We start from the raw sequence: 72,089 nt of genomic DNA on the forward strand, positions 1-72,089 counted from the left end.
GGGAGAACACTACACATGGACATCACCAGAGGGTCAATACTGAAATCAGATTGATTATATTCTTTGCAGCCAAAGGTGGAGAAGCTCTATACAGTCAAAAAAAAAAAAAAAAAAAAGACCAGGGGCTGACTGTGGCTCAGATGAACTCCTTATTGCAAAATACAGACTGAAATTGAAGAAAGTAAGGAAAACCACTAGACCATTAAGATACGACCTACATCAAATCCCTTATGATTATACAGTGGAAGTGACAGATTCAAAGGATTAGATCTCATAGACAGAGTGCCTGAAGAACTATGGATGGAATTTCATGATATTGTACCAGATGCAGGGATCAAGACCATCTCCAAGGGAGGGAAAAATGTAAAAAGGCAAAATGGTTGTCTGAGGAGGCCTTACAAATAGCTGAGAAAAGAAGAGAATTGAAGGCAAAGGAGAAAAGGAAAGACATACTCATTTGAGAGCAGAGTTCCAAAATATAGCAAGGAGAGATTAAAAAAAAAAAAAAAAAGCCTTCCTCAGTGATCAATGCAAATAAATAGATTTAAAAAAAAGAATGGGAAAGAATAAAGATCTCTTCAAGAAAATTAGAGATAGCAAGGGAACATTTCATGCAAAGATGGGCACAATAAAGGACAGAAAGAGTATGGACATAACAGAAGCAGAAGATATTGAGCAATGGTGGCAAGAATAGAGAAGAACTATACAAAAAAGATCTTAATGACCCAGACAACAATGATGGAGTGATCACTCATTTACAGTCAGATATCCTGGAATGCAAAGTCAAGTGGACCTTAGGAAGCATCAGTACAAACAAAGCTAGTGGAGGTGATGGAATTCCAGTTGAGCTATTTCAAATCCTAAACGATGATGCTGTGAAAGTGCTTTACTCAATATGTCAGCAAATTTGGAAAACTCAGCAGTGGCCACAGAGCTGGAAAAGGTCAGTTTTCATTTCAGTCCCAAAGAAAGGAAATGCCAAAGAATGCTCAAACTACAGCATGATTGCACTCATCTCACATACTATCAAAGAAATGCTCAAAATTCTCCAAGCCAGGCTTCAACAGTATGTGAACTGTGTACTTCCAGATGTTCAGATGGATTTAGAAAAGGCAGAGGAAACAGATGTCAAATTGCCAACAGCTGCTGGACCATAGACAAAGGAAGAGAGTTCCAGAAAATCATCTATTTCTGCTTTATTGACTATACCAAAACCTTTGACTGGGTGGATCACAACAAACTGTGGAAAATTCTCTAAGAAATGGGAATATCAGACCACCTTACCTGCCTCCTGAGAAATCTGTATGCAGATCAAGAAGCAACAGATAGAACTGATCATGGAAAAACAGACTGGTTCCTAATTGGGAAAGGAGTATATCAAGGCTGTATACTGTCACCCTGCTTATTTAACTTATATGCAGATTAGATCATGTGAAATGCTGGGCTGGAGGAAGTACAAGCTGGAATCAAAATTTCCAGGAGAAATATCAATAACCTCATATATGCAGATGCTGCTGCTGCTAAGTCACTTCAGTCGTGTCTAACTCTGTGCGACCCTATAGATGGCAGCCCACCAGGCTCCCCCATCCCTGGGATTCTCCAGGCAAGAACACTGGAGTGGGTTGCCATTTATTTCCGCAATATGCAGATGACACCACCCTTATGACAGAAAGTGAAGAAGAACTAAAGAGCCTCTTGATGAAAGTGAAAGAGGAGAGTGAAAAAGTTAGCTTAAAACTCAACATTCAGAAAACTAAATCATGGCATCTAGTCCCTTCACTTCATGGAAAGTAGATGGGGAAACTGCCAGAAGCCAGCATGGGGAATCCTGCCCGTGGCAAAGGTCATGAGGAAAGGGGCCTGACAAAACGCAAAGGCGGGATCAGGCCTCAGGGTTCCCCCTGAATTTTCTTGAGCATCTACCCCCAAAACCAGAGTCTGCCTGCTTTACTGTGTTATGCTTTCCACCTACTCCTCTGACATTAACAGGGGGCTGTCCCCCCACCACCTTTTTCTGAAAAAAGTAAATTTAGAGCTTTTAGATAATAAGTCTCCTGGGCATAATAAGAGTATTTCAATCCAAAAACCCCTCTGATGGCTTGCTAGCCACCAAAGCTGACAGGTTTGTCCAGACTCTTACAGCTGCACATGTGATTGTTTTTGGCCTCCCAACAGTGAGAGGCACAGGAAGCGTAAAACATTCTAGGAATGTAGGGGCTTCTGAGGAGTCAAAATCATTAGAATAGGACTGATTAAGGGTTTCATTGTTGAGCCAATACTTGCTGCCAAGTTTTCATTTCTTTTATTTGTTGATATAGTTGGTATGTAGAAAAAACAGGTAGTAGCCCTGGTATTAGCAACATTAGATCTTTGAGTTAAGTACTTTCTTTGTTATAACCCAGTGCACCTTTGTTCTACAGGAATATAACATTATTTAGTACATTGAGGGTGATGCAGATTAAAGAAAAAACACTTCAAGGGAAAATGAGTTTTCTGGTTGATAGACATTTATCTAGGAAAAGAGCCATAAAAATGTTAACAGGCACCCTGGCCAGAAGATGATGTAAAACCACCTGAGACCTTTTGTATATGGGAAGGTATGCAAAAGAAAGCCTGGTCTCAATAAGGGTCAGGACTGCTACCCCTGCATAACTCTGCATATTCCATTATTTCTTTATGTACAACTTGGGGTATATAAGCTGCTTTTGAAAATAAAGTTGTGGGTCTTGCACCAATGCTTCGCTCCCCCATATCGTTCTTTTCTCTGCTTTCAGGCTGAATTCCCATCTGAAGCAGAGAGGATCTCCGTGTCTACTTATTCGCCCTGGCTTCTAAGACCCACGCAAGAGGGAGCCCAAGGCGGGGCATCCTCCGCTATTTAAGCAAGTGCCGGTGGCCTACGTAGATAGTGCAAGTTCCTTGTCTTGGAACTTTATTGGTCTCCTGTGTAAACCAAGTTTTTCAGCCTCTTTTCTCCACTAATTTTCCTACTACACTATTCTTTCCTAATCTCTCTTTATATCTCTAACTAAATAAATCTCTCCTCGCTGACTCCATCCCCACTTTGAATTACCCTGGATCCACCGGGGTTGGACTCCGGCAGGAAACAATGGAAACTGTGAGAGACTTTATTTATTTATTTAATTTTTGGCTCCAAAGTCACTGCAAATGGTGACTGCAGCCATCAAATTAAAGGTGCTTGCTCCTTGAAGGAAAAGTTATGACCAGCCTCAACACCTTATTAAAAAGCAGAGACATTATTTTGCCAATAAATGTCTGTCTAGTCAAAGCTATGGTTTTTACCATAGTCATGTATGGATGTGAGCGTTGGACCATAAAGAAAGCCAAAAAATTGATGCTTTTGAACTGTGTTGTTGAAGACTCTTGGGCGTCCCTTGGACTGCAAGGACATCCAACCAGTCCATCCTAAAGGAAATCAGTCCTGAATATTCACTGGAAGGACTGATGCTGAAGCTGAAACTCCAGTGGTCTGGCCACTTGATGCAAAGAACTGACTCTTTGGAAAAGACACTGATGCTGGGAATGATTGAAGGCAGGAGGAGAAGTGGACAACAGAGGATGAGATGGTTGGATGGCATTACCAACTCGATGGACATGAGTCTGAGAAAGCTCTAGGGGTTGGTGATGGACAAGGAAGCCTGTGTGCTGCCATCCATTATGATGCAAATAGACATGGCTGAGTGACTGAACTGAACTAAAATTTAATTATATCTAATGAAAAGGACTGTCATGTGTGTTTTTAAATAATTTCAACAGTTTTTAATGAAAGCTGTTGACAATATGACTTTATTCCTGCATCTTCTCAATTGTTTCTTCCGTATATTTGCCCTTTATTTTCCTACTTGGCCAGATTTGGCTTTCCCTTACAGGATCTTTATGCAGTCTTCGTCTGGTTTTAGTCTAGTGTTAACCTCCTTGCTGGAGTGAATGCCCACATAGAGAGTTGTACCATTAGCCTTCTCCTACTGCATTTCTTCAGTGTAGTTGACGCATTTCTTCCTGTAAACCTGGATTGCTTTGCCAATTTGCTGCGTTTTGTAGTGCCCTCCTACAACTTGTACTTTCTGAACTTCATTATCCTTTTAGAAGGGCAAGGATTGAACCTTTTACTTCTGTCTCAGCTCTTTAGAAAGAGGAGAAGACATAATTTTCCTGTGAATAGGGGAAGGCGCATTGAAATGTGTGTTTTTGTTCTTGCTTAGGTCAGAAGTCACAAAGGGATTTAACTCTTCTGACCATTTGAATCTATGAAATGGAGCATGAACAGACTAAACCCCCTCCAAAATGAATGAAATCAGGCCTTATATCTAGAGCCCAGAAAATGTACAGGACTTGGGTCCAAAAAATCTTCCAGTGGCCAGTGAGGCCTGAAAGTTTTACCAAGAAAGTACCCCAATACCATTTTTAAAAAAACTACCCTACCCAGACTAGACTCCATTGCCACAGACTCCCTTCCCTTCAGCTCAGCTCAGATTTCCAAGTGTCAAAACCCTCTTTCCTCTGGCTGGTGGTGCTAGGAGAAAGGTCAAGACCATCCCAGCCCCTCTGTGGCTACCAGAACTGGGCAACATGCCCTGAATGGATGGCTGCAGATTTCATACCTTGTCTCAGCAAATACTCACCCACTGGCCAATCATGTACTTTTTTATGGTTCAAATATATATGGTTCAAAATGTAGAGTATCCACAAGAAATAGAATGAAAATCACCAGGAATGATTATAAGATAAAGGTATTATTCTTAATTTTAAGTTATTATAAGAATGTAGTTGATAAAATGTTTTATTTTTCATTATATGTCTTTTTGTCCTCTTATACACATCCAATATTGTATTTTACTCCTGTGTTATCTTCAGTAATTTAAGGGGGAAATTTAAGTGAAATTACACCAAAGATCTTAAAATAAAAATCCAAAAGTAAAAATGAATCACTTTTTTTCTTAAACAAATTGAAAGGAAGACAGAATCACACATATGATAACACACAGTAATGAGCTCTCAAGCTCTCACTCTGTTTGTGTCATTGACCAAAGCTGCCACTCAATTGTGCCTCCTCAGACACATAATTGCAGTCATTCTCTAGCAAATCCTGATGAGGAAGTTATCTTTATCCAGAGCTCTAGTGAGCATGTCATGTTAAAATTAAAGCAGACAATGACCTTTATGTCTCAGTTCTCATTTCTCCAATAATTACCATTCTGCATCTGCACTTCAAGTAACAGATAAACAAGGTTAATTTGGGAAGATATAAAGAATCTTTCTGAAGTATTCTTTTTCCTCTGATAATAACTACCTAGAGGACGAACACACATGCTTAGTCACTCAATTGTGTCTGACTCTTTGCAAATGCAGGGACTGTAGTCTGCCTCTGTCCATGGGTTTACCCAGGCAAGAATACTGGAGTGGGTTGCCATTTCCTCCTCCAGGGAATCTTCCCCATCCAGGGATCAAACTTGAGTCTCCTGTGTCTCCTGTATTGGCAGGCAGATTCTTTACCACTGCACTACTTGGGAAGCTCTACTATGTTTACAATTCTAATTCTTTTTATAACCACTATCAATGGTCCACTTTCGATTCTCTCTCTAATGATAGTTTCTTTTTATATAAACTTAATTTTATTTGTATCTCTGTGGCTTTTCTCATGCCATTTCCTATAAGGATGTTTCAATAATCCAAGTTATCACCTTTCAAGTACTCTATTAATCAGTATTGCTTTAAATATCATGTTATGTAAAGTGTTGATCTGTGGTTCCATAGAATCCTGTACATATGTCTATCTGTATTGCTCACAATATTATATGGAAATAAATCCCTTTGTGTGTTTGAATTTGAATTTCATAGTAATAGACATTGCAAATTATTACATTCTATATTTTTCATATTTTGTCCTCAATAGTCTGGCTACCTTAGGAAAATTGCAAGCAATAAACTGGTATATTTGAAAATAATCCTGGAAAGATAAACAAGAAAATAAAACTGAAACTTAGAATTTCTAATTATGGAATTCCTCAGATGTTAAATAACATCCTCTTTTCTTGTATCTATTTCTTTATTTTGATTATCTAGACTTTGGCATAAAATGTGAAGCAAAGTAAACTTTATGAAAATTCAGTTCTATGTTGAACAGACCTATGCTCAAGTGAAAATGTGAGATTATAAATATATTGTTCCAGAAACAATTTAAATGTACCCTAATTGTTCACTGAAGCACTATTTACAATAACCAGAACATGAAAGCAGCAAAAATGGCTATTGACAGATGAATGGATAAAGATGTACATGTTATATATGATGGCATATTACTAAGCCAAAAAAAGAACAAAATATTGTCATTAGCAATGATATGGAGGGATCTAGAGATTGTCATACTGAGTGAAATAAGCCAGACAGAGAAAAGTAAATGTCATATGATATCACATATATGTAGAATCTAAAAATATGGTACAAATGAATTTATTTATAAAACAAGAAAGAGATTCATAGGTGTAGAAAGTAAATATGGTTACCAAGGGGGAAAGGAAGAAGGAGGGATAAATTGGGAGATTGGGATTGATTTGCACACACTACTATATATAAAATTGACACTAATAAGAACCTACTCTATAGTACAGGGAACTCTAACTCTGTTCAATACTCTGTAATGACCTATAAGGGAAAAGTTATCTTTAAAAAGTGGATGTGTGTGTGTGTGTGTGTGTGTGTGTGTGTGTGTGTATAATTGATTCACTTTGCTGTACAGCAGAAACTTACACAACATGGTAAATTAATTATACTCCAATAAAAATTAATAAGGAAAATTATATAATCTGACCTTCTATTTATTCTTTGAATGATATAGTTGCCTTCAGGAAATATGTGTAAGTAAAATAATTCTCTAGGAAGACATTAGAAAATGAAGACAGAAAAAAGAAATCTGATAACACACATTGACAGACACACACATACACCTTATATAAATATGAGAGAATGTATGAGAATTTCATTCAAATAATATTAGATTTATTTTTAATGTAAAAATATGCTAGCAGTTTGTGTCTGATGTCAGTGAATATGGTGGAGTAGGTAGTTCCAAAGGGGTTGTTCTTCTAAAAACAGAGTTAAAGTGAATGAAAACTGTCAGACTTATTTTTTTTTAACTCTTAATTAAAAAAAAAAAGTCAAAGGCTTATCTTTGTTGTTTATTCACTAATTCATGTCTGACTCTTTTGCAACCCTGTGGACTATATCCCACCAGGCTCCTCTGTCCATGAGATTTCCCAGGCAAGAATACTGGAGTGGATTGCCATTTCCTTCTCCAGGGGATCTTTCCGACTGAAGGATCAAACCTGCCTCTCCAATTGCAGGCAGATTCTTTACCACTGAGCCACCAGGAAAGCCACAAAGGCTTATAGCAGCCAAGTAAACACCTAATCAACTTAAAAATAGTTGGGGAGTTTTGAAGTACTTGCCTTTGTCCTACCTCCCTCCTGTCTCCAAGATGGTCTTGAAATGGCAACCAATATTCCAGTTTGGCCTTCTGGTCCCTTGTTCTGGAGGAAGGAAAGTTGATCTTGTTCTCAAATAGTTATTTTTATCTATTTTATTCTAACACTCACTTGTAGGACTGATGAAAGCATGTGCCTCTGCTTCACCTGATCGAGAACTTTCTCAGGGCAGGGAAGTGGCTACACAGAGGGCATTTCTCAAAAACCATGGAAGGCAAGTAAAGAACCCACTTCTGCCTAGAGCACATGATTGCAATTTGAGGGACAATAAAAAACTGCCAAAAGCCTGAGAGGAAAATTTGTGGAGAAAGGGTCTTTGAAGAATTATGGGGTTGAAAATCTCACATGAGTATTGGGGAATATAGGAAGCCATGTACATGCCCAGGGGAAGGTTTTTGTTAAAAACAAAAAACAAAAGAATCTGGGACGGCCCTAAACTTTTACCTCAGGCTGATCTTTAGGCTCTGCACAAACAGAAAGTGAAGACTAAGCAAGGTCTGTAACTAGCCATCTAAGTGTCAAAGGAGTGTTGCAACACAGGGCCAATGTGCAAAGACTAAGAGAATTGGGGGTTTTATTTTTGTCTCTAAACATTCAAAGGCACCTGTCAAATCAGAATATTAAAGAAGAGAGACTGCAGTCCACACATATCAATGAATACATTCTTTACAATCATAGACTAGAAAACTCACTGAAAATCCAACCAATTACAAAGCAGAAAAAGCAAGAACAAAAAAAATTTTAAAGTGGCAGAAGAATCTAATCACCAGAATTAACAAGTCATACTATTCAAAATGTTCAAGTTTCAACAAAAAATAATGAAGCATGCAACAACAACAACAAAAAGTATGCCCCACACATAGGAAATTTAACCAAAATTGTCTCTGTGCAAGCATAGACATTGGACTTGCTAGAAACAGACTCTAAGACTCTACTGTGTTACAGTCACAGACGTAAATGGAACTATGCACATAGCTAAAGGATATCATGCAATTAATGCCTCAGGAATCATGATATCAATAAAGACACAGAAACTATTAAAAATGAACTGAACCAAAATTCTGGAGCTATAAAGAATAAAATGTACAAAATGGTAGCATAGGTTTTTCTCTCTACAAAATAATAGTACACAAAATGTATCAGAATTTTTTGTTTAACTCTTGAAAAAAGTAAAAGGCTTATAGTAATAAAATAAATATAAAATCAAGAAGGAAACTTAAAAATAGTTGGAGCACTTTGAAATATTGTTTACTAAAATAAAAATCACCAGAGAACTTCAACAAGAGATTAAAGGAACACAAAAATGTATATATAAGAGAGATCAACTGAAGCTATCCAGTCATAGGAGCAGAAAGAAAAACTAACAGACATTAAAAATATGGAGAAAACACACACACACACACACACACACACACACACACACACAGCAATAAAAGGCCTGTAAGACATCATCAAATTTACTGATATATGCAGAGTAGGAGTCTCAGTGAGAGAGGAGAAACTGACAGAGTATGTGAAGATACAATAGATGAAAACTTCCCAAATGTGATGGAAGACATGATTTTACACAAAGAGAATACATGATGAACTCCAAGAAAAATGAATAAAACAGTATCCACAATGAGATACACAATTTGAACTGTCTAAAGAAAAAGACAGCACCCTGAAATCAAAAGAAGAGAAGCTACTTATTATTAAAAAATTTGTTGCCAATATTAAGTGTAAACTTCTTAGCAAAAATGATGGTGCCAAGAACGTTGAAGGGTGGCATTCCTAAGCTGTGAAAAAACAACAATAACAAAAAAATAACTGACTGAATTCCACATCTGATGAACAAAATTTAAAAATCAACAAGAAATTAAAACGGTTTATGACATATGGAACTATACTCAATATCTTGCAATAACTTGTAATGAAAAATAATCTGAAAAAGAATATATATACATATGGGCTTCCTTGGTAGCTTAGACAGTAAAGTGTCTGCCTACAATGCAGGATACCCGGGTTCAATTCCTGGGTCAGGAAGATCCTCTGGAGAAGGAAACGGCAGTCCATTCCAGTATTCATGCCTGGAAAATCCCATGGACTGAGGAGCCTGGTGGGCTACAATCCATGGGGTCACGAATGAGTTGGGCACGACTGAGCAACTTCACTTCACTTTATATATATATACACATATATATACATATACATACATATATACATATACATATACATATATACATGCTGCTTCTGCTGCTAAGTTGCTTCAGTCGTGTCCGACTCTGTGCGACCCCACAGACGGCAGCCCACCAGGCTCCCCCGTCCCTAGGACTCTCCAGGCAAGAACATTGGAGTGGGTTGCCATTTCCTTCTCCAATGCATGAAAGTGAAAAGTGAAAATGAAGTGTCTCAGTCGTGTCCAACTCTTACCGACCCCATGGACTGCAGCCCACCAAGCTCCTCCATCCATGAGATTTTCCAGGCAAGAGTTATATATATATATATATGTGTGTGTATATATACATACACACATATATATATTTGCATTTATGTATGTTATATACATATATCAGTTTGATTCAGTCACTCAGTTATGTCTGACTCTGTGTGACTCCATGGACTGCAGCAGGCCAGGATTCCCTGTGCAATACCAACTCCCAGAGCTTGCTCAAACTCATGCCCATATAGTTGGTGATGCTGTCCAGTCATCTTATCCTCTGTCACTCCCTTCTCCTCCTGCCTTCAGTCTTTCCCAGCATCAGGGTCTTTTCCAGAGTCAGCTCTTCTCATCAGGTAGCCAAAGTATTGTAGATTCACCTTCAGCGTCCATCCTTCCAAAGAATATTCAGGACTGATTTCCTTTAGAATTAACTAGCTTGATCTCCTTGCAGTCCAAGAGACTCTCAAGAGTCTTCTCCAACATCACAGTTCAGAGCATCAGTTCTTCAGTATTCAGCTTTTGTTATGGTCCAACTCGCACATCCAAATATGATTACTGGAAAAACCATAGATTTGACTAGATGGACCTTTGTTGGCAAAGTAATGCCTCTATTTTTTAATAGGCTGTCTAGGTTGGTCATAGCTTTTCTTCCAAGGAGCAAGAAGGAATCTTTTAATTTCATGGCTTTAGTCACCATCTGCAGTGATTTTGGAACCTGTCACTGTTTCCCCATCTATTTGTCATAAAATGATGGGACCGGATGCCATGATTTTTTTTTTTTGACTGTCTAATTTTAAGCCAGCTTTTCCACTCTCCTCTTTCACTTTCATCAAGAGGCTCTTTAGTTCTTCTTCACTTTCTGTCATAAGGGTGGTGTCATATCTGCCTATCTGAGGTTATTGATATTTCTCCCAGCAATCTTGATTCCAGCTTGTGCTACATCCAGCCCAGCATTTTGCACAATGTACTCTGTGTATAGTTAAATAAGCAGGGTGACATACTTCTTTCTCAATTTTGAACTAGTCTGTTGTTCCATGCCCGGTTCTAACTGTTGCTTCTTGACATGCATACAGATTTCTCAAGAGGCAGGCAAGGTGGTCTGGTATTCCTATCTCTTGAAGAATTTTCCACAGTTTGTTGTGATCCATGCAGTCAAAGGCTTTGGCATAGTCAATAAAGCAGAAATAGATGTTTTTCTCTCTTGTTTTGTCAATGATCTAACAGATGTTGGTGATTTGATTTCTGGTTCCCCTGCCTTTTCTAAATCCAGTTTCAACATCTGGAATTTCTAAGTTCATGAAATGTTGAAGCCTTGCTTGGAGAATTTTGAGACTAGTTTCCGAGCTTGTGAGATAAATGCAATTGTGTGGTAGTTTGAACATTCTTTGGCATTGCCTGTCTTTGGAGTTGGAATGAAAACTGACCTTTTCTATTCCTGTGGCCACTGCTGATTTTTCCAAATTTGCTGGCATATTGAGTGTAGCCCTTCACAGCATCATCTTTTAGGACTTGAAATAGCTCAGCTCAAATTCCATCACCTCCGCTAGCTTATTTCCTAAGAGTCAGCTAATTTCTGACTCCAGAATTTCTGGCTGTAGGTGAATGATCACACCATCATGGCTATCTGGGTCATTAAGATCTTTTTGTATACTTCTTCTATGTTCTTGCCACCTCTTCTTAATATTTTCTGCTTCTGTTAGGTCTATACCATTTCTGTCCTTTATTGTGCCCATCTTTGCATGAAATGTTCCCTTGGTATCTCTACTTTCTTGAGAGATCTCTACTCTTTCCCATTCTATTGTTTCCCTCTATTTCTTTACATTGATCACTGAGGAACTGATCTTTCTTCTCTCTTCTTGCTGTTCTTTGAAACTCTACATTCAGATGGGTATATCTTTCCTTTTATCCTTTACCTTTACCCTCTCTTCTTTTCTTCACTTTTTGTAAGCCCTCCTCAGACATCACTGCAATTAAAAAAAAAAATTCCAGATAACAAAAGTTGAAAGAATTAGTTGTTTGTAGACCTATCATATAAAAATGCAAAAGGGGGCCTTTAGGGTATAAAAACAAGTACACTTTACAGTAACTTGAAGCCATACAAAGAAATAAAGAATACTGGCAGAGAAAATTACACAACTAAGTCCAAAATCAATCATTATAATATTTCTTGTTTAAAATCTCTCCACTTGTACTTATATGATTTAAAGGACCAATGGATAAAATAGATATAAACATTTTAATTGGTATATAATGTATAATATGTAATTCATGATGACAAAAAAAAAAGTCAAGAATCATGCATCTATATAAGAATTCAGTTTTCATATACCATTGAAACTAGGGTGCTAATAAACCAAATAATTTACTATAAATGTAAGAAGCTAATTGTAATCTCTAACATAGCTGCTAGAAAATAATTTTAATATAGATATGAAAGGAATTAAAAACAAAATTGTACACTAAAAAAATAAACACAAAAGGAGAAAATAATTAAGGAATTGGAAAGCAACAAATTATATGATATATATAGAAAACCAATAGCAAAATGGCTATTTCCATATCAGTGATTAAATGTAAAGGATAAAAATCTCCAATATAAGGCAGATATTATTGAAATGGATTAAAAAACAAAATAAGCATGGCCTGACTATTTGCTGTGTTCAAAGGACCCATATTTTATTTAAAGACACAAAATAAATGGAAAGTGAAAGCTTGAAATACAATATTACATACAAATAGTAACCAAATGAGAGCCAGACAGGCTATACCAGTATCATAAGAAATAGAATTTAAGTCAAATAATAGTTTAAGGGACAAAGAAGGACATCATACATTGATAAAAGTGTCAATTTATCAAAAAGATATGACAAGTATATATGTATCTAAAAATAAAGAGATATTCAAGAATTGCAACTTTTGAGTTTTGAATTTTGATATTCCCTTCAGTCAATACTTTATATTTTATCCATACCAATTGTTTGAAAATATAAATATTTTTGAGTGATAAAAATAAACATTTTTTTATGTTACATTTCTTAGTATTTTAAATATGAGCAAACCAAATCAAGTAAAAGTGCTGTGGCTGAACATTTTGCAGAGAGTGTGCCCCAAACAAAAATTTCTATGCTGAAGCCCTGTCCCCCATTATGATTGTATTTGGACATAATGCCTTGAAGGTAGTAATTAAAGTGAAAAGAGGTCAAAGGATGGTGCCCCTAATCTAATAGCATTGGTGTCATATAAGAAGAGGGAGAGAGACACCACAAGCACATACAGAGCAAAGGCTATATGTCAATAGAGTAAAAGTGTCTTTAAGCTAAGGAGAGAGGCTGTATCAGAAATCAATATTGCCAGCACCTTGATCTTATATTTCCAGCTTCCAGAATTATGAGAAAATACATTTCTCTTGTGTAAGTCAGTCTGCGGTATTTGTGTGCATTGTTTCCTTAGTCCTGGTATGGATAATATGTATATCTTTATGGTTAATATGTATGCCATACATAAATTTCTTAATATAATTAAAAATTTTAAGAGATTGGTTGGTTGATTTAATCAAGTGAAATTTTGTGTAAATTTTTTTGATGAAAGTTTCAATCCAAGTGTATAGCTTTAACTTATTGGAATTATGAACAGTATTAACATAAAATTTATTCCATTTCAAAGAAAACATGAATATAGGTCATATATCTCTTATGGCCATCTGAAATTTGCTTGCTAATATTTTGTAAGACAATATCTATATTCATAAATATGACTTAGCTTAAATATTTTAGAGTTATTCAGCTTAGAATTCAGATTGCTTAAAATTAATGCTGCAAAGAACAATATGGCATAGGAACCTGAAATGTTAGGTCCATGAATCAAGATATATTGGAAGTGGTCAAATAGGAGATGGTGAGAGTGAATATCAACATTTTAGGAATCAGTGATGCAAAATTGACTGGAATGGACAAATTTAGTTGAGATAACCAGTATATCTATTACAGTGGGCAAGAATCCCTTAGAAGAAATGGACTAGCCCTCATAGTCAACAAAAGAGTTCAAAGTGCAGAACTTGGGTGCAAACACAAAAATTACAGAATGATCTCTGTTCAGTTCCAAATCAAACCATTCAATATCACAGTAAGCCAAGTCTATGGCAAAACCATGAATGCCAAAGAAGCTGAAGTTGAACAGTTCTATGATGACCTACAAGATCTTCTATAACTAGAACCAAAAATAAGATGTCATTTTCATCATTGGGGCCTGGAATGCAAAAGTAGAAATTCAAGGCATACCCGGTGTAACAGGCATGTTTGGCCTTGGAGTACAGAATTAAGCAGGTCAAAGGCTAACAGAATTTTGCCAAGGGAATGCACTGGTCGCAGTAAGCACCCTCTTCCCACAACACAAGAGACAACTCTACACATGGACATCACCAGATGGTCAATAACAAAATCAGATTTATTATATTCTTTGCAGTCAAAGATGGAGAAGCTCTATACTGTCAACACAAACAAGACCAGGGGCTGACTCTGACTCAAATCATGAACTCCTTACTGCAAATTTCAGACTTAAATTGAAGAAAGTAGGGAAAAATACTAGATTATTCATGTATGACTTAAATCAAATCCCTTGGCGATCACACAGTCGAAGTGACAAACAGATTCAAGGGATTAGATCTGATAGACAGAGTGCCTGAAGACCTATGGATGGAGGTTCAGGACATTGTATAGGAGGCAGTGATCAAGACAATCCACAAGAAAAAGAAATGCAAAAAGGCAAAATCGTTGTCTGAGGAGGCCTTAAAAATAGCTGAAAAAAGAGAATCTAAAGGCAAAGGAGAAAAGGAAAGATATACCCATCTGAATGAAGAGTTCCAAAGAATAATGAGGAGAGAAAGGAAAGACTTCCTCAGTGATCAATGAAAGAAATAGAGGGAAACAATAGAATGGGAAAGACTAGAGATCTCTTCAAGAAAATTAGAGTTATGAAGGGAACATTTCATGCAAAGATGTGTACAATAAAGGATAGAAAGAGTATGGACCTAACACGAGCAGAAGATATTAAGAAGAGGTGGCAAGAATGCATAGAAATACTATACAAAAAATATCTTCATGACCCAGATAACCATGATGATGTGATCACTCACCTAAAGTCAGACATACTGGAATGCAAAGTCAAGTGGGCCTTAGGAAACATCACTATGAACAAAGCTAGTGGAGGTTATGGAATGCAAGCTACGCTGTTTCAAATCCGGAAAGATGATGCTGTGAAAGTGCTGCGCTCAATATGCCAGAAAATTTGAAAAACTCAGCAGTGACAAGACTGGAAAAGGTGAGGTTTCATTCCAGTCCCAAAAACAGGCAATGGTAAAGAATGTGCAAACTACTGCACAATTTCACTAATCTCACATGGTAGCAAAGTAATGTCAAAATTCTCCAGGCTGGGCTTTAATACGGAGAAGGCAATGGCAACCCACTGCAGTACTCTTGCCTGGAAAATCCCATGGACAGAGGAGCCTGGTGGGCTGCAGTCCATGGGGTCGCGACTGAGCGACTTCACTTTCACGTTTCACCTTGATGCGTTGGAGAAGGAAATGGCAACCCACCCCAGTGTTCTTGGCTGGAGAATCCCAGGGATGGTGAAGCCTGGTGGGCTGCCATCTACGGGGTCGCACAGAGTCGGACACAACTGAAGCGACTTAGCAGCAGCAGCAGCAGGCTTTAATAGTTCATGAACTGAGATCTTCCAAATGTCCCAGCTGGACTTAGAAAAGGCCGAAGAACCAGAGATCAAATTGCTAACATCCACTGGACCATAGAGAAAGCAATAGAGTTCCAGAAAAACATTAACTTCTGCTTTATTTGCTATGCTGAAGCCTTTGACTGCGTGGATCACAACAAACTGTGGAAAATTCTTCAAGAGATGGGAATATCAGACCACTTTACCTGCCTCCTGAGAAATCTGTATGCACATCAAGAAGCAACAGGTAGAACCAGACATGAAAAACAGACTGGTTCCAAATTGGGAAAGGAGTATGTCAAAGATGTATATTGTCACCCTGCTCATTTAACTTATATGCAGATTACATCATGTGAAATGCATGGCTGGATGAAGCACAAGCTAGAATCAAGATTGTCTGGAGAAATATAAATAACCTCAGATATGCAGATGACATCACCCTAATGGCAGAAAGCAAAGAACTAAAGAACCTCTTGATGAAAGTGAAAAATGAATGAAAAAAGCTGGTTTAAAACTCAACATTCATAAAAAGAAGATCATGTCATCTGGTCCTATCACATCATGAGAAATATATGGGGAAACATTGGAAATTGTGACAGACTTTATTTTCTTGGGCTCTGAAGTCACTGCAGATGATGACTAAAGACATGAAATTAAAAGATGCTTGCTCATCGGAAGAAAAACTGTGACTAACCTAGACAGCATATTAAAAAGCACAGACATTACTTTGCCAACAAAGGTCCATCTAGTCAATGCTATGGTTTTTCTAGCAGTCGGGTATGGATGTGAGAGTTGGACCATAAAAAAGCTGAGCATCAATGAATTGATGCTTTTGAACTGTCATGTTGGAGAAGACTCTTGGCAGTCCCTTGGACTGCAAGGAGATCAAACGAATCAACCCTAAAGAAAATTAGTCCAGAATATTCACTGGAAGGACTGATGCTGAAGCTGAAATTCCAATACTTTGGCCACCTGATGCAAAGAACTGAGTGTATGGAAAAGACCCTGAAGTTGGGAAAGATTGAAGGCAGGAGGAGTAGGGGATGACAGAGGATGAGATGGTTGGATGACATCATTGACTCTATGGACATGAGGTTGAGCAAGCTCCAAGTGTTGGTTATGGACAGGAAAGACTGGCATGCTGCAGTCCATTGGGTTCCAAAGGGTTGGACACAGCTGAGTGGTTGCACTGAACTGAAACTTAATGTAGCCTATATTTTCCACGATGTGTCTGCTTTATAAAATGAAAATTGTTATTTATCATAGAAATAAGGAAGAGTCCATAATTTGAATTTAAATTTTACTAACTTTTAGAAACCATTAGTTGGTGCTTTTGTTTTTTTTAATTTTTGATTTGATGACTATTTACTCTGAATATTGAGTCATTAAGTTATTTGTACTTCATTGGATTAATTTTATGAAATTCTGGCTCTGCTTGAGTATAATTTCTTATAAGGCTTTCAAATTCATTGACTCACCATCACACATTTAGTTATACATACAAACACATGCATACCCACAGATGCAAACATATATTTTAGCTATTCCATTTTAGTTACTCTTTGTTTTTCTCTTTTCATTGTTGTATAGATTTATCAGTAATCATTTCATCTTTTTTAAAGCTATCGGTTCCTGAATTATTTAATCCATTTTACAGATTTTATTTCTTTGTTTTTGTGCATTAATTTCCATCTATAATTTAACTATGTTTCTTTTATTTATTTGAAGCAAATTATTAGTTAACTTAAAAAATTTGCTGACTGTTTAACAAACTTGGTCTGTTCATCTCTAACTAAGCATAGCTTTAGGTTTCAATTTTGATTTAAACATCATTTGTTATATATTTTGTACATTTCTTTTATTACCTTATTGTTGTGTCTTATATTTTATACTTCTAGTATTAAATTGTTAGGTTTTTATTTATGTGTGCATGTTTGTGTATTTCCTATGCATTAATGTAACTGACAAGTGATATTACTTGAACAATATATTTTATAGGAGCTTTCTTCAAGTTTTCTCACTAACCTAAAATATAAAATTATTTAAACATACTCATAGATACTGATATCACCCACATGTATTTTATGTCTAGTATTGTTTGCTATTTTGGTAGCTAAATGTTGGAAATAGATGCCAGGGGCCCATTTATTTTTCTGGAGACCATGTTTCAAGGCATCACAGTAACAGAGGTTGAAACAATCTTAGGGTGTTTAGGGTTTCTGGTACCTAGAGCTCTTGGTTTGTAGATATTATTTCCAAAAGTTAATGTGAATTAAAGAAAAGATCCTTTTTCTATATTAATGTTATGACTCTTGGTACCAAATACAGGCACAAAAAAAAAAAAAAGAATGCCTTTATTTTCTATATCCTTGACTTCCTCCAAGTACATTTACACTTTCACAAAATTTCTAGAATATAATAAATATCAATCAACATAGCAAATTAAAAAAAAAAAAAGTGCCTCTAGAAACAATCTAGTATACAAACAGGTTTTTCGACCTTAAATGTCAACTCACCTCCCCTAAATCAGCTGAAAATCATATGATAAGTTATAAGAATTTAGGTTATATGAGACTTTAATCATCTCCTGGTTTTTAGATTTTCCTATAGAGTTGAGTCTAATATCGGTCAATCAGTTTGAACTATGCAGAATCAGTCATTTTATTAAATCAGAAGAGTCCAGACTTGCAAGCTTAGTTTTGTATACCACTGACAAAATGAGACCATAAAGTAACTTAGGGTCATACCATTTAAGATATTTACTACTGTACCACAGTACATATTTTCATGTTATTTAAGATACTTATTACTATACCACAGTTACATATTTTCATGTTAAACAATGAAAAGGGTTAAGTAAGTCCCAGGCATGCTCTATGATGGGTAGTAAGCTAAAATTAAGACCACCTTGAAAAGAGTCCAAGTCTTTAAACCACCATTTTCTAAAGTTTATCAACACCAAGGAGAAGACCAGATTGTGCCAGTTTTACTACAAGTAGAGTACATTCCAATATGTCTCGCAGCAGATTTTGAGAAGGGCTGTACAGAGTTCAAGTTGTAAACCAAAATCTTACATCTGTATCTTTTAATAATCATGGATTAACTGTAACGAGGAAAGATTGCCTACTTAAACCACTAGATAGGTTTTCTTACTCTTTGAATGTTAATCACATTTCAACCTTTTCTTTTACCCAGACTACATCCAAGATAACTTTGGCTTTTTTTTTTTTTTCTTTACTATGTTACGGTATTTTATAATAAATGGTCAAGGAAAACTTAAATGAACACCTGAAATTAGCAGCAGGAACTAGAGAAGGGATAGAATGCTTCCAAAGTCTACCATGTATCAACTTACAGGACACCACATGGTTAGGAACTTATACAATAGCAAGATTATCAATACTGTTAAAATCTTGATGTATTTTACAAAAGGAGTTATTACAAAAAGTAATTGAGAAGGCATAACACTATTTTCAGAATGAAGGAATAAAACCGTGGTCAAAGATACTTAAATATGTCAACACATTAACCATTTAATATTTCACATAATTTCATACTTCTGCATATTATCTCATTTTCCTTATTTCATTGACAAGTCAAACTCATGTAGAGTTATGTAAAACATTCACCTGCATTTCCTTCCTTTACATAAAATTTTAATGTGATGTTGCCTTGTTCTGTTTGGTACCTGGTGAGTCTAAATTACTTTCCTTTTTAATTACAGTTTTGGACTTTGGCATCTTCTTTAAAATTTTGATCTAAATAATTTTTAAATAATTATTTTCATTTCTTTTTTGACTTTGTCACCTTGACAAAATTTGAATAAAAAAATCACAAGGTATGCAAAATAAAGAAATATCATCAGAAATTAAATTAAGAATTATAGCAGATAATATAAAAACAGCTTTTAAAATGCTCTAATAAAAATAATGAAATACTTCATCTCAAAATGATGATACATTTACAGTGAAACTCTTTCAAGTACAATACTAACAGAAGAAAAATAAGATGACTCTGTTACTTTTTATTCTCAAGTACCATAATTACAGATTATGAGGGGAAAAAAGATCATAAACAGTCAACATCCATTACACAAATGTGAAGTCAGAACTGAGTCTCAAATGTGATGAGAATTCATAAAAGCAAAATATAACACAACAAACTTCCAAACCAGAAGTTACATTTAGGACTGCAAACCTATATGTGTGTGAATTTGTTTGCAATAATATATATTTTTTTCCTTAGCGCCTTTCTGCATATTTTTCCTACTAGTAATAGAAAACTTTCTTAATATTATACAGAAGATGTTTGTCACAGTAAACATATATAATTTTTTCAATGAATTTTTTAAAAATATAGCTGAGTATATTTCAGCCTATTTCAGCCCCATTAAAAGACTTAAATTATAATAATTTCAAGGCAATGCATTCTATTAATATTTTTGGCATTATAATAGAAAATCTAAGTCATCTTCTAGAATATTGATTATAGTATAATGTCCATACCATACTAAATCCCATACATAAATATACACACATAGTAATAGAAGACTCCAAGACTTGAAGGTGAGTCCCCTACAAATATTAAATTTAATATCTTTATGTATCAGTTTTGGGAAGGTCTTTTTAATTCTTGTTATCCTTATCATGATAAAGTAAAACAGTATTTTACTATCCATGTATAGATAAAAATGAAGGGATGCATGAATCATTTTGGTAAACACTGCCAATGTGATAGATTATAGGTCCAAAAATATAGAATGATAGAAAATAATAGGATTATTAATAATTCTATTAATAAAAGTAATAGAAATAATGAAAATAGCATTAATGAAAATAATAGAATTGCCAAATTATCCACTTACCAATTTTGATTTCACAGGATGTTAGAGAACAACAGTATTTTTTCCATGAATTAGTCTGAAAAAAATGAGAGGAATATGTAAAAACCATAAAGAAAGATACCGGCCCACTGGTATTCTAAAAATAACATAGCAGGCATTTCCTGCTAAACACCAGCAAACTGTTCCTGAAAATTCAGACTTATATACAAAAATACTGATTAGAATACTTTCTGTAAATCAGGTAATTTTAACACTAACACCACATCTCCAATCTGTTTCCCCAAAATACAACTAAAATAGCAAACAGGCATACAGACACATGTATATCCAAAAAGCAATCTACTGTGCTTTCTCTAGTACCAATATGCTCTTAACAATTGCTTTGTGTATTTTTTACATTTCTCTCTTAATTTTTCTCTTCTCCACAAGTTTATTCAGCACATTTGAGTCTTGTGATACTATACACACTGACAAAAGTATGGATTAAATATAGGAGGCAAGGTGGAGATACATTCTGATACACACAGTTGCAAAAATCATGACACAGAGTATGATACTGTGATGCTTTTCTTAAAGTCAACAACATCCAAGACAGACAAATCTTTGAGGATGCACAATGAGTTTTTCAAATAGCTCCATACAATTATCAGTTGTTATCAATAGAATTTAGAATACAATTCTAGAGTTTTTGTCCATATATAGTTAATATTAATATTTTATTAATACAATGAGATAAAATATAAATGATTTCATGTAAGCATTAGTCAGAAACACTGAACTGAGAGACATGTATGGTTTATGATATACTGTTGGGGCTTCCTGGGTGGCTTAGCTGGTAAAGAATCCACCTGCAATGCAGGAGACCCCAGTTTGAACCCTGGGTTGAGAAGTTCCCATGGTGAAGGGATCTACTACCCACTTCACTATTCTTGGGCTTCTCTGGTGGCTCAGACAGTAAAGAATCTGCCTGAAATGTAGGAGATCTGGGTTCGATCCCTGGGTTGGGAAGACACCTTGGAGGAGAACATGGCCACCCACTCCAATGTTTTTGCCTGGAGAATCCCCATGGGCAGTGGAGCCTGGTGGGCTACAGTCCATGGGTTGCAAAGAGTTGGACATGCTCACACGTGATATACTGTTACAAAAATTCAAACATTGGTCTACTGGATTAAATATTAAAACAGAAGGAAATTTTGGTCTACTCATATCTGCTCAAGGATTTGGAACTAATAGTGCATAAATATACCACATCGAGAAAACAAAATAATAGAATAGAATGTCAAAGCCTTGCTAGAAGACAAAAAAGACAACAAATATTAAGAAATGCTTGGATGTCAAGCATGTATTTGTCAAAGATGTCAAAGACATATTTCATTTTGCATACAGTGATAGAAATACTGTTAGCTACCTGCCTCTATTCAGGATTAACATCTTCTGAAATAATACTTACAAATATTCGTTTTTCAAAGTAATTATTAGGAGCATGTCTCATAAATATGTTTATATTTTGTAAAGTTTCCCTCTTCAAATCGGACCATCTGGGATAAAATGCTGTATCACATTATATCAATAAACTGAATTTATCATGCCTTTTTTAAATAGCCTATAATTCAAACAAAAACATGTACTCTCAAGGTGTTTTGAATACTAAATTAGCTAAAGAGGGTCTGGTTTATAATCCAACAGGATAATAAGCTTCAAAAAATATTATCCCCAATGCATTTCCCTATTCCATTTTGGCTATGCTTGATTTATGTTTACAAAAATTTTCATAAGTTGTTCTACTGAAAATGAATTCTCATTTATTATTATTTTTGTAAACTTGTTTGAAACACCATATCTATTTTTATGTCAATGTATATACATCTTTAATTTCCAATGTAAGAAATAAATGCTTTTTTGTTTTTTGTTACAGACAATTTTCTATGATAAATTAAGAAAAAAAATATTTCTCCCCAAACTCATTTGAAGTACACTGTTAATGGAATTAACTTTTCAGTTGTTGCACGGATTTTTTTTTTTTTTTCCAAGAACAACAGATGGACTTTCAGTTTCCATTTCTGCCTATAAAGAGCTTGGAAGTTATCACACTACCCTAACAGGTAAAATACTGAACAGACTGGAAATCAACAACTCTTCCTGGATAAAAAGACAAACACAGGAAAAACTACTACCTTCAGGACAAGAGAGACAGACAGGCAAACACACAGAGGCAGGCATGTCTTACCAGAGCAGAATCTAGGGAGATGAACCACTGCAGGAACCAGAGCCAACATAGGAAAATCTGTACTGTAATTGGTGAATTGCTGGGGGCTCACTGCAGACAAGTCTCAGAGCTACAAACTGCACAAGATGGTGAAATTTACCTCTAGGAGCTTAGCCAAGTTCTCACTGTAAATATCAGAGAAAAATCCTTTCTAGTTTCTGTCATGAGGCTGTGGAAAGGAACCATTTTGAGAGATGCCGAAACATTCTGTCTGGTTAATAAGGCCTTTTTGCAGGAGAAACTCGTTAACCAGAGCCTAATCCTCTGGGGGTTTGATCAGAACTAAACTGATTTGGAGGGTCTTTCCTGGTGGTTCAGCAGTAAAGAATCTGCCTGCCAATACGAGAGACACAGGTTCAATCCCTGGGTGGGGAAGACCCCCAGAGAAGGAAATGACAACCCAGTCCAGTATTCTTGCCTGGGAAATCCCATGGATCAGGCAGCCTTGCAGGCTATAGTCCATGGGGTCACAAAGAATCAGACACAACTAACTAAACAACAAAGACAATCATAGGACTACAGGATGCTTTCTCTCCTCTCATACCTCATCACCACTTCACTAAAGGACTATTTACAGAAGTTTCTTTTTACCAGTACATCACATCTGGATATCATGAAAAAAATACAATGCATACTAAAAGGAAAAAAAAAAAAAGAAAAAAAATTAAAGGGACAGAGCAAGCATCAGAACCAGGCATGGCAGGGGTACTGATATGATTAGACTGTGAATTGGAAAGGAATACGATTAATATGCCAAGGATTCTAATGGATAGAGCAGATGCTTCAAAAACAGATAAAAATACTTTCAATTTTTCACCATTGAGGATAATGTTTGCTGTGGATTTAATACAGTATTGTAAAGTAAAAATAAAATAAAAAGATATTTTCTCTCTCTCTCTCAAAAAAAAAAAAAAGATAAAAATATAAGCAGGGAAATGCAAATTATAAGAACAGACCCAAAGTAAATGACAGAGATAGAAAACGAGAGGGGAACAGAAATAAAGACTGTCTGTGATGGGCTAGTTAGGTGACTGTGCATGGGTGAGGATAGACTTTCTGAGCTTGAGAATGTATCACTAGAATCCTCAGAAACCGAACAGCAAAGAGAACAATGACTGACAAAACTGACGAGAGACTCGAAGAACTGTGGGACAACTACAACAGATACGCATGTAAACTCCAGAAAGAGAAGGAAAAGAGAAAACGAAAAGAAAAACTGAAGAAATATTTGAAACAAAAATTGATAATTTCTCCAAATTAATATCTGACACAAGACCAAAGATCCAAGAAGCTCACAGTGTTGCCAGAACTTCTCCAAGTATTTGTTTAAAACTGTCTAACTCCCACCCTTCCCCAGCATTTAACATAAATCTTTAAGTAAGGGGTTCACAGACAAGAAAGGAATCAATAAAAAACCCACACCATATGGGACCAGCAGGGACCAAGATGGCAACAAATCAGACCTGCAACAGACCCTGAGTCTCTTTATACACGGTGCTACTATATTTGCATATTAAATGACACGCATACCAGTAGTTAGGACTAGACACTAAGTATCACAAAAAGGCAAAAATTGAGGGACACCTAGTCCCTAGAAAAAGCCCTGCCCCTTACCCACCAACTAATTATCATGTCTCCCCATCATTAGCTTCACCCTTACTCTTCCACCCTTTGTCTCTACTCTTTATAATTAAATTTCTCTCTCCAGGTGGGAGAAGTTTATCTGTGAACTTAGCTTCTACTTCTCCATTCTTTGACCACTGAATAAAGTCTGTGCTGTATTGATCTCAGTTTTTGTTTTGTTATTTACCTCCTCAAACTAGAAAAAGAAAAGAATCTTCCCACTCAGAGGCTGGGCTAGACCTGAGAGTAAGATAATTAGACTCAATTTAGTAACAAGAGAATATGAAGAAGGATAAATTTAAAAAAAAAGAAAAGAAAAGAAATTACACCTCAGCACAGCACATATTTTTCAAAGTATACAAAATCAAAAATAAACAAAAATCTTCTAAAACAAGGTAGAGGGAAAATGCATTTTCCCTAGAGAAGAACAAAGAATAACATACAACTTCTCTTTGGAAAACATGAAAACAAGAAGAGAATAAACAAAAATATGTACAATGTTGGTAGACAACAACCACCAAATTAGATTCTGTACACTAGGCAATTATCTTTCAAAGGTGAAGGAGAAATAGACTTTCTGACAAACAAAAATTGAAAGAATTTGTTCCTAGTGGACTTGCCTTGAGAAAAAAGTTAAAATAAGTTCAGAAGAAAGAAGGAAAATAAGTTATAACCCCAGATCTACATACAGGAAGAGCATGAAAGAGAAATATATGAAGATTAAAAAAAAAAAGACTTTCATTTTTCTTATTTTTAATTGATTTTATAGATAACAGTCTGTTGAAAATAAAAGCAGCAATATGATATTCAACCATGTATGCTTATGTATATGTCATATATATGGTAATTTATCCTTATTATAAGTGAAATGATGGCAACAATGGTATAAGGAATGAAAGGAAATTAGGGTTAGTTTCAAAAGATGTACACATTACCTGGGAAGTTGTACAGTCCTAGTTGAAAGTAGATTGGCACATCATAAATGTATACTGAAAACTCTAAAACAACCACTAAAAAAGTGAAAAAAAGAAACATAACTGAAATACTAAAAAGAGAAAAGAGAATCATTACATGCTCAAAAATACAGGTAACTAAGGAGAGAAAATTGTGGTTTAATTGCAGGCAGGTTCTTTACCAACTGAGCTATCAGGGAAGCCCTAGGAGAGAAATGGAATCATATAAAATCATGAAAGTCCCCAAAGGAGTGACAGACAAAAGCAGTTACAAAGAACAAGGGAACAAAGAGGAAACAGGAACTAATACAGTAGGTACTAGTCCAGCTCTATTAATAATCACTTTGAATGTCAATGGCCTAACTGTACCAGTTAAGAAAGATATTGCCACAGAGGATCAAAACCATACTCAACCATGTGTCATCTATAGGAAACTCACTTTAAATACAGATAGAGTAAGAGCAAATGGATGGAGAAAAATATACCATGCTAACACAAATGAAAGGAGATCAAACCAGTCAATCCTAAAGGAAATCAATTCTGAATATTCATTGGAAGGACTGATGCTGAAGCCCAATACTCTGATCATCTGAGGTGAAGAGCCAACTCATTAGAAAAGATCCTGATGCTGGGAAAGATTGAAGGCAGAAGGAGAAGGGATGACAAAGGATGAGATGGTTGCATGGCAACACTTACTCAATGGACCTGAGTTTGAGCAAACTCCAGGAGACGGTGAAAGGCAGGGAAACCTGGCGTAATGCAGTCCATGTGGTCACAGGGTCCGACACAACTGAGCGATTGAACAAGAACAACACAAATGAAAAGAAAGCAAGAGTAGTTATACTAATTCAGACAGAGCTGACACCAAGGAAAGTCAAAGACACAGGACTTACATAATGATAAAGGGATTAATTTTTAAGACATGACAATTCTTAACATGCATATGCCTAACAACAGAGTATCAAGCAATGTGAGTGAAAACCTGGTAGGACTTACAGAGAAACAGATGAACCCAACATCATAGTTAGAAACTTTAACACCCCTTTGCCAGATGGACAGATCTAGCAGCCAGAAAATCAGTAAGATACAGCTGAAAGCACCAAACGCTATCTATACACTGTTGATACTAAGTATAAAATATATAACTAGTGAGAACCTATTGTATAGCGTAAGGAATTATATTCAATGCCCTGTGGTGACCTGAATAGGATGGAAATCCAAAAAAAAGAGGGGATATATATATACCTATAGCTGACACACTTTTTTGCACAGCAAAAACTAACACAACATTGTAAAGAAACTATAGGGCAATTGCAAATTAAAAAAAAAAAAACCCTACACTCTCAATTAAACAGGTAAAATTGACATCTAGAAAGCACTTCATCCAACTATAGCGGAATGCACATTTTTCTCAAGCACACATGGGACATTCACAAAGATAGACCACGCTATGAGCCATGAAAGTGTGTAGTTGCTCAGTCATGTCCGACTCTTTGTGACCCCACAGACTGTAGCCTACCAGACTTCTCTGTCCATGGGATTTTCCAGGCAACAGTACTGGAGTGAATTGCCATTTCCTTCTCCAGGGGATCTTCCCAACCTAGGGCTCGAACCCGGGTCTCCCACATGGTAGACAGACGCTTTACAGTCTGAGCCACCAGGGAAGTCACTGTGGCTGTGGCTCACACTGTGAGCCATAGAACACAGCAAATTTAAAAGAACAGAAATAATACAATGTCTGCTCTCAAACTACAAGAAACTAAACCAAAAATAAATAGTTATATGAAGATAACTGGAAAAGTCCAAAACACAAGGAGATTAAACAACACACTTCCAAATGACACATGGGTCAAATAAAATTTCAAGAAAAATTAAAAAAAAATACTTTTGAATGAAAAAGTGAAAGCAATTTATCAGAATTTGAGGAATACAACAAAAGAAGTACTAGAGGAACTTTTATAGCATTAAATGTACGTAGTATAAAAGATGAAAGATCTAAACTCCAACAATAGAAGAACTTTCCACCATAAAAAAATGGCAAAATAAGAGCAAATTAAATTCAAAATAAGCATAAGTTGAAAACAAAAAATCAGTACAGAAAATCATCAGAACGAAAAGGTGATACTTTGAAAAAAACTGATAAAATTAATAATCTTTTAACCTGGAGAAGGAAATGGCAACCCACTTCAGTATTTTTGCTTAGAAAATCCCATGGACAGAGGGGCCTGGCAGGCTACTGTCCATAGGGTCTCAAAGAGTCAGACACAACTGAAGCAACTTAGCATTTAACTAGGATAACGAAGAAAAAAGAGAGCAGATGCAATTGCTATTGATAATATCAAAAGTGGAAGAAGGAAATTTACTGCAGATACCATGGAAATGAAAAGGATAATAATGAAATAGCTATGCCCACATCGTTGATAATATGGATAAAATGGACTAATTGCTAGAAAGACAATATGCCATAACACACCCAAGAATATATAGATGTGTTGAATTAATCCTAAATCATTTAAAATGAATCAGTAATTAACAACCTTACAAAACAGAGAGCACAAGAAACAATCGGATTCATTGATGAATTCTATTAAACATTTAAGGAAGAAATTATAGCAATTGTACCTCACTTTTTTCAGAGGATAGAAACATAAAAACTACTTTTAGCACACTCTATGAGGTCAGCATTACACTGAAATTACAAATTTTACTGGAGAAATACAGACCAATGTCTTTTTCATGAACATAGATGTAAAATTCTAAACACAGCTGTCAGCAAATAGTATCTGTTGTTACTGTTGTTCCATTCCTCAGTTGTGTCCAACTCTCCGTGACCCCATGGACTGGAGCACACTAGGCTTCCCTATCCTTCACCATCTTCTGGAGCTTGCTCAAACTCATGTCCATTGAGTTGGTGATGCCTTTCAACCATCTCATCCTTTGTCCTACCCTTCTCCTCCTCCCTTCGGTCGTTTCCAGCATCAGGGTCTTTTCGAACAAATCTGCTCTTCATATCAGGTGGCCAAAGTATTGGAGTTTCAGCTTCAGCATCAGTCCTTCCAATGAATGTTCAGGATTGATTTCCTTTTGGATTGACTATTTTGATTTCCTTGCAGTCCAAGGGACTCTCAGGAGTCTTCTCCAACATCACGGTTCAAAAGTGTCAATTCTTGGTGCTCAGCTTTCTTTATAGTCCAACTCTCACGTCTATACATGACTACTAGCAAAACCATAGCTTTGACTATATGGACCTTTAATGGCAAGGTAAAGTCTCTGCTTTTTAATATGCTGTTTAGGTTTGTCATGCCTTTTCTTCCAAGGAGCAAGCGTGTTTTAATTTCATGGCTGCAGTCACCATCTGCAGTGATTTTGGGGCCCAAAAAAATAAAGTCTTTCACAGTTTCCATTGTTTCCCCATTGATTTGACGTGATGGAATTGGATGCCATGATCATAGTTTTTTGAATGTTGAGTTTTAAGCCAGCTTCTTCACTCTTCTCTTTCACTTTCATCAACAGGCTCTTTAGTTCCTCTTCACTTTCTGCCATAAGGAAGGTTTCATGTCATTGCTCTGTGTCAAATGTCCTAAGTGAAATAGAGTCTAATGATGTATAAAAATAATTATACACCATGACCAAGTGGGATTCATCCCAGGTATGAAACATTAATTTCATTTTTAAATATTAGTTAATACAACCTCATATCAATAAGCTGAGAAAGAAAAATAAATTATTATATAATAGATGAAGAAAAGAAGTTGAAAAAAAAAGTCCAACACCACTTATGATAAAAATATTCAGCAAACTAGGAATACAGGAATACTTTGTCAAGTTGATAAAGACTATTTGCAAAAAGAAATATATAGCTAATATCATGCTTAATCATGAGATACTCAACGTTCTCTAATATGATCAAGTATAAAGATAAGGATTTACCTTCTCGCCACTCCTTTTTAACATCATATTGGAAGTCCTAGATAATATAATAAGACAAGAAGAAAAAATATTTTTGTGATTGGGAAGGGGAAAGTAAAACTGTCTTTGTTCACAGATGACATAATTGTCAATTTAGAATATCTGAAAGGATGATAGAAAATTTCAGAAACTAATAAGCAGTTATAGCAACATGGAAGAATCAAGATTAATACAAAAGTCAATGGTTTTCCATGTTTCATCAAGTGGAATTTTAAGTAAAAGTCCAATACCACTTATAGCACATATGTGCTCATGCTCAGTCATGTCTGACTCTTTGAGACCTCATGGACTGTAGCCTGGCAGTCTCCTCTGTCTATGGAATTTTCTGGGCAAGAATACTGGAGTGGGTTGCCATTTCCTATTCCAGGGAATCTTTCTGGCCCAGGGATAGAACTATCTCTTGTGTCTCCTGGATTGGCAGGTGGGTTCTTTACCACTGTGCCACCAATATGTGTATGGAGAGGCAAAAGACCAAGATTAGCCAACACAACATTAAGAAGGAATAAAGTTGGAAGTGTGACACTAACCAATTTCAGGATTAATATAAAGCTACAGTGATCAAGACAGTATGGTACTGGCAATAGAAAGGACTAACAGATCAATGATACAGAATAGGAAGTACAGAAATAAACCCTGATAAATATAGACTACTGATCTTTTACTGGTGGCTCAGATGGTAAAGAATCTGCCTGTAATATAGGAGACTGGAGTCCAATCCCTGTGTCAGGAAACTCCTGTGGAGAAGGGAATGGCTACCCACTCCAATATTCTTGCCTAGAGAATTCCATGGACAAAGGAGCCTGGCGAGCTACAGTCCACAGGGTCTCTAAGAGTCAGTACTGAGCGAGTAATACTTTCACTTTCATTTCAAAGGCAATAAAATGGAGCAAAGAAAGTTTCTTTAAATTGGGACAACTTGATACCCACATGAAAAGCAACGAATTTAGAAACAGACCTTATACCTTTCACAAAAAATTAACTCAAAACGGGGGCTTCTCTGGTGTTCCAGTGGTTAAGACTTTCCTCTCCAATGCAAGTAGTATAAATTCCATCATCCCTGGTCAGGGAGCTAAGTCCCCACATGTTGTCGCTGTTGTTCAGTTGTGTCCCACACTTTGTGACCCCAAGAGCTGCAGCAAATCAGGCTTCCCTGTCCTTCACTAACTATGTCCCAGAATTTGCTCAAACTTCTGTGCATTAAATTGTTGATGCCATCCAACCATTTTACACTTTGTTGCCCCCTTCTTCTCCTGCCCTCAATCTTTCCCAGCATCAGGGTATCTTCCAATGAGTCAGGTAGCCAAAGTATTGGAGCTTCAGTTTCAGCATTAGTCCTTTCAATGAACACTCAGGACTGATTTCCTTTAGCATTGACTGGTTTGACCTTCATGCTGTTCAAGGGACTCTCAAGAGTCTTTACCAGTACCATAGTTCCAAAGCATCCATTCTTCGGTGCTCAGGCTTTTTTATGGTCCAACATTTATAATGACTACTGGAAAAAACATAGCTTTGACTAGATGGATATTTGTTGGCAAAGTGATATCTCTGCTTTGCAATGCCCTGTCTAGGTTTGTCATAACTTTTTTTCCCAAGGAGCAAGTGTCTTATTTTTATGGCTGCGGTCACCATCTATAGTGATTTTGGAGCCCAAGAAAATAAAGTCTGTCACAGTTTCCATTGTTTCCTCATCTAATTGCAATGAAATGATGGGATTAGATGTCATGATCTTATTGTTTTGAATGTGGAGCTTTAAGCCATATTTTTCATTCTCCTTTTTCACCTTCATCAAAAGGGTTCTTTACTGCCTCTTACCTTTCTGTCATAAGGGTGGTGTCCTCTGCATATCTAAGCCTACTGATATATCTCCTGGCGATTTTGATTCCAGCTTGTGCTTCATTCAGCCCTGCATTTGGCATGATGTACTCTACATGGAGAAGGCAATGGCACCCCACTCCAGTACTCTTGCCTGGAAAATCCCACGGATGGAGGAGCCTGGTAGGCTGCAGTCTATGGGGTTGCAAAGAGTCGGACATGACTGAGAGACTTCTTTCACTTTTCACTTTCATGCATTGGAGAAGGAAATGGCAACCCACTCCAGTGTTCTTGCCTGGAGAATCCCAGGGATGGCGGAGCCTGGTGGGCTGCCATCTCTGGGGTTGCACAGGGTCGGACACCACTGAAGCGACTTAACAGTAGCAGCAACTCTACATAGAAGTTAGCAGCTCAACTACAGAAGGGCCAAAGAACTAAATAGACATTTCTCCAAAGAAGACATACGGATGGCTAACAAACATGAAAGATGCTCAACATCACTCATTATTAGAAATGCAAATCAAAACCACAATGAGGTACCACTTCACAGTCAGAATGGCTGCGATCCAAAATCTGCAAGCAATAAATGCACTATGGAGAACAGTGTGGAGATTCCTTAAAATTGCAAATAGAACTACCTTATGACCCCAATATTCATCGCAGCACTGTTTATAATAGCCAGGACATGGAAACAACCTAGATGTCCATCAGCAGATGAATGGATAAGCAAGCTATGGTACATATACACAATGGGTATTACTCAGCCGTTAAAAGAATTCATTTGAATCAGTTCTGATGAGATGGATGAAACTGGAGCCGATCATGTATACTATCATGTGAATTGAATCGCCAGTCTATGTCTGACGCAGGATGCAGCATGCTTGGGGCTGGTGCATGTGATGACAATATACAGCCTTGACATACTCCTTTCCCAAATTTGGATCAATCTGTTGTTCCTTGTCTGGTACTAACTATTGCTTCTTGACCAGCATACAGTTTTCTCAGGAGGCAGGAAAGGTTATCTGTTATTCCCATTTCTTGAAGAATTTTCCACAATTTGTTGTGATCCATACAGTCAAAGGCTTTAATGTTGTTAGTGAAGCAGAGTAGATGCTTTTTTCTGGAATTCTCTTGCTTTTTCTGTTATCTGACAGATTTCAGAATTTGATCTCTATTTCCCCTGCCTTTTCTAAATCCAGCTTGTAAATCTGAAAGTTCTCAGTTCACGTACATTGTAGGCTCCTCAGTCCATGGGATTTCCTAGGGAAGAATACTAGAGTGTGTTGCCAATTACTACTATTTGAGATCTTCCCAACCCAGAGATCGAACCCAACTCTCCTGAGCTGGGAGGAGGTTTGTATACCACTGAGCCAACAGGAAAGGTATTTATTAAATTGAGTTAGTTATTTTATCTTAAAAATCATTTTCAAAGCTTCTGTCACTTATGTTGTATTTATAATATAGACTTTATTATAGTAAACAATTTTGAGTTTTTAATTCTTACATGCATTCAAACATGACCCCCACCTACATCTGGGTCAGGCCCCAAGCAGGCTCCTCAGACATGGACTGGCGATTGAATTCTACATGATAGTATACATGTTCTTCCTAAATTCCATATATGTGTTAGTATACTGTATTGTTTTTTCTGGCTTACTTCACTCTGTATGATCGGCTCCAGTTTCATCCATCTCATCAGAACTGATTCAAATGAATTCATGCTGCGATCTCCACTGTTCTCCATAGTGGCTGTACTAGTTTGCATTCCCACCAACAGTGATTTTCTGGAATTGAGCTGCAGAAGTTGTATATTTTGAGATGAGTTGTTCGCTTATAGTTTCCTTTGTTGTGCAGAAGCTTTAATTTTTAATTAGATCCCATTTGTTTATTTTGCTTTTATTTCCAGAATTCTGAGGTGGATCATAGAGGATCCTGCTGTGATTTATGTCGAGTTTTATAGTTTCTGGTCTTACATTTAGATCTTTAATCCATTTTGAGTTTATTTTTTGTGTACGGTGTTAGAAAGTGATCTAGTTTCATTCTTTTACAAGTGGTTGTAATTAAACTTATACTGTAACTTCCATGAACAAAATAATCTTTTGCCAATTTAAAAAAAAAGTGCTTCTTAACAATCAAACATTTGATGATTGTTTTAAAAGTAATTTTTAAAAATGTAAATATAAAATTTTATAATACTATCTATAATAATTAAATGAAATTACAACAAATGAAAGAGTAGTTATGGTGACCTTTAAAGATGATTTTCCTCATTTAATACAATATTTTGGCATGTTAAGTGGTGGAAGTCAATGTTTTTATAATATAAAACTAATTTTGTTTGATATAAAACTAAATTCTTATGTTCAATAATATTCTCATCTCAGAAGGTAATGAAGAAAAATCCCACTAATTTGCAAACTAATGACACACTGACAAAATAACATAGGATGATATGAACTGCAAAATGTTAAGACCTTAAAATCAATAAGCAAGATAACACATTAATTAAAATCAAAATTTTCCAAGTATGACATTATATGATACTCTAGCTTCATGGAATGTGTCAAGTAAAATGTGCCAATCATAGAAACTTCAGAGTGCAATATTTTAAACTTTGAGAGAAAATAGGTATCTCAGTAGTGTTTCAGATTTATTTGGGGCTAAAATGAAATATGAGCAATTCAGGGCTAAAATAGTACTTCCTAAGCTTTTTTAGTGTAATGTCCATGATGGTCTAGAGATTTACATCGAAAGATCAGCATGATGAGGTGATTATGCACAGATGTAAAATTTCAATCACACCATCCATAGGTGGTCTCAATAATGAGGTTCTGATTGCCTAAAGGGAATGAAAATCTGAAGGCTGAGTTCTTGCAAAATTAGAGGACATACTACATCTAGGATAGTTTCTCCAGTCATGAAATTAGTTTTTTAAATAATTTCTCTCAAATAATTGGCTCTTTTTAAACATGAAAATAAACACTTTGAAGATAAAACTAGGGGATTATTTTCAATGCCACTTACACATTACATAATTGAATATAATTATGTATCTGAAATTTTACAAATTATAAAGAATTTTCACCTTTCAAATATAATTTTGATTTACACAAATTTTTACTAATAAACATGTTTTAAAAGTGATATAGAGGAGATGGCACTCAGAGTGTCCACTCATCTTCCCTTTCTCCTATGTTACTCAGCCAGCAGAATGACCATGATTGACAGATCATTAGATTCTGCAGGGGAATCATCTTTTTAGGCTTGAAGTCCTTAGGGAGATGTTTTGTTAAGGATTATAATTTGAAGAAGGGAATGGCAACCCACTCCAATACTCTTGCCTGGAGAATCCCAGGGATAGAGGACCTTGTCAGGCTATAGTCCATGAGAGTTGGATGCGGCTAAGTGACTAACAAATAATTTGTGAGAACACAGTGAAGACTAAAAACTACAGCATCTTGCTAATAAATTGCCATCCTTGTGTTCATGCACAATGATCAAACAATAAAGTTGATATTCTTCCTGGATAAATGATAGGAGAGAGAACCAACAGAAACTACTCAAATAATTCAGAGTTTGCATGATAAAAACAAAATCATTAAAAATTATAGCATTTGTCACAGGTCAATAATATCCCCAAACACTTATCAAAATAAAATCCAAAAGTAATTTGGAGGAACATTTCCAAAGCTTAGGTAGTGAAAAAAACAAACAAACAAACAAAAAATCCTGTTAATTCTAAGTAGGTATTCCAATGAATACAATATTATTCTAAATCATATATAGAAACAATTGATGATTATAGCACATGGAAAGTATTAATAAAATGAATGACAGCAATGACTCAAAGAATGGGAGGGAAAGAATGGGAACATTCTGTTGTAAAGTATCTCAATTACACAGGAAATAATCTGTTACATTAGCTAAAAAGTGAAAATAAATACTGTAAACTCTAGGCAACTGATATGCTAGAAAGGAGATAAAATGGAATCCTATAAAATGCTCAATTAAAACTAAATAAAAGAGCAAAAAATGCCTCTGTCAATAAAGGGAAAACGATTATGAACATGGTTGATGTTTATCCAACTTTAAATATGAATGGCCTAAAGATAATAATTAAAAGAAAGAGATTGTTGAAATTTTTTAAATATAAATTCATTTATTTTAATTGGAGGTTAATTACTTGGGAGAATGGCATTGAAACATGTATAATATCATATATGAGACAAGATTTTTGGAATTTATATAAACAACTGTGTGAGGTCTATAAAAAAAACTATTTAAAATATAAAGACCAGGATAGATTAAAAGTAAAGAGATGAACTTCTACTTCTGAAAAGATGAAATGTCATACCTTTCTTCATAAGTACATTGAAAAGTCCTGAACAGTTATATAGAAATCAAGCGTAACACAACTCTAAAAGGTGAAAGAACTTGAGGATCTACAGAATAACATGATGATGAGTTCTCTGAGTTTTCTTTTTTACTTCATATATTCCAAAATGAAAAGGAGAAAAAAGGCAATAATAAAGGGTTGCAAACAATAATGGAAGAAAACTTTCCAATTTGGGGAAAAAAATCTTATAAACCTACAAGTTTAAGAAGTTGAGTGAATTGTGTTATTCCAAACAAAATAAACCTAAAAAATACTTAACAAGATCCTTTATAATTAAGCTCCCAACAACTAAAGAGAAAAAAAGTCTTGAATGTAGTCAAAGAAAAATGACACTTTACCTAACTGAGAATTAAATTAGAAGACAGTAGATTTCTCATCTCCAAACATTGAGGCCAGAAGAAAAGTATTTAAGTGTTGAAATAACAGAACTTTCAACAATCTCATGCATAGTGAAATATCCTTTGGGGCTAAAGGGGAAATCAAGATATTCTTAGATAAAGAAAACTAACAGACTTAACCCTAAAAGAAAGGCTGGAAGTTTTCTAACTGGAAAAGAATGATAAAAAAAAAGAAACTGGGATATCAGGAAAGGAGAAAGACAGTTAACAAAAGAGTAATGAATACAATAGAAAACTTTCTCATGAGTCTTCTAAATTACTTTTGGTGACTGAAGTAAAAATTATAATACTGACTGGTGTGATTCTATGTATATACACAGGATACATTTAAGAAAATTATTTTTTAAAAAGGAAAGTAAAAGCCCATAAATGGAAGAAAGCCTTCAACTTTTCAAACAAGCTGATGAAATGACAGCAATAGACTGTGAAAATTGAAGTATATAAATAGTGTAATACATAAAAATTAATCAATAAAGCTGTACAAAGAAAAACACTCAGAAGCACTATAGATAAATCAAAATAGAATTCTAAAAATTGGTTCAAGTAAGTAGTTCAAAGTGAGGAAAAAGAAAGCCTAGAGAGGATTAACAGAAGGAATTATATATATATATATGTAAAAAATGCAGAATTAAGTTCTAATTAATCAATAATCATATCAAATGGAAAATGATCTGAATGTATCAGATAGAAGACAGCTATTGATAAGGTGGATCAAAAAATATGACCCAACAATATGCCAGTAGCAAGTAACTCTCTTCAAATATATAGGCAGTTGAAGTAAGATAATGAAAAAATCTTATGCAAATATTAATAAAAAGAAAGCCAAAGTGACTACATTAATATCAAATAAATTCAACTTCAGAGTAAAGAAAGTCACTTGGTAGGAAGAGAGATCGCATCATAAAACTGTCAATCCGTCTTAAAAACAGAATACACATATGTGGGCATGCACTTAGCCATAGAGATGAAAAATATGCAAAGTAAAATCCAATCAAACTGAAGGAGAAATACAGATATCCATATTGGTTAAAGACTTTGATAAATTTTAGATTAGATTTGATTAACTTTAGATTAGAGATACCAAAGTAACATTTCATGCAAAGATGGGCTCAATAAAGGACAGAAATGGTATGGACCTAACAGAAGCAGAAGATATTAAGAAGAGGTGGCAAGAATACACAGAACGGTACCAAAAAAAAAAAAAAAAAAAAACTTAACGACCCAGATAATCATGAAGGTGTGATCACTCACACTCACCTAGAGCAGGACATCGTGGAACGTGAAGTCAGGTGGGCCTTAGGAAGCATCACTACAAACAAAGCTAGTGGAGGTGATGAGATTCCAGTTGAGCTATTTCAAATTCTAAAAGACGATGCTCTGAAACTGCTGCACTCAATATGTCAGCAAATTTGGAAAACTCCAGAGTGGCCACAGGACTGGAAAAGGTCAGTTTTCATTCCAATCCCAAAGAAAGGTAACGCCAAAGAATGCTCAGACTACCGCACAATTGCACTCATCTCACACGCTAGTAAAGTAATGCTCAAAATTCTCCAAGCCAGGCTTCAGCAATATGTGAACCGTGAAATTCCAGATGTTCAAGCTGGTTTTACAAAGGCAGAGGAACCAGAGATCAAACTGCTAACATCTGCTGGATCACTGGAAAGAGAGTTCCAGAAAAATACCTATTTGTGCTTTATTGACTATGCCAAAGCCTTTGACTGTGTGGATCACAATAAACTGTGGAAAATTCTGAAAGAGATGGGAATACCAGACCACCTGACATGCCTCTTGAGAAACTTATATACAGGTCAGGAAGCAACAGTTAGAACTGGACATGGAATAACAGACTGGTTCCAAATAGGAAAAGGAGTACATCAAGGCTGTATATTGTCATCCTGCTTATTTAACTTCTATGCAGAGTGCATCATGAAAAATGCTGGGCTGGAAGAAGCCCAAGCTGGAATCGGGATTGCCGGGAGAAATATCAATAACCTCAGATATGCAGATGACACCACCCTTATGGCAGAAAGTGAAGAAGCACTAAATAGCCTCTTAATGAAAGTGAAAGAGGAGAGTGAAAATGTTGGCTTAAAACTCAACATCAAAAAAACTAAGTTCATGGCATCCAGTCCCATCACTTCATAGCAAATAGATGGAGAAACAGTGGAAACAGTGGCTGACTTTATTTTTCTGGGCTCAAAAATTACTGTGGATGGCGATTGTAGCCATGAAATTAAAAGATGCTTGCTCCTGGAAGGAAAGTTATGACCAACCTAGACTGCATATTAGAAAGCAGAGACATTACTTTGCCAACAAAGGTCCATCTAGTCAAGGCTATGGATTTTCCAGCAGTCATGTGATGGATGTGAGAATTATATAGAAATCTGAGCGTGAAAGAATTGATGCTTTTGAACTGTGGTGCTGGAGAAGACTCTTAAGAGTCCCTTGGACTGCAAGGAGATCTAACCAGTCCATCCTAAAGGAGATTAGTTTTGGGTGTTCATTGGAGTGACTGATGTTGAAGCTAGAACTCCAATACTTTGGCCACCTGATGCGGAGAGTTGACTCATTTGAAAATACTCTGGTGCTGGGAAAGATTGAGGGCAGGAGGAGAAGGGGACAACAGAGGATGAGATGGTTGGATGGCATCACCGACACAATGGACATGGGTTTGGGTAGACTCCAGGAGTTGGTGATGGACAGCGAGGCCTGGCGTGCTGCAATTCATGGGGTCACAAAGAGTAGGACACAACTGAGTGACTGAACTGAACTGAGCTGAAAGATTTTGATACTCATTTCAAAAAATTAGTACGACAACTCAAGAGAGATTCAGTAAGTACAGAATAACTCAAGGACAACATTTATCTCCAAGATTCAGTCAAAATTCATACAACCCTCCATGAAAAGGAGCAGTAGATGTATTCAAGTGCTGACAAACTCAAAACACGATATACACTGTATCCTGGGATATAACCTCAAAACATGTACAAAAATTGAAATCATACAAAATGTGTGCTCTACGTACAGTCAAATTAGTTACTAATCAATAACAAAGGATGATAAGAAAATATCAAACACTAAACAACAGGCTTAATCCATTCATGTATCAAAGAGAAAATATTTAGGGAAGTATCTTAGGGGCTTCCCTGTGGCTTAGATGGTAAAGAATCCACCTGCAATTCAGGAGACTAGGGTTTGATCCCTGGGTCAGGAAGATGCCCTGGAGGAGGGAATGGCTACCCACTCCAGTATTCTTGCCTGAAGAATCCTTTGGACAGAGGAGCCTGGGAGGCTACAGTCCATGGGGTTGCAAAGATTCAGACATGACTGACCAACTAATTAATTACACATGAAATGCTTTGAAATAAAAGGTAATGAAAACATATCAAAGAGACAAAGGTAAAGCAGCCTTGAGAGAAATACTATAACACAAAGTGCATATGCTAAAAAGAATAGCCCACCATGTACACAGAGCCTTTTTAATATTGAAAAATGAAAATCTTCCAAGTCCCTGCCTCTAGCCTCTGCTCTGGATGAGCAACCTGTGTCCCTATCATGAGGGAGAAGATTCCAGCAGCAAAGTGCAGAAATTCATGATCTCTGGGCTCCAGATCCCCGCTGGCTGCAGCAGTGAGATTGCTCCATCCTTGACAAGAGGAACGATGAAGTGTAAGAACAAGCTCCAGAAACTGAGAGCAGCTTGAGACAGTTTTCTGAGCATCTTTGGTGAAGAAGAGATAGCCAACTGGAAGAAGTACAGTGAGGGAAAGATCCAGAAACCAGATGACCATTCAGGCAGTACAGCCTGGACCCAGCTACCTACCCACGCCAGTAGCAGCCCCTGGAGCTCCACAGGCCTGTGGCTGGCAGACAGTGCCAGAGGAAAGATTGGCCCCAGCAAGCCCCTTGAAATCCCAGCAGCCACCACCTTCATCTTCAGCTATCAACATTCCCAGCTCCACCACATCCACCATCTCAGTGCTTCAGCCGCCCGCAGGGTTGGTGAATATTTTGAATACTACCTCTTTACCAAATGGGCATCTTGCAAAAATTTTTACCTAGGTTGCATCTTTGCTTTCTGTTAATGTGTTCTCTGCTCAGTCACTCAACCATGTCCAACTCTTTGTGGGCCCATAGGCTCCTCTGTCTATGGCATTTCCAAGAAAGCCAGAACACTGGAGTGGTTTACCATTTCCTCTTCCCAGGAGATCTTCCCAACCTAGGGATCAAACCCATGTCACCTGCATCTTTCTCTTAATAGAGTCTTTCAAAATTTCAACATCATTTTTTCCCCCTATGGATTATACCACACTTAAAATCTCATTGAAAGTGAAAATGTTAGTTGTTCAGTTGTGTCTGACTCTTTGCAAACCCATGGACTGTAGCCCATTAGGCCCCTCTGTCCATGGAATTCTCCAGGCAAGAATACTGGCTTGGGTTGCCATACCCTTCTACAGGGGATCGTCCCGACCCAGGGATCAACCCAGATCTCCTGCATTGCAGGCATATTCTTTACCACCTGGGAAGCCCTAAAGTACAAAATCAAATTTGTTATTTTGTTGAAGCTTCCACTATTTTTCTCCAACTACAAATATTCAGTGATGTCTTATTTTGCAATGCCTGTTTTTCTTCCATCAAGTTAAATAGAAAAAAAAATAAAAACAAAAACAAAAAAAACAGGCATATTCATTATTCAGTAAGAAACCAAGAAAACAATTTTTTTTGTTGTTGTTGTTGAAGTAACATCCCATATTTGAAAGTAAAAAAGGTTCTGTGTTATCACAGGTCTGGTTTTGCTCAACTGGCAAGGAGTGCAAAATATCCTTATAAGGAGGCAATCTCAACATCAACTTTTTCCAAAGGCTCAGAGGAAGTTTGATCAATTTATAATGGTGTAAGGGACCCTCTAGTGAAGACTGGGGCTTCCCTGGTGTCTCAGCAGTGAATAATCTGCCTGTAATGCAGGATACCCAGTCTGGGAAGATCCCCTAGAGAAGAGAATGGCAACCCACTCTAGAACTCATGCCTAGAGAATCCCATAGATAGAGGAGCCTGGCAGCCTACTGTCCACAGCGCCACACAGAGTTGGACAGGACCGAAGTAACCAAGCAGCAGCAGCATCTAGTGAAGATTCCAATGTTATTGGTTGCATCTTCGGTTAAAAGACATAAAGGCAATACAGTTTTAAATGAACTTTGCCTCCAGATCAGTGGAGCCAATACAGAACTAAAACTCAGAATTGGGATTTATTACCATCAACAAGAAAATTAATAAGTGTAGATAGCAGGTGAAATAATACCAGGGGCAATCTTTCTAGTTATTTTTCTATTTTCCTATTTTTTAGATTAGGATTACTTAGACATATGTATATATTAATATTAAGCCTCGTGCTCCTACAAAAAAAAAACATACAATGGATCTTAATTATTTGCAGATTACATATTTGCAAATTCATCAATTTGTTAAAATTCATTTGTAAAACCAAATCAACACTTGGAGTGTCTCCACGGTTATTCTTGGACATGCACAGATGGGCAAAATCTCTGAGCTGCCCTAAGTACACCTTCCCAGCCAAGGCTGAAAATGATCCCTTTCTCCTTTATCCCTTATACTATAAGCAAACTTTCTTTCTTTCAAACTTCTTAGTGCCAGTGTTTCACCTTTTTTCTATTTTTTTTCTGTTGGTAATTTCAACAAAATTTGGTAATTCCTCTCATGTCTTCAGCACAAGAGGCCTGTTATTGTGTCAGTGCATATATTTTTGATATTCACTGATGAAATCCACATCAATGACAGTGTGGATAAAGGGAGGAACGCCATAGAGTTTAAATAACTTGTTCAGGTTCCACAGCAGGAGTTGAGATATAAATTATCTTGAACTTTCAGCCATTGTGTTATAAAAAATATTAATAAACCCCTCTAGGAGAGAGACCGCCATTATGGTGACACCACCCTTATGGAAGAAAGCAAAGAAGAACTAAAGAGTCTCTTGATAGAAGTGAAAGAGGATAGTGAAGAAGTTGGCTTAAAACTCAACATCCAGAAAACTAAGATCATGGCATCCAGCCCCATCACTTCATGGCAAATAGATGGGGAAACAATGGAAACTATTACAGACTTTATTTTGGGGGGCTCCAAAATCAATGTAGATGGTTACTGCAGCCATGAAATTAAAAGATGGAAGAAAACCTTCTTTCTTTGGAAGAAAAACTATGACAAACCTAGACAGCATGTTAAAAAATAGAGACATTTTCACTATATTGATTCTTCCAATCCATGAACATGGTATATTTCTCCATCTATTAGTGTCCTCTTTGATTTCTTTCATCAGTGTTTTACAGTTTTCTATATATAGGTCTTTAGTTTCTTTAGGTAGATATATTCCTAAGTATTTTATTCTTTTCGTTGCAATGGTGAATGGAATTGTTTCCTTAATTTCTTTTTCTACTTTCTCATTATTCATGTATAGGAATGCAAGGGATTTCTGTGTGTTGATTTTATATCCTGCAACTTTACTATATTCATTGATTAGCTCTAGTAATTTTCTGGTGGAGTCTTTAGGGTTTTCCATGTAGAGGATCATGTCATCTGCAAACAGTGAGAGTTTTACTTCTTCTTTTCCAATTTGGATTCCTTTTATTTCTTTTTCTGCTCTGATTGCTGTGGCCAAAACTTCCAGAACTATGTTGAATAGTAGCGGTGAAAGTGGACACCCTTGTCTTGTTCCTGACTTTAGGGGAAATGCTTTCAATTTTTCACCATTGAGGATAATGTTTGCTGTGGGTTTGTCGTAGATAGCTTTTATTATGTTGAGGTATGTTCCTTCTATTCCTGCTTTCTGGAGAGTTTTTATCATAAATGGATGTTGAATTTTGTCAAAGGCCTTCTCTGCATCTATTGAGATAATCATATGGTTTTTATTTTTCAATTTGTTAATGTGGTGAATTACATTGATTGATTTGCGGATATTGAAGAATCCTTGCATCCCTGGGATAAAGCCCACTTGGTCATGGTGTATGATCTTTTTAATGTGTTGTTGGATTCTGATTGCTAGAATTTTGTTGAGGATTTTTGCATCTATGTTCACCCCAATGTTCATCGCAGCACTGTTTATAATAGCCAGGACATGGAAACAACCTAGATGTCCATCAGCAGATGAATGGATAAGAAAGCTGTGGCACATATACACAATGGAGTATTACTCAGCCATTAAAAAGAATTCATTTGAATCAGTTCTGTTGAGATGGATGAAACTGGAGCCGATTATACAGAGTGAAGTAAGCCAGAAAGAAAAACACCAATACAGTATACTAACACATATATATGGAATTTAGGAAGATGGCAATGACGACCCTGTATGCAAGACAGGGAAAGAGACACAGATGTGTATAACGGACTTTTAGACTCAGAGGGAGAGGGAGAGGGTGGGATGATTTGGGAGAATGACATTCTAACATGTATACTATCATGTGAATTGAATCGCCAGTCTATGTCTGACGCAGGATGCAGCATGCTTGGGGCTGGTGCATGGGGATGACCCAGAAAGATGTTATGGGGAGGGGAGGTGGGAGGGGGGTTCATGTTTGGGAATGCATGTAAGGATTAAAGATTTTAAAATTTAAAAAATAAAAAACTAAAAATAAATAAAAAAAAATAAAAAATAAAAAATAGAGACATTGCTTTGCCAATAAAGGTCCGTCTACTCAAAGCTATGGTGTTTCCAGTAGTCATGAATGGATGTGAGAGTTGGACCTCAACTGAGCACCAAAGAACTGATGCTTTTGAACTGTGGTGTTGGAGAAAACTCTTGAGAGTCCCTTGGATTACAAGGAGATCAAACCAGTTAGCTCTAAAGGAAATTAGTCCTTGGAAAGACTGATGCTGAAGCTGAAACTTCAATATTTTGGCCATGTGATGCAAAAACTGACACTTTGGAAAAGACCCTGATGCTGGGAAGTTTGAAGGCAAGAGGAAAAGGGGATGAAAGAGGATGAGATGGTTGGATGACATCACCAACTCGATGGACCTGAGTTTGAGCAAGCTCCAGGAGTGGTGATGGACAGGGAAGCCTGGCATGTTGCAGTCCATGGGATCACAAAGAGTCGGACATGATTGAGTGAATGAACTGAGGTGAAAGACACCACCCTCTCAAGTGATGAGTTATTTTGGTCATTCTAAATAAAATGAATGGAAGCAGAAATTAGAAAAGAAAAACGTTTTGTCTTTTTGCAATTCTTCATGTATCTATTGTCACAACATGAATTCCTTTTAGGTGTGATGCATTGTTTTTAGGAAAATAAGTAACTTCAGGCATTTTTATATTTACAGGATTATTGGAATAATTTTTTATTTATGTATTATTTTAAGTGGATTTTAGTTTAAATCAGCAATTATGTAAATAGCTTTACTATTTTGTATTATTATATTTACAGTGGATGTTTAACATACAAATCAATTAAAGACACTTGAATTGAGGAAATTATTAAGGTATATTATTGTGTTTAACCACTAATTTGACTATTTCTCCTTAAATGCATTAAGTGTAAATCTAACATACTACATTCATTACTGTAAATCAAATACTTGCTAAGATATAAAATGATTAAAAAAAAAACAAAGTTATTCTGAGCATAAATAAATTTGGTTCCATGTATCTACTCAGTCTTAATAAAGCCTTACCAAGCATACTAAAAATCAGTAAAGTAGTTTACCAACAGAATACAGTGGTTATACAATTACCTCATTTATTTAGAAGATTACTTTGTTTAAAGAAAGTACTTACATGAATATATACCTGTGAACCAGTATATTATATTATTTTCACAGTAGAATCGCAAAGAAGAAACAAGATACATGAAATCAATTCTGCTTTTCAATTGTGCAATAAAAAAAGAAATCTTCCTTTCAGGAAATCACAATCTTTAATTTCCATTATTAACAAGTTATATGTTGGGGATGAGTCAATTCTCTTTAGAAATTATATTTGACCTCTAAACATCTTCCTCTATAGGTTAAGTAAAATATTAATAGTGTATGACCTAAATTGTATTTTATGATCTTCTAGTTTATGAAAATAAGTTTTATTTCAAACAGGTTAAGTTACTATTAAGAACCCTTAAATTATGAATATGAATCTCCAGTGGTGTAAAAATTCACTGTATGTGTAATTGAAAATGTATTCTAAATTTTAGAGCAAAACTACATCATAGTGCTCTGAGTTTCTTTTGAAAAGATGAAGACATTGCACAGAACTGTTAATGTTCTACCAAGTAGTTGGAGAAATTTTGATAGAATCCTAAATTATTCTTGTGTCAGATTTTTAGTTATATATACATACATCAGTTCAGTTCAGTTCAGTTCAGTCGCTCAGTCGTGTCCGATTCTTTGCGACCCCATGTATCACAGCACGTCAGGCCTCCCTGTCCATCACCAACTCCCAGAGTTCACTCAGACTCACATCCATCAAGTCGGTGATGTCCTCCAGCCATCTCATCCTCTGTTGTCCCCTTCTCCTCCTGCCCCCAACCCCTCCCAGACTCAGAGTCTTTTCCAATGAGTCAGCTCTTTGCGTGAGGTGGCCAAAGTACTGGAGTTTCAGCTTTAGCAACATTCCTTCCAAAGAAATCCCAGGGCTGATCTCCTTCAGAATACATAGTAGTAAGTTCAATCTACCCCAACACCCTACAATATTACTAGTTTCTGACAAGAACCAAGTTTATCTACACAGTCTCAGAAAATTAGAGGCACTTTAAGGTTACTTCTGGGGTGAAGGATCTTGGTGTGTGTATGGAGGGAGCATGCAGGGAAAGTAAATAAAGCTTATGCATTATTTACAAAAATAAAGTTTCTCCTGAAAGTGACCTATATTTGACTTCACCTAAAATGTTGAAATAACCCCAAATTTCAAATTTAGAGTAAATTGAACACATGCAGAAGGAAAGATTACACGTGAAAACCTATACTCAGTGGGATCTCCAGAAACCACTGATTATCTGGGGTATCTAATATCGCCAGAAGCAGTTTCTTTTTATTTTGATTGTGAAACCTGGAAATGAACTGACAGACCTGAGGCTCTGATTAGGAATATTTTCTAGTAAAATGTGTTTACAGAACATAAGCAACCGTCATGATCAGAAGAGAAGGAGTAGATATTCTACAGCACAATGGACCTCAGCAGAAAACTGCCTTATAACACACACTTCAGAAATTTGTATAGATACTTTTTGGGGGACATTGCTTGATTTAGTCATCTGTGTACAGGTAAGCTAGAAAATTTCCAAAGCTATGGATACTCTCTTCAAATCAAAGATTTGTTGTACTTCCCACAAAATATTTAAAAAACTGGCAACTACTCAGGGAACCTTCCAGGCCAGTATAATAAAATGCTATTTTATGTGTAAATACAAGACATTCTGGCACAGTTTTAATAGCCATTGAATTTGCAGGGATGCAAATGCAAATTACAAATTGCATTATGTAAATTGACAGATTATTTTTTTTTGCTACAGAGTACATAGCAGTAATTCATTAAATATTTAAGCAATTGTTTGAATAAGATATAAAGAAAATAAACTAGAACACAGTTTTTTGTAATAATAAGCTAAATAACATTAAATATAACTCTTCCTCATTGCAGTTTGGATTTTCATTTTTCTGGTAATTAGCAATGTTGAGCATCTTTTCATGTGCCAGTTGGCCATCTGTATGTCTTTTTTGGAGAAATGTCTATTTAGATCTGCCCATTTTTGTTTGGGCTGTCTGTTTTTATATTTAGTTGAATGAGTCATTATATATTTTGAAAATTAATCATATATTTCTGAAACTATTCCAAAAATTGCTGAGTAAGAAACACTTCCTAGCCTATTCTATGAAGCCACCACCACACTGATAACAATACCAGGCAAAGGTAGCACAAATATGCAAAGTACAGGAATATATCATTGATGAGTATAGATGCAAATGTCCTCAACAAAATTATAGCAAACAGAATCCAACAATACATTATAGGGTCATATACCATGATCAAGTGGGATTTATCTTAGTGAGGCAAGGATTTTTCAAAACCTTCAAATCAATCAATGTGATACACTATACCAACAAATCAAGGAATAAGTCATATGATAATCTCAGTAGATGCAGAAAAACTTGACAAAATTTGACAAATATTTTAAATAAATAAATAATAATATGCTTTTCTCAGAATCCACAATTAAAAATCCACAGTTAAAAATAAAGTTGTAAAATAAAGATTCTTTTGCCCTGTATCTTTTCATTCACGGAAAAATTACATAAGGATAGAGATAAATATCTGAAGGAGGCTTTCTTGATGATTTACTGTAATTTCTACTCTGGCAAAGAATAGCATGTGTGGGCTCAGTCGTGTCTGATTCTTTGCAATCTCATGAACTGTACCCTACTAGGCTTCTATGTCCATAAGATTTCCCAGGGAAGAATACTGGACTGGGTATCCATTTCCTTCTTCAAGGGATCTTCCTGACCTGGGGATTGAACCTGCATCCTTTGTGTCTTCTGCATTATCAGGCAGATTCTTTACCACTGTGCCACCTGGGAAGCCCCATGGCAAAGCACAGGGAAGTATCATATATTTCTTGTGGATCCCAAAAGTGGTTCTCGAAGTATAACCAGTGAGTCTGCAAATACTGTGACATGACTTTGTAGGCAAACAAGCTGGTAGAAGTTTCATTGGGCCATGGAACTAAGCTGTTTTCCCACGTCAAAATTCTGGTCCACCCTAACAGCAACAACAAACTATATTTCTAGAGAACTGTGCTTTGTTCTTTTCTTTATTATTTTAATATTAAATATTTTGATATAATATCTTGTATCATGTGACAAATTATAATGACCCAATAAAACTGAATCAGTTGTTTCTATTTTCAAGCCACAGGGATGTAATTATTTTCAAGTGTATATGTAGATTTGATGATATATAGCCCATCAACCCAAACACAAATATTTTAAAAATCATCTCAGAAAATGTAAGCAAAGAGCTCACTAAAGCTGTTGTGCCAACACTTCAACCTGGTCAGACACCAGATTGCTGAGCCTTAGGAACAAGGACCCCTGCAACGTCTGTTTCAAAGATTTGAAATAAAAAATCACTAGGGCAAAAACTAGAATGTCCATTGGAAGAAAGAACTATGTGTGTTTGAGACTTGCTTTCAAGCTCAAGTTGACTCAATGTGAGCAGTAACTACTAACAAGTGAGTAACTGATGGAAACAGGATAACAGATACACCACCTTTTTATTACCATCTTCCACTGGAATATATTGAAACCCAATGACTTGGAGACCAAGTATGGGTAATAATGGAATCTATCAGCTACAAGTTGCATAGTCCTAGAGAAATCTTCATGGCTTCCTGTAAAACTTCATTTTGATTTACTTCTTTTTTTATTTTTTTTTTTGTTATGGGAGGCTCTGAGCTCACAGAACTTTCTGGAGTCCACCACTCATCCTTCTGACATCAAGCTTGGCGCTGGTGGTTGCTCATCGTACTGTGGTGGACCACCCTCCCCATCCTCCTACTTCTTTTTGACAGAGGTCCATATTTCTATGTCTCTCTCATCTCTACATCTATCTCTACCTCCCTATACCAGTTCTTGCTTTCATTTGGTATCTGTGGTTTCAGTAAAGATGCTTCTCTGCATGGTGGACTTTTTTTTTTAATTTAAATTTATTTATTTTAATTGGAGGCTAATTACTTTACAATATTGTAGTGGTTTTTGCCATACATTGACATGACTCCACCACGGGTGTATATGTGTTCCCCATCCAGAACCCCTTTCCCACCTCCCTCCCCACCCCATCCCTCTGGGTCATCCCACCAGCTCCGAGAACCCTGTATCATGAACTGAAACTGGACCAGCAATTCATTTCACATATGATAATATACATGTTTCAATGCCATTCTCCCAAATCATCCCACCCTCACCCTCTCCCACAGAGTCCAAAAGACTGTTCTATACATCTGTGTTTCTTTGGCTGTCTTGCATACAAGGTTATCATTACCATCCTTCTAAATTCCATACATATGCGTTAGTATAAGGTATTGGTGTTTTTCTTTCTGGCTTAATTCACTCTATATAATAGTCTCCAGTTTCATCCACCTCATTAGAACTGATTCAAATGTATTATTTTTAATGGCTGAGTAATACTCCATTGTGTATATGTACCACAGCTTTCTTATCCATTCATCTGCTGATGGTCATCTAGGTTGTTTCCATGTCCTGGCTATTATAAACAGTGCTGCAATGAACATTGGGGTACATGTGTCTCTTTCAATTCTGGTTTCCTTGGTGTGTATGCCTAGCAGTGGGATTGCTGGGTCATAAGGCAGTTCTATTTGCAATTTTTAAGGAATCTCCACACAGTTCTCCATAGTGGCTGTACTAGTTTGCATTCCCACCAACAGTGTAAGAGGGTTCCCTTTCTCCACACCCTCTCCAGTATTTATTGCTTGAAGACTTTTTGATACAGCCATTCTGACTGGCATGAAATGGTACCTCATTGTGGTTTTGATTTGCATTTCTCTGACAATGAGTGACGTTGAGCATCTTTTCATGTGTTTGTTAGCCATCTGTATGTCTTCTTTGGAGAAATGTCTGTTTAGTTCTTTGGTCCATTTTTTTATTGGGTCATTTATATTTTTGGAATTGGGCTGCAGGAGTTGCTTGTATATTTTTGATGTTAATTCTTTGTCAGTTGTTTTGTTTGCTATTATTTTCACCCATTCTGAATACTGTCTTTTCACCTTGCTTATAGTTTCCTTTGTTGTGCAGAAGCTTTTAAGTTTAATTAGGTCCCATTTGTTTATTTTTGCTTTAATTTCAAATATTCTGGGAGGTGGGTCATAGAGGATACCGCTGTGATTTATGTCAGAAAGTGTTTTGCCTATGTTCTCCTCTGGTCTTACATTTACATCGTTAATCCCTTTTGAGTTTATTTTTGTGTATGGTGTTAGCAAGTGTTCTAGTTTCATTCTTTTACAAGTGGTTGACCAGTTTTCCCAGCACCACTTGTTAAAGAGATTATCTTTTCTCCATTGTATATTCTTGCCTCCTTTGTTAAAGATAAGGTGTCCATAGGTGCATGGATTTATCTATGTGCTTTCTATTTTGTTCCATAGATCTATATTTCTGTCTTTGTGCCAGTATCATACTGTCTTGATGACTGTGGCTTTGTAGCAGAGCCTGAAGTCAAGCAGGTTGATTCCTCCAGTTCCATTCTTCTTTCTCAAGATTGCTTTGGCTATTTGACATTTTTTGTATTTCCATACAAATTGTGAAATTATTTGTTCTAACTCTGTGAAAAATACTGTTGGTAGCTTGATAGGGTTTGCATTGATTCTATAGATTGCTTTGAGTAGTATATTCATTTTCACTATATTGATTCTTCCAATCCATGAACACAGCATATTTCTCCATCTATTAGTGTCCTCTTTGATTTCTTTCACCAGTGTTTTATAGTTTTCTATATATAGGTCTTTTGTTTCTTTAGGTAGATATATTCCTAAGTATTGTATTCTTTGCATTGCAATGGTGAATGGAATCGTTTCCTTAATTTCTCTTTCTATTTTCTCATTATTAGTGTATAGGAATGCAAGGGATTTCTGTGTGTTGATTTTATATCCTGCAACTTTATTATATTCATTGATTAGCTCTAGTAATTTTCTGGTGGAGTCTTCAGGGTTTTGTATGTAGAGGATCATGTCATCTGCAAACAGTGAGAGTTTTACTCCTTCATGGTAGACTTTTAAAACTGATGGAGACACAACTGAATGCAAACATCATTTGAGCTCAGAGCATCTCAAGTGGTGTTGACAATATGTCTGCAAGATTTGAAGACTCTCAGTGTGCTGGGAGGAGGAATTCGAATCCAGAGTGTCTCATGCAGCCTGTCTGCCAGACAAGGCTTAAAAGAGTTCTGGCCACAGCATGGTGTCATGTGCTGGATCTGGTCACAGGCAGCCTTCTTGAGACACAGATGCCAGAGCAGGGAGTGTCTATAAAGTGGCCAAGTGACTCTATCCCAATATCCTATTACAGGGCAGACAGAGAGTCTTCGACAGAAAACAGTAGTAGGAAAGAAAGATCACTTGCTATTTTGTCTTACTGAGTTTAGTCAATTTAAACAGACCAGTTACTGGAGTAACACAAGAACAATAGACATGCATTATGCATGCATGTTCAATTGTGTCCAACTCTGTGTAACCCCATGAACTGTAGTCTGCCTGACTCCTTTGTCCAAGGGATTCACCAGACAAGAATACTGAAGTGGGTTTCCATTCCCTTCTCCAGGAGATATTCCTGACCCAGGGATTGAACCTGGGTCTTTTGCATCTCAGGCAGATTAATTACCATCTGAGCTATAATGGAACCCAAATTCTAAGTAAAAAATACATTACTTTGAATGCTTACCAGACAAATGTCTTCAATTTTTAAAATGGGTTACGTGCAAATGCTCTGGGTTCTCATCCCATTCATTTTGTTAGCAGTTACATAGCTTTAAACAGATGGCTCTAAATGTATAAATTCCTCAGCTTACTCATCTCTAAATTAGAGTAAAAATAATGCCAACAGTTCAGTTCAGTTGCTCAGTCATGTCCGACTCTGCGACACCATGGACGGCAGCATGCCAGGCCTCCCTGTCCATCACTAACTCCCGGAGTTTACTCAAACTCATGTCCATTGAAGTGGTAATGACATCCCACCATCTCATCCTCTGACATCTCCTTCTCCTCCCGCCTTCAATCTTTCACAGCATCGGGTCTTTTCAACTGAGTCTGTTCTTTGCATCTGGTGGTCAAAGGATTGGAGTTTCAGCTTCAGCATCAGTCCTTCAAATGAATATTCAGGATTGATTTCCTTTAGGAAGGACTGGTTGGATCTCCTTGTTGTCCAAGGGACTCTCAAGAGTCTTCTCCAATACCACAATTCAAAAGCATTAATTCTTCAACACTCAGCTTTCTTTATGGTCCAACTTTGAAATCTGTACATGATTACTGGAAAAACATAGCTTTGACTAGATGGACTTTGTTGGCAATGTCATGTCTCTGCTTTTTAATATGTTGTCTAGGTTGGTCATAAATTTTTTTCTAAGGAGCAAGCGTCTTTTAATTTCATGGCTGTAGTCACCACCTGCATTGATTTTGGAGCCCCCCTCCCCAAAATAAAGTCTGCCACTGTTTCCCCATCTATTGCCATGAAGTGATGGGAATAGATGCCATGATCTTAGTTTTTTGAATGATGAGCTTATAGCCAACTTCTTCACTCTACTCTTTCACTTTCATCAAGAGGCTCTTTAGTGCTTCTTCACTTTCTACCATAAGGGTGATGCCATCTGCATATCTGAGGTTACTGATATTTCTCCCAGCAGTCTTGATTCCAGCTTGGGCTCCATCCAGACCAGCATTTCTCATAATATACTCTACATATAAGTTAAATAAGTAGGGTGACAATATACAGTCTTGACATACTCCTTTCCCAATTTGAAACCAGGTTGTTGTTCCATGTCCAGTTCTAACTGTTGCCTCATGACCTGCATACAGATTTCTCAGGAGGCATGTTAGGTGGTTTGGTATTCCCATCTCTGGAAGAATTTTCCACAGTTTTCTGTGATCTTCACAGCCAAAAGTGTTGACAAAGGCAATAAAGCAGAAGTAGACGTTTTTCTGGAACTCTCTTGCTTATTTGATAAACCAACAGATGTTGGCAATTTGATCTCTGGTTCCTCTGCCTTTTCTAAAACCAGTTTGAGCATCTTAAAGTTCACGGTTCATATACTGTTGAAGCCTGGCTTGAAGAATTTTGAGCATTACTTTGCTAGCTTGTGCGATAAGTGCAATTGTGAGGTAGTTTCAGCTTTCTTTGTCCCTGTCTTTCTTTGGGATTGGAATGAAAACTGACCTTTTCCAGTCCTGTGGCCACTGCTGAGTTTTCCAAATTTGCTGACATATTGAGTGCAGTACTTTAACAGCATCATCTTTTAGGATTTGAAGTATCTTAACTGGAATTCCATCACCTCCACTAGTTTTGTTCATAGTGATGCTTTCTAAGGACCACTTGACTTCACATTCCAGGATGTCTGGCTCTAGGTGAGTGATCACACCATTGTGATTATCTGGGTCATGAAGATCTTTTTTTTGTATAGTTCTTCTGTGTATTCTTGCCACCCCTTCTTAATTTCTTCTGCTTCTATTAAGTCCATACCGTTTCTGTCCATTCTTGTGCTCAGCTTTGCATGAAAATTTCCCTTGGTATCTCTAATTTTTTAATTTATTTATTTTAATTGGAGGCTAATTACTTCACAATATTGTAGTGGTTTTTGCCATACATTGACATGAATCAGCCATGGGTTTACATATGTTCCCCATCCTGAACCTCCCTCCCACATCCCTGTCCATCCCATCCCTCTGGGTCATCCCAGTGCTTTCTTGAAGAGATCTCTAGTCATTCCCATTCTATTGATATCTGCTATTTCTTTGCACTGATCACTGAGGAAGGCTTTCTTATCTATCCTTGCTATTCTTTGGAACTCTGCATTCAAATGGGTATATCTTTCCTTTTCTCTTTTGCCTTTCAATTCTCTTCTATTCATAGCTATTTGTAAGGCCTCCTCAGACAACCATTTTGCCTTTTTGCGTTTCTTTTTCTTGGCGTGGTCTTGATCACTACCTCTTTTACAATGTCACGAACCTTCATCCATAGTTCTTCCAGCACTCTGTCTATCAGATCTAATCCCTTGAATCTATTTGTCACCTCCACTGTTTAATTGTAAGGGTTTGATTTAGCCATACATGAATGGTCCAGTGGTTTTCCCTACTTTCTTCTAGTTAAGTCTGAATTTGGCATTAAGGAGTTCATGATCTGAGCCACAGTCAGTTAGTTCTCTGTCTTTTTTTTCTTTGCTGACTATATAGAGCTTCTCCATCTTTGGCTGCAAAAATATAATCAGTCTGATTTTGGTATGACCACCTGTTGATATCCATGTGTAGAATCTTCTCTTGTGTTATTGGAAGAGGGTGTTTGCAATGATCAGTGTGTTCTGTTGGCAAAACTTTAATAGTGCCAACTTCACTTGATTAAAATGAAATCACGATTCAATTAGTCCTCAATTAATATTAATCACCTTTGTTAATACTCAAAATACTAAGAAGGATATTGTTTTTACAGATAGGAAAACATTTACAGAAATATCTTTCAAAAGGTTCTTCAGTGCTCAGTATTTGAAGTGCTCAATTTATGTTATGCCTGAGGCCAAGTTCTTAACAATTGACCCATACCCCTTCTCCTATCAGGTTAGGTACTCCATGGATGTTGAACTACTAATCCTGATCAGAAGGGTACTTTCTAATGCTATGAAATTATCATGTCAGAACAGGCAGGCTGAAACACCTAACATAATTCAGAGAGCAGTGTTCAGATCCCTTATTCAGAAACAGATGCCCTGATGGCATCTTTTTAAAAGTAAACTAACGTCTATCCAATCCTGTGTCAAATTCCAGCCACTCCAGTTAATCTTTCAAATTCCTCTCTTTCCGAAATAGATAGGGTGACTCTAGTCAGATATATTATCTTGAGACTGGTGTGAGAAATAACTCAGGGGAAGAGGTTGATTAAAATAGGAAAATATTCCTGATAGACTTTGTTATCCAATATGATTAGAGGTTTATAACAGAAGTTGTTGCACAAGTTTTTAATTTTTGAAGGATATTTATACTTATGAAAGTTTATGCTGTCAGGATGAGTGGATTTAGAGTCAAACTGATTTAAGTCACAGTCAGGAATGTTCTCTTCCTATATTTTTAAGGTTAACTAATTGTTTTACATAAAAAATTTAAAACTGAACCAACTTTCAACAGATTAAATAATTTTAAATAATGTATACTATATTTAAAGGCATTATATTTTTAATTATGTTGTTTATTTATACTTTATAATTTATTAAAATTTTCTTTTATTAAATTATCTTTTGCTATAGTTTTGTTGCTAAGTTGTATCTGACTCTTTGCAATCTCATGGACTGTTATCTGTCAGAATACTCTGACCATGGGATTTCCCAGGCAAAAATCCTGGAGCACATTGTCATTTTCTTCTCCAGGGGATCTTTCTGACCCAGGGATCAAACCTACATCTCCTGCATTAGTAGGCAGATTCCTCACTGCTGATAATTCTCTATACCATCATAAAAATCATATAGGCACAGATATGGTTTAAAAAAAAAAAAAAACCCTCTGAACTTCCACCAAAATGTACAGAATTATATTCTGGCTTGTGGTGGTTGAATTTATACTTAACAGATTTTCTATGATGTTTAATAATCCATTAATGAAATGACTAGTCAAATATTTAGGAAAAAGTTAAAATATGCCAGGAACTCTACTAAGAGCTAAGAGGACTAAGACCAATTAGAAATCATTCTTGCCTGGAAGAGATCCTATTTGAGTTGTTGAGAAAGACACTTGAAGTACTAATTAAAATTCATCATGTTAAAGGGCATGATTAATTAAAAAGAAAACATTCCAAGGGAAGACAAAAAGGAATTGTCTGACTCATTATGGATGCACTATCTTCTTAATATAATTAGATATCTCTTAGGGAGACAAGAGGAGACAGAAGTCCAAATGAAGAGCAGGGAATTTAAATACATACCATGATGGTTCTGCTTTTGCTGGGGAAGCTCAGGGGAGATGGAGGAAGCCTCAGAGTGGTGCACCTGGATAAGACTTCAGTTCTGTGGGAATAAGAATATCAGGCAGGTTGAAGGCCCTCCTGGTTTTCAGATGTCAGATCCCTGGTGGACATTTTGAGATGACCTGCAGCAATCCAGGCCTTTGCTTTTGGCTAACTAGAAGCTGGTGTGGATGATCATTCAAACTAGGATGATAGATGGGAATGTCCACAGGGCACGATGCACTCATGATGGAGCATCAGGCTCCTGATGATGATCATGGCTTGATGATGACCCTTATTAGGATCATCCTCACACATCCTCACAGGGGCTAGTGAGTAGTGAGAATCCCTAAAGACTGTCACAGGAATAGTCTGGGGAGCACAAAGTCCCTCCTGTCCAAGGTTTTAAGACTATGGGGTTTGGGGTTCTTATAAATACCCGATGGAGTTCTCATCCCCCTCAGTGTGTCTGTGGGCTGTGGAGTGAATTTAAGGCAAAGGAAAATTAGCCTCCAACAAAGAATACACTGTATCTACTGAACAATGTAACCATTTACCAGTATATATAAATTGCGTTGCTTCTCAGTATTTTTCCTCTAGGAAATACAATTACTACCATCATCACCACTTCTACTACTACAAATAACAATGTGCAGAATGATTTTAAGATATACATATCTTAATCATTAAAAATGCTTAGAACAGGAATTATGCAGACTAAACAAGATATGTTAGACATTACTACTGTTATCAATTATCAATATTATTACATTAAGGGAACTTTCCCTTTCGTGTATTATTTGCTGATGTCTTCCCATCATTTTTCGTCAAAATTGTAGCCATTACTTGAGACATAAAAGTGATCAGATCCAAATCATAGTGTTTCTTTGGATATTGTCCTCTGTTAGTAGACACAGACAAGCTTTAATTTTAAGAAAATGACTCTAGGAGAGAGCCTGTGGATGGAGTTGCATGTAGAACCACAATGAGCAGACAGTCTAGTCAGAAAAAGTCTAGTAAGATAGTAATTGGAAACATAATGAGAACCTAACATGAGGTGGTAGAATAAAAACTGCAGTGGTTAAAGCTAATTTATGAAATACTTGGGAGAAAGGCCCAAACAAGGAGATGTAGCAGATGGAGGAGTTGAAGCTATGAGGGGGTCTGGGCAGCAGGCAATCTCTGTAAGATTAAGGACCTTTCCTAACTTTATCAAGTATATTTAGGACATGTAATAATAGTTTCCCAATTATTTTACACACTAATTATTAAATCATTAATTAAATGCAGACTGTGTATCTATGTCCCAATGATCAAATGTTTGAAATTGCTTTTGAATATGATTTAGAGTTTAGCATTGTGTTGAATGTGAATTTTGATTTTATCACACACAAAAGGCATCGAGTTAGCCTCTTGCCGTATCATTGGTGGCAGCAGAAGACCCAAAACTCATGGGTGAGAGTCAGATGACTTTGTTACTAAGAGGAAAGGAAGCACCATGACTGTCACATCTGCACTGGTACCATTTGTGCCCTGTGTGGACATGATGGATGTCTGCACACTCAGTGGGCTATATTACATGAGAAAATTGCTGAGCTTGGAATACTCTGTCTTTCATTACTAAACAGCATGTGAACTGCTCTTTGCTTTGGAAAGAGACATTACTTCCTTCCTCAAGGTTCTTTGCAAACTCCAAGAAATGGTTTGAGTAGAAAGCAGTCAAGGCCGTATATTCTATCTGTGTGAGCCCAGTAGAGGAAACTCTCCCCACAATAAAATACAGAGAATAAACAAGTATTTTTACTTGCTTTTACACTGTGATAAATTCTGTGAATGGAGCAGATTAGTGTGTCATAGGTGTATACGAGTGTATACAACCTAAAAGTTGGGTACATCAGGTTTGTGAAGGAACTGATTTCTAAGTGGGGACCATATGAATGAACAGAATCAAGTTAATCAGCAGACAGAACATTACAGAGAGAGATAGCAGAGAGAAACATTTAAGATAGTGAAAAACAGTGAAATGTTGTTTTATCTGGGAATTGGAGTACCAGAGGAGGGATGTGAGGGGGAAAGGTGAAAAATAAGCGCAGAATAGTGTAAGAATTTGTAAACTATATTCAGAAGTTTAGAGATGACCTTAAAAACCCTAGAAAGCCATTGAATGTTTACATCTATTCATTTATCCCTCCATCCATCCATCTATCCATCTGACCATCATTCATCTACATATTCAATATATTCACTTTAGAATTTTCCATATTTAGAAAGTGTGGTTTGGGCAGAGGGATAGACACAAAACCTGTGGAACAGATTAGAGGGCCCAGAAAGAGAGCCACACAAAATGCCCACCTGATTTTCAACAAAGATGTAAAAGCAATTCAATGCATGAAGTGGAGTCTTCAGCAAATGGAGCTGGAGCAAGTGGACATCCACAGATAAACAACAAATGTCAACCCCAACCTCATGATTTGCACAAGAAGTATCTCAAATGGATAGTGGGCATAAAAGTAAAATGCAAACATATAAAACATTCAAGAAAAAAGTCTTGGGGATTTATGATTAGAAGAAGAGTTATTAGATATGATAACAAAAATATGACCCATAAAAGGAAAGTTTGATATATTGAATGCCATCAAAATGAAAAAAAATCCTCCTTCATGAAAGACTCTTTTAACAATGAAGGAAACAAGATCCAGAGTGTACAAAAATGTTTACAAGCCCCTTGTCCAACAAGGGACAAGTATCTAGAAAATATTTGAAAATTCTCAAAACTCAGAATTAAAAATAGGTCATCAGCAAAAGACATTTACGGAACTGTAACTGAAGCTTCAACATTGCCAGAGCGCTTTGTGGAAGTATCTCTGAGAAACAGTAACCTATGGTCTCCTGTCATTCAGGTTTTGTTTTTGTTTTTTTTTAAGGACCATAGAATATTTTTTCTAAATTCCCACTGTCTATATCTACTTACAAAGTTTTAATTGTAAAAGTTTGGCTATCATATTTGTTTACTTTTATTTGCGCTTAAAACTTTACTTTTATTTCTGCTTAAAACTCTCATCTCATCTGTGATGCCAGTCCACCATTTGCAACATCCCCACCTAGTTAACATAAAATAAGTTTATATTCAATAAACGTGTTTATGTGTGTGCTCCTACCTTCTTGATATAGCTTAATGACAGTTTGGAGAAATAAGCCAATGAATATCTGATCCTACAATGATTTAATAGTAATTCTAAAATGCTGCCAAGGTCTTTGAATTGCAAAGCAGTCATGTGTGAATAAAACAATACAACTAATTTATTGCAAACAGTAAAAAAATGTATAAACACTAAGTATGGAAATCCATGATATACTGGCAAATAACCTATAGGCTTAGACTCTTTGAAGTAAAAGATATCAACAGGCTAATGATAAATATAGGCAATGATCATTGAACTTGTATACTGAAAACTCATGAGATAATTCAGTATTGTCAGAAGCTATCAAATCAAGGGCATGGAAAATGGATTGATGGTATAGATTATTCTTTGTGTTTTGCAAATGATTTTCACTCATATAAGATTTAGAGAAGAGGCTCTTGCATACATTATTTGCTGTTTTCTTTTACTTTAAAGTTTAGCATGGACCCAAGAAGACCATGACCTTGCATACATTGCAGTACATATGTTACAGGAAAATACTACCTTTAATGTTTTTTAATCTATTTAAATTTCTCTCAGCATTGAGGAAGATGGATACCAAGTGACCAAGAAACCCTGAGATCATCACTTTTCAAAGCTACCTCAACAAAGTACTCTGGCAATGTTGAAGTCCGAAGTATGATCATTCTTTAGTAATTATTATTTTTTAATGCAAGAGCCATAATGTTCATAATTTTAGTAAAATCTGTAAGATGATTACATTTGCTTTTATGAGCTTAAAAGAGGAAAAATATTACTTCAAAGCAATGAAAGCATATATTGCATTCTTCCATACCAAAGCATTCTGTATTTCTTTGAGTTCAGTGATAGCCAGTACTGGGTATTTTGGTTTTAACTGCAGAAAATCAATCACTAAAAAGAACTGAGATTTGCCTGGGAGCCGACGGTGTCCATATACCATCCTCAGAAATGTCCATTCACTTTTATTCCTGTAATAAATTGCATACTTTTAATGGCCATAGTTCTCAGAAGTGGGATTTGAACTAAGATGAGCAATACAGAATGTTAGGAATGAGGGCTACAGTCCATAGGGTCACAAAAGAATCAGACATGACTGAAGTGACTTAGCACACACGCAGGAATGAAGAGACAGAGGATATATAAAGAAGGAATCCAAAGCTCAAAGCATGAATGGGAATATAAGTCCAATTTGTGTCGGTCTATTCCTATTCTTGTTCTAGTTTTGAGCTGTGTATTCCTTCTTTATATATCCTCTGTCTCTTCGTTCCTAACATTCTGTATTTCTCATCTTAGGTCAAACTCCACTTCTCTCTGTCAAGTATTTTATTGTGTAATTTTGGACTCCTCTTTGTAATCAATATCATACCTACATCATTAACACTATCTAAAAGCATTGCCTAATTGTTTCCTCCCCTTAACTGGATCATAGCCAGTTCTGGAAGAGACATTCTCCCTTAAGACTCTTTTGAGTCTTCTCTTACATTTCATTTACTTCAGTATTGGAAGCCATGCTCTCTGACTTCTCCTTCTGTAGTGCTGATTAAAACCTATTATAACACTATCAACTTGGAAAAGTGCCCAGAAAGTTATGGCCGACTACATATGGCTAGTGTTTTGATCTAGGCAGGAGAAGGCAATGGCAACCCACTCCAGTACTTTTTCTTGGAAAATCCTGTGGACAGAGGAGCCTGGTAGGCCGCAGTTCATGGGATCACTAAGAGTCGGGCACAACTGAGCGATTTCACTTTCACTTTTCACTTTCATTCATTGGAGAAGGAAATGGCAACCCTCTACAGTATTCTTGCTTGGAGAATCCCAGGGACATAGGAGCCTGGTGGGCAGCTGTCTATGGGGTCGCAGAGTCAGACATGACTGAAGTGACGCAGCAGCAGCAGCAGCAGCAGCAGCAGCAGCACAATATAGGCTCTAGATAAATACCTATTGAATGACACGCAGCTATAGAACTCCCCCAAAACTTACCACGATTGTTGGCAACTTCTAAAGTAGATCCCAAACTTAGCTTTCATTCTTATCATCCTTATGACTTGAAACTTTGTCAAAACCATAAATAAAACAAAATACAATCTACAGAATGTGTGAAAATATTTGTAAATGAAGTGACTGACATGAGATTAATCTCTAAAATATACAAAGAGCTCAAGCAATTCTATATTAAAAAACAAACAACCCAATCAACAATGGTCAGAAGATCTAAATAGACACTTCTCCAAAAAAAGACATACAAATGGCTAAAAGGCACATGAAAATATGCTCAACATCACTAATTATCAGAGGAATGCAAATCAAAATTACAATGAGATATCTTACTCCCATCAGAATGGCCATCATCAAAAAGTCTATAAACAGTATATGCTGGAGAGGAAGTGGAAAAAGGAAATCCTCTTACACTGTTGATGTGAATGTGAACTGATACAACTACTCTGGAAAAAATATGGAGGTTCCTTAAAAAACTAAAAATAGAGTTCATATTATCCAGTAGACCCATTCCTGGGCATGTATCTGGAGAAAACTACAATTAGAAAAGATTCATGAACCCCAATATTTATTACAGCACTATTTACAGTAGTCAAGACATGGAAGCAACCTAAGTGTCCATTGACAGAGGAATGGATAAAGAAGATGTGTTGTATATATACAAGGGGATATTACTCAGCTATAAAAAAGGGATGAAATAATGCCATTTGAAGTAACATGAATGGACCTAGAGATTGCCATACGAAATGAAGTAAGACAAAGAAAGACAAATATCACTCATATAATCAGATTGATTATATTCTTTGCAGCCAAGATGGGGAAGCTCTATATAGTCAGTAAAAACAAGACCTGGGGCTGACTGTGGCTCAGATCATTAGTTCCTTACGGCAAAATCCAGGCTCAAGTTGAATAAAGTGTGGACAACTACTAGGCCATTCAAGTATGACCTAAATCAAATTCCTTATAATTATATAGTGGAGGGATGAATAAATTAAAGGGACTAGATATAGTAGATAGAGTGCTTGAAGAACTATGGATGGGGGTTCATAAAATTATACAGGAGGTGCTGACCAAAACCATCCCCAAGAAAAGAAATGCAAGAAGGCAAGGTGGTTTTCTAAAAGTGCTTACAAATAGCTGAGAAAAGAAGAGAGGCAAAAGGCAAAGGAGAAAGAGAAAGATATACCAAACTGAATGCAGAGTTCCAGAGAATAGCAAGGAGAGATAAGGAAGCCTTCTTAAGTGACCAGTGCAAAGATATAGAGGAAAACAATAGAATGTGAAAAACTAGAAATCTCTTTTATACAAAGTGAAGTAAGCCAGAAAGAAAGACACCAATACAGTATACTAACACATATATATAGAATTGAGAAAGATGGTAATGATAACCCTGTATGCGAGACAGCAAAGAGACACAGATGTATAGAACGGACTTTTGGACTCTGTGGGAGAGGGAGGGGGTGGTTGATTTGGGAGAATGGCATTGAAACATGTATACTATCATGTAAGAAACAAATCGCCAGTTTATGTTTGATACAGGATACAGGATGCTTGGGGCTGGTGCACGAGGATGATCCAGAGAGATGATATTGGGTGGGAGGTGGGAGGGGGGTTCAGGATTGGGAACTCATGTACACCCGTGGTGGATTCGTGTCAATGTATGGCAAAACCAATAGAGTATTGTAAAGTAAAATAAAGTAAAAATAATGCTGGAGAGGGTGTGGAGAAAGGGAACCCTCCTACACTGTTGGTGGGAATGCAAACTAGTACAGCCACTTTGGAGAACAGTGTGGAGATTCCTTATAAAATTGCAAATAGAACTACCTTATGACCCAGCAATCCCACTGCTGGGCATACACACCGAGGAAACCAGAATTGAAAGAGACACATGTACCCCAACGTTCATTGCAGCACTGTTCATAATAGCCAGGACATGGAAACAACCTAGATGTCCATCAGCAGATGAATGGATAAGAAAGCTGTGGTACATATACACAATGGAGTATTACTCAGCTGTTAAAAAGAATACATTTGAATCAGTTCTGATGAGATGGATGAAACTGGAGCCGATTATACAGAGTGAAGTAAGCCAGAAAGAAAAACACCAATACAGTATACTAACACATATATATGGAATTTAGAAAGATGGCAATGATGACCCTGTATGCAAGACAGCAAAAAAGACAAATGTGTATAATGGACTTTTGGACTCAGAGGGAGCGGGAGAGGGTGGGATGATTTGGGAGAATGGCATTGTAACATGTATACTATCATGTAAGTATCGAATCGCCAGTCTATGTCCGACGCAGGATACAGCATGCTTGGGGCTGGTGCATGGGGATGACCCAGAGAGATGTTATGGGGAGGGAGGTGGGAGGGGGGTTCATGTTTGGGAATGTATGTACACCCATGGTGGATTCATGTCAATGTATGGCAAAACCAATACAGTATTGTAAAGTAAAATAAAGTAAAAAAAATAAATAAATAAAAAATAATAATAATTTCATGACTTCAGTCACCAACTGCAGTGATTTTGGAGAGCAAAAATTAAATAAATAAATAATAAAGTCTGGGGAAAAAATTTAAAAAAGAGAGAGAAAAGAAAATTGGAGCTGCCAAGGGAATATTTCATGCAAAGATGGGTATAATAAAGCACAAAACAGCAAGGACCTAACAGAATTAGAAGATATTAATAAGAGGTGGCAAGAGTACACAGAGGAACAGTACAAAAAATGTCTTAATGACCCAGAGAACGACAATGGTATGGTCACACACGAGCCAGAAGTCCTGGAATATGAATTGAAGGGGGCCATAGGAAACATTACAACAAACAAAGGTAGTGGAGGTGATGGAATTCCAGCTGAACTATTTCAAATCCTAAAAGATGATGCTCTGAAAGTGCTGCATTCATTATGGTAGCAAATTTGGATAGCTCAGTAGTGGCCACGAGACTGGAAAAGGTCAGTTTTCTTTCCAATCCCAAGGAAAGACAAAGCCAAAGAATGTTCAAATTACTGTACAATTGCATTCATTTCAAATGCCAGCAAGATAATGCTCAAAATCCTTCAAGGTAGACTTCAACTGTACATAAACTGAGAACTTCTCTATGTACAAGCTAGATTTAGAAAATTCAGAGGAACCAGAGATCAAATTGCCAGCATATTATGAATCATAGAAAAAGCAAGGGGATTCAAAAAAATAAATAAAATCTACTTCTGCTTCATTGACTACACTAAAGTCTTTGATTGTATGGATCATAGCAAAATGTGTAATATTCTTAAAGAGATGGGAATATGAGACCAAATTACCTGTCTGCTGAGAAACCTGTAAAAAGGACAAAAAGCAACATTTAGTACCAGACATGGAACAACAGACTGGTCCAAAATTGGGAAAGGAGTACATCAAGGCTGTATATTGACACCCTGCTTTTTAAAATTATATACAGAGTACATCATACAAAATGCTGGACTGAATGAATCAAAAGCTGGAATCAAGATTGCCAGGAGGAATATCAACAACCTTAGATATGTAGATGGTACCACTGTAATGGCAGAAAGTGAAGAGGAACTAAAGAACCTCTTGAAAGTGAAAGAATAGAATGAAAAAGCTGGCTTAAAAATCAACATTCAAAAAATGAAGATCATTATATCTGGCCTTATCACTTCATGGCAAATAGATGGGGAAAAATTGGAAATAGTCAGATTTCATTTTTCTTGGACCCCAAAATCACTGCGGATGGTGACTGCAGTCACGAAATTAAAAGACACCTCTTCCTTGGAAGAAAAGCTATGGCAAACCTCGACACTATATTAAAAAGCAGAGACATCACATTGCTGACAAAAGTCTGTATACTCAAAGCTATGATTTTTTAAAGCAGTCATGTATGTATGTGACAGTTAGACCATAAAGAATGCTGAGTGATGGAGAATTGATGCTGTTTATCTATGGTGCTGGAGAACACTCCTGAGAGTCCCCTGGACAGCAAGGAGATCAATCCAGTCATTCCTAAAGGAATCAGCCCTGAATATTTACTGTAAGGAGTAATGCTGAAGCTCCAATACTTTGGCCACCTGATGAGAACTGACTGTTTAGAAAAGACCTTGATGCTATTAAATGTTGAGGGCAAGAGCAGAAGTTGGATGGCATCACTGACTCACAGGACACGAGTTTGAGCAACCTCAAGGAAATAGTGAAGGGCAGGAAATCCTGGTGTGTTGCAGTTCATGGAGTCACAAAGAATAAGGCACAACTTGGTGACTGAACAACAAAAATAACAATCACTCACATGTGAAATATAATTTACAAAAGGATACAAAAGAACTTATGTACAAGATGGAACACACTTACAGATGTTGAAAACAAACGTATGGTTACCAAAGGGGAAATATGGGGTGGGGTGGCACAGATAAATTAGGAGCTCGGGATTAACACACTACTATATATAACATACATAACCAACAAGGATCTACTGTATAGCCCAAGGAACTCTCCTCAATGTTCTGTAAGAACTTATATGGGAAAAGAACCTGAGAAAGGGTCAATATATGTGCCTGTATAACTGAATCACTTTGCTGCACACCTGAAACTAACACAACATTGTAAACCAACTATACGCCAATAAATTTTTTGAGAATCCTCCATTATTTAAACTATAGCAAAAAAAATTAATTGTATTTTCTTCCCTTTCTTTGCTAATGATATAGAGATTTACCAGATAGAAAAATGTCAATCAGAATAATTGAACTCTAGAGAAGCTTAATTCCCTATCAAGGAAGGTAAGTTATGCTAGTACTTTGGCCACCTCATGCGAAGAGCTGACTCATTGGAAAAGACTCTGATGATGGGAGGGATTGGGGGCAGGAGAAGGGGACGACCGAGGGTGAGAAGGCTGGATGGCATCACTGACTCGATGGACGTGAGTCTGAGTGAACTCCAGGAGTTGGTGATGGACAGGGAGGCCTGGCATGCTGCGATTCATGGGGTTGCAAAGAGTCGGACACAACTGAGCGACTGAACTGAACTGAGCTGAACTGAAGAAATTTTGAAACCCTATACTCTGAACCCTTGAATCTTGAAAAGGTGGTATGCTCTCCTTTTTAGGAGTAAGATAATGTACAAAGAGACCTCTGAGACAATATGTTTTCCCTCAGAATTGGCCCTATCCTTCTCTGCTGTGCATACTAGGCATATAATTGATGTTAAGTTGTGGCATAACCCAGATGGAAATTTGCTGATCCTCATAATAAAGGAAAGGAACATGATCTTCAATGACCTAATCAGCATGTACCTTAAGTAGCTGGGGAAATACAAGTAGGATTTAATTCTGAGAATTTTTTTGATCCAGGGGGACAGAATATAAGATTGAATACGGTAGAATTTATTTATTTATGAGGCATCACTGAATATACATTTTAATACCCTGTCAAGAACCCCAGGAATGGTATGAACTGGCCAGCAAGATAGCTTCTGAAAGCTGAGAAAAGGATGAACATGCTAAGTCAAAACATCAAAACCCCATTGTTAAGGACAGAATATTCAAAAGTTTGGGGATGCAGGACACCTGGATGGGTTACAACAGGAGGGGAAGGAAATGTTACCGGGTGGTTCCATGCCAAGGGAAAGAATGGGGGATTCAACACTTGCCATGGGCATAAGAAACATGCTGTGGGAGGGTACCAGCATTATTAAAATTCTCTTCAGTTTCTCTCCTCAGTAAGCCAAGGATAATTTTAGGAGAGGCTGTTACAGAATGAGGAACCACAATAGAAATGGAGACGATAGCACCCTGGAAAGGCCTAATAAATATGTTCAACCACCAAAAGCCAGGAGGATGCAATTATTGCAATGAGCAACTCAGTTAGACTCACTGGGTTAGACTAGACTAGACTTGCCTAAGCCACAGGTATTTGTAGGGATAGAAGGAGAACACAGAGCCCTTCAGTAAGTGCAAAGGAACAGGCAGCCCAATAGGGCTCTCAGTCAGTTCAGTTGCCCACTCATGTCCAACTCTATGTGACCCCATGGACTGCAGCACACCAGGCTTCCCAGTCCATAACCAACTCCCAGAGCTTGCTCAAACTCATGTCCACCAAGTCAGTGATGCTATGCAACCATCTTGTCATCTGTTATCCCCTTCCCCTCCTGCCTTCAATCTTTCCCAGCATCAGGGTTTTTTCCAAAGAGTCAGTTCTTTACATCAGGTGGCCAAAATATTGGAGCTTCAGCTTCATCATCAGTGAATATTCAGGACTCCTGAATATTCAGCATCAGCATTCCTTCCAGTGAATATTCAGGACTGATTTCCTTTAGGATTGACTGGTTTGATCTCCTTGCTGTCTCAAGACTCTTCTCCAACACCACAGTTCAAAAGCATCAATTTTATCAGAGAAGCTCAGTTAATTTCTTGAACATTATCAAATCAGATTTTACAATACTCCTGAAATTTAGGAAGAATGTGTGGCTCTCCTGTGACCACTCCTTCAAAATTGATTATCACTGTGTTAGACACTGAGCTTCCCAGGTGGCTCAGTAGCAAGAACCAGAATTCTTGTCTGGGAAATCCCATGTACAGTGGAGCCTGGTGAGCTACAGTCCATGGGGTTGCAAAAAAGTTAAAAGTGCAAAAGAATCACATGTGACTTAGTGTCTAAACAATGGCAACATGTTAGAAACTACTATAGCTTAGACTTGTTTAGGATGAAGTATGAAATACACTTTCTACAGTGAAATGTATATTGGGAAGAGGCTAGAAAAGTTTAACAAAGTATATCTTCTAGACCCTGATGCTGGGAAAGATTTTGGACAGGAGGAAAAGGAGGTGACAGAGGATGAGATGGTTGGATGGCATCACTGGCTCAATGTACATTAATTTGAGCAAACTCCTGGAAATAGTGAAAGACAGGGAAGCCTGGCACGCTGCAGTCCGAACAACTGATGAAATGTCTTTAATGCAAATTATATGAGTCATTGCATTTAACGTAATTTTGAAGATCCAGATTGAATGGAAATTAATTGGAGACCCTTTATGTTCTATATGAAGAATATTGAGAGTTCTGCCTAATTTGAATGCAAGGAAGTACCAAAAATGTGTTTATAGTTGGGTAATGTACTTGGTTTTTCAGTGTGCATCCAGACTTACTTTACTTTTTAGTGTTATTTCCTAAATATGCTCAAAATGTTTTTAAAAGAGAATAGAAAAGAATCTGTAAAGTTAGAACAATATATAGATTATAGTGAAATCAGTTGTAATCAGTTGTTTCAGCTGCATGATGGCGAAGGAATTAAAGTGGGTATATTTATTTCACACTTAGACTGCTTTAAGATGTATACCATCTATTGGATTACATAACGATGAGCCCGTCCTTTTCAGTGACTGTTTGCTACATGGTGGTAGAATAGGAACACTCTGCTAGTGTTAGTCCCATCAAAGCCTACTGTAAAAATTTTGAATGAATGGATCATTGAGTGCTCTGAGAGTTAATGATTTTATAATCGAGCTGTTGTGTTTATTGTTACTGTACTTGTAACATCTGAATAAACCACTTATTAAAAAAAAAAAGCATCAATTTTTTGGCAGTCAGCTTTGTTTATGGTCCAACTCCCACATCCATACATGACTACTGGAAAAATCATATATTTGACTATACGGACCTTTGTCAGAAAAGTAATGTCTCTGCAGTTTAATATGCTATGTTTGTCATAGCTTTTCTTCCAAGGAGCAAGTGTCTTTTAATTTCATGGCTGCAGTCACCATCTGCAGTGATTTTGGAGCTCAAGAAAATAAAGTCTGTCACTGTTTCCATCGTTTCCCCATCTATTTGACATGAAGTGATGGGACTGGATGCCATGATCTTAGTTTTTTTGAATGTTGAATTTTAAGCTAGCTTTTTCACTATCCTCTTTCACTTTCATCAAGAGGCTCCTTAGTTGCTCTTCATTTTCTGCCATCAGGGATAGTGTACTCCCTTACTTATAATATCAGAAGAAACCAGACCTAAGAATTTTGGTTGTAATATTCTAAAAATGTTATAATTATCTCCCCAGATTCCAGATTTGAGCTCATTTTCAGATCCAGAACCCTTTTATTTAAAAGGAGGCCAGATCTCCAGAAAGAAGAACCCAGCATCATAACCCCAGAAACACACACAAATGGTTCCTCCAGACTTCCTCCAAGAGGATCTCATGGCTATTTACTTGGATAACTGCATTGGGAAAAGGAGCCATCCAGACTTTAGAGGATGATTTTTCAATGCCTGAGTTACATGAATACTTGGAGATTCGAAACACCATCATGGTTCTCTGTTTGACTGGATAAGTAAAAGTCGCTCAGTTGTGTCCGATTCTTTGTGCCCCATGAACTATAAAGTCCATGAAATTCTCCAGGCCAAAATACTGGAGTGGGTAGCCATTGTCTTCTGCAGAGGATCTTCCTAACCCAGGGATCAGACCGAGGTCTCCCACATTATGGGTAGATTATTTACCAGCTGAGCCACAAGAGAAGCCCAAGAATACTGCAGTGGGTATCCTATCCTTTCTCCAGTGGATCTTCCTGACCCAGGAATAAAACTGGGGTCTCCTGAATTGCAGGCAGATTATTTACCAACTGAACTATCAGGGAAGCCCAACCCTCAGATTGGATAAGACCAGGTAATAGATACATTTCTTCACATGGTTCAGCAAACAGTGGGTAAGCTGCATTCCTAGGCCATCTTGTAATCATATTCTGGGCTCAAGAGAGTATGATTGGGTTTGATGTACCTGGTAGTTGTTGAAACTTCCATATCAGGCTGTGTGCTCATCAGAAAGAGTGATAACAAATGCAAGCTTCTGTAACAGACTTTCAAGACAATAAATAGAAAGTGATATCATATTATGGAGCAACAAGGCAGATATCAGTGGATTCTCTGGGATCTAAAGAATATAGGGCAGTATGCCTCAACATTTCTATATTAAATTCACCAGTTTGCCTCAGGAGACACCAGTTGAATCCTGAAGAGTAACTACAAACTATCCTGAATTCAATTAAGTTGTAGCATCAACTGCAGCTGCCATGTCACATGCTGTATTTTTTATCTAGATATGTTTTGAGAGTTTTCAAACAGAAAGTACTGAAATGTATCATACAATGTATTGGAATAATCGTTGGAGGGTCTTATACTGAGTTTTGCTTGATATCAACAACACATTAATAGCTATTTTTCATTGAGTAATTACTGAGTTTAAGGCACTATAATGAACACTTTATAGTCATTATTAGAGGTAAATAATATTAACACTAGCAATTTCATATGAGAAGCCAACAGAGGATAAAAAATCAAAGTACATATCGAAAGTCAGAGTATCAGCCAAGGTTGAAGTGCACACAACTGTCTGATTAAAAACACATAGGTTTAATATGCAGAAGGTCAAAATAGGCACAGAAAAAGATGTTCAACATCACTAATAATCAGGGAAAGGCAAGTGAAAGCCACAGTGAGATATCACCTCACACCTGTCAGAATGTCTATCTTCACTTCACTCAAAAAAAAAAAAAAAAACCCACACAAATGACAAATGATGACAAGGATGTGGATAAAAAGGAATCCTCCTAAACTGTTGGTGGGAATGGAAACTGGTGCAGCCACCATGGAAAACAGTATGAAGGTTTCTGAAAAAGAAACTAAAAATAAAACCACTGTAAAACTTGTCAATTCCACTCAAATTTGCAAAAAAAAAAAAAAAAACTAATTAAAAAAGATATGTGCATTCCAATGTTCATAGCAGCATTATATATAGTAGTTAAGATATGGAAGTAGCCTGTGTGTCCATTTCTGGGTAGCTCAAACGGTAAAGAATATGCCTGAAATGCAGGAGACCTGGGTTCAAACCCTGGATCGGAAAGATCCACTTGAGAAAGTCATGGCAACCCACTCCAGTATTCTTGCCTGGAGAATTCCAAGGACAGAGACTTGCAGGCTATAGTCTATGGGGTTGCAAAGAGTCAGACTACTGAGAGACTACTACTTTCACTACTTTTCACTATGTGTCCATCAACAGATGGAATGGCTTAAAACAAACAAACAAACAAACAAAAAACATAAAATGGAATATTACTCAGCCATAAAAAGAATGATGCTATGTCACTTGCACCAAACTGGGTAGACTTGGAGGGTATTATGCTAAATAAGTCAGAGAAAAACAAATACTCTATGAGATCTCTTGCATGTGAAATATAAAAAACACAACAATTTAGTGAATATTAAAAAAAAAAATACCAGAGTCACAGATATAGAAAACAAACTGGTGGCTAGCAATGGGAAGTGAGGAGAGGGGCAATAAATGGGGTTTAAGATGTACAAACTATTGGGTGTAAGATAGGCTCAAGGGTATATTATACAACATGAGAAATATAGTCAATATCTTGTAATAACTGTAAATGGAAAGTAACCTTTACTATATACATTTATTTTTATTCTAAAAGATAAAATAGAAAAGGATATATAGATTTAGCCTTGAACAACAATGCTCTTGTAAACAGATTATGCAGTGAAGTTAGAAAGATAAATATCCCACTCAGAAAAGATTTATGCCAGGCATAAATTATCTATATTTACAAAGTAAATACAGATTTATAAAATAACCGAATGATTATTGGAGTAACACTGATAATAATTGAAAGTGATAATTGATAATAATTAACTTTGCTATGAATAGTCAATGAAGTGTTAAAGAGCAGAGATATTTATCTGAGTCTTTAACAAAGGATAGTTTGCTTATGAATCTTCAAAAACAGAATAGACAGCTTTATGGATCAAATGTCTTTGACATTTTAAAAACTAATCTCAACTGAGGCACAATTTCATCTCTGTGGTTTCATGATTTTTGTTATTATACATCTCCTTATTTTCTTACAGAATTATTTATTTGTCCCTGATAAACAAGAAACCATATATAATCTTGCAAGCTATTTCTAATTAGGTGTAAGAAAAATAAATCTATTCTCTCCATTTCTAGCTATTTTGCAAAATCCAAAATAACTAGAGACATTTCCTAAACAGTAGATTACAATAACCATAATATACAACTTGCTATTAAAGGCATTTATACAAGGTCACTGATAAGCTATGGCATTTAGTAACAAAATGATTAATTCTGATATTTTTGGGAGTCAGAGTATTTTCAAAGTTGAATTTGCTTTCCTACGTCTTTATCTTCACAACTACCTGACAGTTGATTTGTGAGTTTGTGTCACAGTTGGACGGTGTGCACCCATCTAAGAAATAACAAACACAGGGACCAGTTGGAACAGATGGAAGGCATTCACGGATGGGTTCGCTTACTTAGAGGAC

The 72,089-nt window shown here is 36.6% G+C and overlaps 1 pseudogene; it reads right to left on the minus strand.

The window, feature by feature from the left end:
• Positions 1-3,807: 3,807 nt before the first annotated feature.
• Positions 3,808-39,882, minus strand: LOC101118039 (large ribosomal subunit protein uL24-like; annotated as a pseudogene).
• Positions 39,883-72,089: the final 32,207 nt, after the last annotated feature.

Source organism: Ovis aries, chromosome 12, assembly GCF_016772045.2.
Source record: "Ovis aries strain OAR_USU_Benz2616 breed Rambouillet chromosome 12, ARS-UI_Ramb_v3.0, whole genome shotgun sequence".
Classification (NCBI taxonomy): domain Eukaryota; kingdom Metazoa; phylum Chordata; class Mammalia; order Artiodactyla; family Bovidae; genus Ovis; species Ovis aries.